A 72,089-nucleotide genomic window follows, 5' to 3' on the forward strand; every position below is an offset into this window, starting at 1 on the left:
TCAAACAACTCATGGAATCCTGTGTGTCTTTTGCAGTCACAGTACGTAAACAGTCAAACACTCCACAGGCATTACCTTTTACAAAACTTGTTGTAGTCAATTGAGTAGAAAAGGAGAGGTGTGGATCATTCCCCTTTCAATTTTTTAGAATTTGTAAATGTCAATTTTTTTAAGTAATGGTTCTCCTTTGATTTTTTTCTTTTCTCTCCAAATCCAAACTTTTCTCATTGCTTTGTGTATTTGGTTTGACATTTGATTTACCGACTCATTTCTTAGTCCTTAATCCCTCAGGTTAAGGAGATGTACGAATGAATTTTCCCAAAATTTGGTGAAGTATCCATTTCGAGAAGGTTCATGGAGAGTTTCTCTCTGTGAGCTGTAGTGAGTTATCTTGTACAATTTTACATTTCACATCTTAAGTATGTATCACACTTTCATGGCACTTCCCTTGTACTACCTTGCCTCAGTAATGGCATATGTGCTCACTACTGCCAGAACCTCCTGCTATTCCAACCACCAGGGCCATACAGTTTTAAAGCCCAGCTGTGCACTAGTTCAAATCGTGCAGGCTAGGATTTGAACTTCACAGTTCCAGTGTGTAAAGAATTCAACAGGAGATGGTTGCTAGAGAACATTGGCACTCCACTTTGCTGACAAGGACCTGGAGGGCCTGGTGGATGAGATGGTGCAGGCGAGGGCCATTCTGTTTCTTAAGGAGCACCCAGAGGAAACCGTAGCATCTGTCCCTGTCAGCCTGGTCTGAAGATGCCACTGGGGTTGGTGCAGAGTCCACGGTGTGGAGGAACAGCCAGCAGTGCAGGGATGAGGGTAAGTGCCACCATTTCATTCTGCTACCTCACCGATACTAAATCTTGCCCTGCACCCACCACCCACCAAGGCCTACCACATTTTCACTGTTGCATGCAGCATCTCCCCTCTGGCTCTCAGACCCCAGCCCCACTGACCCTGCAGGGCCTATCTGATTCCTATTCACTGTGGACACCTACCTTCATCCACCTGCAGAACCATTAACAGCTGTGCCAGTTAGTTGCATCATATCTAGTGCCTGCCCATTCTGGATGAAAGCTGTCCACAATAGACAGGGAAAAGAGGGATAGTCATGCATCTCCTCACCCCCATGAGGAGAGAACCATGTACGAGCAGGACAGGACCATGACTGCTCATATGGTGATCCATGTCTCAGCAACCATGAAAGGTTCATTGTCAAGGTTTGCACTACTCTCCCATTATTATAATTTGCATTATTTCTTGTACAATCTTTCAATCCTATTGTGCAAATTCTTGTCTCTCCAGTCTTCTGCAGGCATGGGCAGCACTAACACAGCCTTCACCTTGAGGACAGTTTCACCTCTGGGCATCAGCTCCTCCCCTACCTCTCAGAAAGAAGACAGGACCCCTCCGAGGAAATACTGGCAAGGCTTGCACCCTTCAACAGGTCAAATACTGAGCCTTCAGTGGGTGTTGTAGCTCTAGTCAGAAGCACGTTCTGGTGAGTACATCACTGCCAGTCTCTGCAGCTAGCTGAGAAAGAAACACCTCAGATCATTGGCACTTGGAAGACTGCTGGAGACTGGGCACCTGCTCAGCCCCAGGCAGGAGTGGGATCCTATGCTGCCAGCCATTAAGAACTTCATTCAAAATGCATTAGTTGCCACAGGAGCAGCAGTTAAGTTTGTCGGAAGTACTTGGAAAACAGGAGGACTAAATCGATGCTATCTGTCCCATGCTGGATCTAGCACACAGTGTCTGGCTGCCTCATGGATAGCTCAGAGACTGCCATGAAGAGCCAGATCCAGCAGAGTGCTCAAGAGATACTTGCAGACCTACACTCCATCACTAGCAATTGATCAACACTAATGATAAGGAGTCAAGGGACAAAGTATCTTGACCTCACATTAGTTACCCCACCCTCACAGGAGATAGGCCAGTGCCAGTAGTCACCCAGCCATAGGAGGAACCAAGTACAGGCCCCTCATCGTCTCCTCAGGACGCTTCAGAGATGCCTGGCTTCTCCACCTCCATTCTACCAACAACCCCAAATCTTGCGGAAGTTTCAGTAAAGGAGGGTAAACCTACATCTGAACAGGACACACTCAGCTTGTCTGGACTCTCTTGCTCCAAACACCCCAAGAATGATCCATCTAAAACTTCAAAGGCAACAGGTTTCGCTGTAGGCCAGGCTCCGTCCACCATAGCTGCAGGCCCTGGAGCTGCATCTAGACATAGTGGAAGGGAGAAGAAAAACAAACTACATGTGGGTACATAGGTGGAGGGCAACACTTCATTTTAAATCTAATCATGTATTTGTAATTTTCAATTCATCTCATCACCTGTCTAATTGACTGTCATTTTAGCTGAAGCTACAAGAATGAAGCTGGTAAGGATTCCTTGCCTGAGTGCCAAACAATGATTTCTATGTTTTCCATTGCATTCCAATAGCACCCATACTAGCATAAAACATTGTCATGTTTGAATGTGGGAGCATCAGATGTTGTGAAGCTACAAATGGTTTGTAATGTTAACTTTTATTAAACAACAGAAAAAGTGAAGAAATAACAAACTGATAAGTTGTATTTGTAATTGGGAATAAAAAGAGGTTGCTTGTTTTACCAACAACAATAAATTTACAGTCAGTGAATGATGATATCATCCACTTTGTTCCATGAGAAGCAGTTGTCAAATTATGTGTGGCTTGTTGTGTCTGATATTGTTGCTGTTGATCTTGGTGAAGGTGAGGTATCTCTTTGGAAGAGTGCTACCACTCTCGTAACTCTTTATCCATCATTTCCCTTTCTCACCTGTTCCAATTGACCAGAGCACAGCCTACAAAGATTATGTGGCGCACACTGTCTGTAGTGAGTTGCAACAAATCCCCACACCTGTGCAAGCATGGAAACCTCATTATGGGGAGAAATTACACAGTCTATGGTTGTACAGTGAAAGAAGGTGCTGCACAGTATATACACTGTGCTATAAGGCTCTGCCTTGGTCAGAGGGTTGTGTAACAGAGTTATCTTCCATGGTTGGAGAGGGAAGCCCTTGTCTCCCACTAATCATCCTTGTAAAGCAGTGACCCTTGGAAGAAGAAATCTGAGAGTTATCAAGGATATCAGTATCATGGAAGCTTCAACGGTATCTGATACAGACTGGTAATATATAGGCCTGGAGCCATATAAGCGATTTGTGTTTTTTTTAAAAAAAATACAGTTCAAGGTTGAAGAAAACAGTTCCAGGACTATGTGCAGTTGTGAGATCTTGGAATATGTTTATTAATTGTAAATGTAGATGACAGTTTATAGATCCCCTGAGAATACTTCTGCTTCACAGAAGTTGCTAGGATTAATTTGTAATGATCAATGCCATGGTCAGGATTGCTTGTGTCCAAGATTTGTAATTGACATGGTTGGTCACTACAAGAGGGTAGGCATGCAGAATTCTGTGATTACAGATGTCTTTAATCTGTAGTGGGTAAGTGCCTGATTAATATACTTGCCCCTTGAGGAACCTCACATCATTCAGGGGGCTGAGTCCCTCAAACAAAAAGTATTCTGTCCGCTGTTGGTGTGGTGGCAGCCATTTTTCTTTTCCATTGCACGTTTTGTGAATCAAATTTGGAAGGAAAGTCCTGCTGAGTTGTGCTTTGCAGAGAGAATTGTAGGCTCAGCCTGTTAATTTGGGTGATTCCCCAAAGTGCCCTTCTGCATTCCAACCTCATCAGTTTTGAAACACTGATCTCCAGCATTTGTTGTTTTCAGTACAGATTCCAGCATCTGCAGTAATTTGCTGCCATACTGTTTGTTCTGTTGTTCAACTATTGCCCTCACTGCAGCTTTAACAGCTGACTCTTTCAGCAGCTTAACTGGCAATATTATTAAACCGTTAAATGTTACAGAATTGTTCTGATTCTTTACTGCTCAATGTGGGAAAATGAAAGCATTCCTTGGATACATACAATAAAACCACTGCTTTACCACGGGTGATTTGGTGATGAGAAAAATAATGTTCAATTGTGTGTAAGAGCACTTCTAGATATAGAAAGAAAACAAATAAAGCCACTACTTTTTCCATGGGCTTGATTTTATGGGCCACCCATGGACAGGAATTGAGGAAGTGGTGGTACTATAAATAGGGCATTGTGCCATCAAGCAGCAGGGCAAGTATTGTGTGGGTGGTCCATGCCCCCAATTGAAGTTGTCAGTGGGCAATAAATGCCCCCTTCAGGGTCTCATTCTGCCACTGCTCAGAATTAGCAGGTGGTAGGAGAGGCTTATGTGCATATTTCATGCTTCAGGCTGCTAGCCAGTGAAGGCGGGTGCTTCCTTTCTGGACCCTAGTCTCTAAGTTAGCTGAATAGATAAAAGGCTAAAATCTATCCCTCCAAATGTAAGGACACTCTGAAAACATTAGGAAGTCTATTTAGCATAATGGTGATCCATGAAAGATAATAAATCTAATCAGCTTTAACAGGACTTGTGGAAAGATATAACTTTCTGAAGAAGGGTCCAGACCCGAAACGTCAGCTTTCCTGCTCCTCTGATGCTGTCTGGCCTGCTGTGTTCCTCCAGCTCTACACCTTGTTATCTACTGATCAGATAATCTGTTCTTGCAATTTGATCATGGGATAAACATTGACCATTATACTGGATAACTCACTTACCTATTTCAAAATAATGTCTTTGGAATCTTTTATGACCACCTTCAAAGGCAGACGAAACCACAATGGTGGAACCTCCACCAGTGCAGCGGTCCCTCCATATGTACTGGGCTATCAGCCTGGGTAGTTTTTATTAAGGCTCTTGAGTGAAACTTGAACCCAGAGTATTGTGATTCAAAGGCAAGATTGGTACATACTGAGGCACAGCTGACTACTTATTAATGTCTTGCAACAAAGCCATGCATTGCAAGAAAAGCAACTGATACTAATAGCATGTATATACACCAATGTTTCAAGATAATCTATTTTTTTTTTAAGACATAGGTGGATTGGCTATGCTAAATTACACAGTCTCCAGGGATGTTCAGGCTAGATGGATTAGCCATGGGAAATGTAGGATTACAGGGATAGGGTAGGCAGTAGATCTGGGTGGAGATGCTCTACCGAGAGTCAGTATGGACTTGATGGGCCGAATGGCCTGTTGCTGCACTGTAGGGATTCCATGATATGGTATTAGAGATTTGAATAGGTTTTTTTTTTCTCAGCAGCTTATTTCCTCAGGTACAGTCATGATAGTCTTTTTGTGAACTTCTGTTGCTGTATATGTTTAATGTTATAAATGTATTTCTAATCTTGTATCTTTCTGATTATTACTTTAACTTCTGATTGCTCTTAAGGAAATAATGAACTTGACTGTGCTGATAATATGAATCAGGGATGGTGAAAAGCTGCAGATGGGTAGCCAAGAAATGTTCTGCATGGACTTTGCACCTTATCCTGATCAATGATATAATTTGATGGCATGTTGGCTTTCTGAAGCTGTCTGCTTACCTGAAAAACACAAAAATACCTGGTTAAACTTACAGATACATGTGTGATGTAATTCATTTACTATAGGAAATCTTAAACATAATGACCCAGAACTTGTTGGGGATGTCAGAAGGGCAGAGAGATCAAAGGATCATGTAACTGGTGTGAGTAGAGTGAACAGACCTAAAATGGCTGGCTGACTGCCTCCTGTAGAATCTTTAATCATTCATACATACGGATTCTGGAATTTGCACCTTAACCAATTGAAACTAACAGTTCTCCATATCTTGCTTCTGCAATTTCTAGATCCTTTGATCTCTCTGCTTATAAACTCTGTGTTTGTGTGTTGTCCTCTTACTGCACCTGACATAGGGGTTGCACTCCGAAAGCTTGTGATTTCAAATAAACCTGTTGGACTATAACCCGGTGTCGTGTGATTTTTGATTTTATCCACCCCAGTGCAACACCGGCACTCCACATCACAGATTTAAGACTTCCTCTTGTATTGCTTTACATTAGTAGCCATGAAGTACTACCATCATTTGATGACCAAATTGTTTTGCATTCCTTTGCTGGAATAAAATTTTTTAATAAATATTTTCTTAATGCTGAGAAAGTGAGAATGGCATTATATTTCTGTGAATGCACACTTATAACACTTGCATGTTATTGGTGTAATTGACTGGCACAAATATCAGTAAAATCTGAATATAGTGGAGAAACTAAATTTTCTTGTTTTGTTTACAGCCCGTGGAAAACATTCTAATTTTAAATGTTATAATTTTAGTCTTAGTTGCACTGATTTTTTTTCTCCACGTGAAAACATTACAGACATATTTATATACATCTAAATAGAATAAAATAGAAATATTAAAAGCTAGCATGGACTATTTAAATATGTATTATCTAAAGCTCTAAGGTGTTATCAAATTAATTAAAATAGAAATTTTCATTTTGCTAGAACATAATCTTAATAGAGATATTAAACATGTTCTTTGATTCATTCTTTAGGCTTTAGAAGTATTAATTTTCTAAAGACCTCCAATAAACAATAAATTAGATTAATATTTGTTATGTCTTACGACTCTCTGTATGTTGAGTCCCTAATATTCATTGTGTTACTGCAGGGACTAATCAGAGGTTCAGATATAGTAGGAACTGCAGATGCTGGAGAATCTGAGATACCAAGGGATTCACCCTTCGTCTTCAGACACTTGGTTGTAATCAACTACTGAGCAACCCAAGCATAATTCTGGAGCAAGTCCTCCGTCAGAGACAGGACAAAAAAATTCGAATAAAATATTCCTTAAAGAAAAATGATTATCTAAATGTCACCAACAATACAAATACCGACAACTGTTGAAGCACTCCAGTTTAGAAAACTACATTGTGTTTGACAGAGATTTGGGCTTAATGAGGATTTAAATTATTTGCATTAAAATACCACAACAATGCCTATTTAAAATGCAAGTTCGTTTTCTGTGATGCGTATTTTTTTAAAAAAATTTTAATTTAGCAAGATATAGCTTACACATATTTTATGAATCACAGTGTAATGAACCTGTTTACAAAAAAAAATGCTCACTTCTTCAGCTTTTTTAAAAACTCGGAGAAAGTTTAAACCGAGCAGCTTTTTAATGTCGTTGTCAGTCCAGTTACGCTGGAGAAGCTCAGCAATTAATGCAGGAAATTTTGAAACGTCTTCTAGGCCAATAGGACCCCTTTAAAACCAAAAGAAGAGACATTATATTTTTTTTTCTCGTTGCAACAAATAAATAATCGTAGGCTTAAAATCGGAACCAACTCCTATCTAAGTACCTGTCAAAACCATCGAAGTCACTGCCAATGCCCACGTGATCGGCACCAGCAACATTTCGAATGTGGTCAAGATGGTCTAAAACAGGAAACAATTTATTAAAGATCGGGAAATTCATCAGCTCTTATCATTCAAAATGGTGATAGGTCATACTAACCTGCCACTTGGGATAAGGTAGCAGTTCCGTTACAAGAAATAAAGTTAGGATAAAAATTTACCATCACAATGCCTGAATTGTTTGCCTGAGAAATAAACAAAATAGACAATTTATACATTAAATTTTATTTGAATTTTGTATTTAACACTGCATTTACTTGGATATTTTTTGTTTGTATGATTCAGTGATTAGCATCGTGGAATCATGAATATACTTTTAAATTCTAGCAAAACTCAGTACTACAACGATTAGAATGAATAATGTATGAAATGGGCTGAATTACAATTCTAAATACAACTTATGAAGTATATTGTTGGTTATAGTTAACATGCATGGCAAAATAAAGCATGTTTGTAGGGTACAAAGATATTCTAAATATCAAAAATCTAAAATGAAATGCACATTGGATGAATCAGTACCTGAAAAAGGTAGGTTAATGTTTTAATATGTGTAATTTTAATCATGCATGTATTATACACATTTAGACTCCTAAAGAGGCAGTATGCAAGATGTCAAATTATTTGACTTAACGTATACTACAATTAAACAGAGGCAGGTTTAGGGGATTTTGAAGTACCAGTAAAAGCTATAACTACAACTCCATGGGAGCTTTGGTTGAATCACATTTGGAGTACTTGCTTAAAATTCTTCCACAAGACACTGGCAAGACCAATATTTGTTGCCAATTCCTAATTACCCTTGAACTCAAAGCCTTGTTAGACCTTTGGTGAGGGCAGTTAAGAGTTAATGAAATTGCTGTGGGTCAGGAGTCTTATGTAGGTCAGACAAGTTGAAATGGCAGAGTTCCTTCCCCAAAGAACATTAGCAAACCAGACATGTTTTCACAACAATTGAAGGTAGTTGACGTGGTCACAACGAACCTATCATCAATTATGCTCAGATTTTGCCTTAATATTGAAGGAAGGCTAACTTGTCTTGGAGGTGATACAGTGAAAGCTCACAAGGAGTTGTTGCATGATGAGAAGTTGAGTAAGTTTTGCCTATACACTCTGGAGTTTAGAAGAATGAGAGGTGATCTCATTGAAGCAGAAAGCACTCTGAAGGGCTTAGCATGCTAGACTCTGAAGGGGTTAAAAGAGAAGTGGATGCAGAGAAGTAGAGAACTGGTTGGCAGACAGGAATAAGTGGGTCTTTTTCTGAGTGTTTGGCAGTGACAGGTAGGGTACCACAGGATTCAGTGCTTTGACCCAAGCTGTTCACAATATAGATTAATGATTTATCTTGTTTGCAGATGACACAAAGCTGGGTGGGAGGGTGAACAGTGAGGAGGATGCAGAAATGGGACTAAAAGTTCTGTTTCCATGCAAGATATCTCATCACTTTTGGTAGCAAAAAAACAGGAAGACGGATTATTATCTGAATGGGAAAGTGGGAGATGTAATGAGACTCGAGTGTCTTTGTACACCAGTCGCTGTAAGTAAGCATGTAGGTGCAGCAAGTGGTGAAGGAGACAAATGGTATGTTGGCCTTCATAGCAAAAGGATTTGAATACAGTAACAGGAATATTTTGCTGAAATTACTCAAGGCTTTGGTGAAACCAAACCTGGAGTATCGTGTGCAGTTTTCACCCCCTTATCTGAGGAATGATGTTCTGGTTATTAAGGGAGTGCATTGCTGGCATTGCAGGGCCGATGAATGAAGAGATACTGGATCTGAATAAGCGAGGATCTCATAGAAACCTGTAAAATTTGAATAGGACTCAGATGGGATAAATGCAGGAAGGATATTTCCAATGACTGGGGAGTCTAGAACCAGTGATCACAGTTTAAGGAAGTGTGGTATGCCATTTACGACTGGGATGAGGAGAAATTTCTTCTCTCAGACAATGGTGAGCCTGTGGAATTCTCTGCTACAGAAAGCAGTTGAGATCAAAACATTGAATATTTTCAAGAAGGTTTTAGCTATAGTTCTTAGGACTAAAGGGATCAAATGGTATGCAGAGAAAGTGGGAACACAGTACTGTGTTGGATGATCAGCAGTGATCATAGTGATGGTGTGGAGGTGCCGGTGTTGGACTGGGGTGGACAAGATCAGAAATCACATGACACCAGGTTATAGCCCAAAAGGTTAATTTGAAAACACAAACTTTTGGAGTGTAGCCCCTTCGTCAGGTGAAGTGAGAAAGAAGCATACAGAACACAGAATTTATAAGTAGAATTTAAAGATCAAAGGGTCACAAAACCGATGAGAATGTATTAAACAAACCTAAGATGCTGTTAAATCTTTAATCAGTCAGAAGGTTTTAATTGATTAATGTGTATATGTAAATCCCTGAATTCCTTTCAAGTCACTGCTCTGAGAGAAGTAAAGGTTTTATCAGTGTAAGGAAGAGGTGACATTTTAGGTCCAACAATGCATGTTAGGTGTGACGCCTTGTTTGGAATCCATTTGCGTTTTGGTTTGGAGTCAGACTGGTTTTATTTCTAAAGTAGGAATTGATAAAACGCCATTGACTGTCTATAAATTGTGTTTTTTGAACAAAATAGAATGTATCTGCAAATACAAATTCACCCCATAGATTTACGTGTGTGTGTGTGTGTGTGTGTGTGTGTGTGTGTGAGAGAGAGAGACAGAGTATATAGTGTGGTGGTGTCACCTGTAGTGCAACGTGAACCCAAGATTCCAGTTGAGACTAGCCTTATGGATACCGAACTTGGCTATCAGCCTCTGCTCCATAACTCTGCATTGTTGTGTATCCCGAAGTCTGCCTTGGAGGATGTTTACTCAAAAATCCAAGGCTGAATGACCTCGACTGCTGAAGTGATCCCCCACTGGGAGGGAACATCCCCCGTTTGGCAACTGTTGTACAGTGTCCATTCATCTGTTGTCATGGTTTCACTAAAATGCCTTGCCTTGGGGAACCCTTGCCTGCAGCACACGAGATAGACAATGTTGGCTGAATCACGTGAGTATCGGTCGTGCACGTGGTGGGTGATGTTCCCATGTGTGATGGTAGTGTCCATGTCGAAGATCTGACATGTCTTGCAGAGGTTGCCATGATGGGGTTGTATAGCGTTGTGGTCAATGTTGCCCTGAAGGCTGGGTAGTTTGCTGCAAACAGTAGTCTGTTTAAGGTTTGGTGGTTGTTTGAAAGTGAGAAGTGGAGGTGTGGGGAAGATCTTGGCAAGGTGCTCATCAACATTGATAACGTGTTGAAGGCTGCGAAGAACATGGCGTAATTTCTCTGCTCCCGGGATGTACTGGACGACAAAGGGTATCCTATTGGACGTATCCTGTATCTGTCTTCTGAGGAGGTCATTATGGTTTTTTGCTGTGGCACATTGGAACTGGCGATCGATGAGTTGACCATCATATCCCGTTCAAACATTTGTCTATCTCATACGCTGCAGGCAAGGATGTCCCAAGGCATGGTATATTGGCAAAACCAAGCAGACACTATGACAGCGGATGAATGGACACTGCGCAACAATAGCCAAACAGGGATGTTCCCTCCCAGTAGGGGAGCACTTCAGCAGTCGAGGACATTTGGCCTCAGATCTTCGGGTAAACGTCGTCCAAGGCAGACTTCGGGATACACAACAACGCAGTCGCCAAACAGAGGCTGATAGCCAAGTTTGGTACTCGTGAGGATGGCCTCAACCGGGATCTTGGGTTCATGTCGTATTACAGGTGACCCCACCACATTATACACACTCTCACACACACACCCTTTTCTCATGCATGCACTGTCTCTCAAGCACACACACACATGGTGTCCCTCTCTCGCTCGCTTTCACTCTCTCTCGCTCACTTTCTTTCTCGCTCACTTTCTTTCTCTCTCGCTCACTTTCTCTCGCTCACTCGCTCACGTGCTCACTCCTCTCACTCTCGCTCACTCTCTCGCTCACTTCCGCCCCTTCACAGACACACACTCCCTCCACCCACCCCCAAAACACAAACGGCTTCTAAACAAGGCCTCATATCTAACATGCATTGTCTGACCTAAAATGTTACCTCTTCTTTACATTGATAACACTTTCAATTCTCTCAAGTCACTTCCCTGAGAGAAATTCAGGGATTTATATATACATATTAACCAATTAAAACCTTCTAAATGATTTAAGATTTAACAGCATCTTAGGTTTTTTTTAAATACATCCTTATCAATTGTGCAACCTTTTGATCTTTTACTGAAAAATTCTGTGTTCTGTGTGCTTCTTTCTCACTTCACCTGACGAAAGGGCTAGGCCCCAAAAGCTTGTGTTTTAAAATAAACTTGTTGGATTATAACTTGGTGTCGTGTGATTTCTGACCGTGATCATAACTAATAGCAGAACAGACTTGAGCCCTACTCCTAGTTTCTACGTTTCTAAATTAAGTAGATGCATGAGGTTATATAATTTGCTAAATCTTACTGAATTTCAGAAACATTTGGCAACTAGCAGGATAATTAGGGTTTGGGTTACCAGATGCAAAAGTGGTAACAGCTTCACTAGCAAATATAGTTTATTTGATTAACCTGTTTGGACACGTTATGGTGACATACAGTCAGGGCAAATGGGATTGTGAAATTGGACCTTCTGGTTCAGAGGCAGGGACACTACCTGTGCACCACAGGAGCTCTTCAACGTCACTAGTGTTTTTTGGATGTGTTATAATGTACCTCTATTGCCTTCATAATCTTGAACTAGATCTTCTGGCCCAGAGGTAGGGGCATTACATGATCCTACTCAATGATGGGTTTAAGAATAGATGGACTCTGGCATTGTTTTTTAGTTGATAAATTACTATTTCTGATAGGAAATGGGGACAATGCACCTTTCATGAGTTGGCCAAAGATGGCAACTGCCTTCCCTATCCATGTAACCACTGCCACCTCATAGGGCAAGCGCAGCAGATACATGCTTCTACCACTGGTAACTTCCTCTTCAAGCCAATTACCATCCTGACTTAGAAATACATTATCTTTCCTACATTGTCACTGGGTCAAAATCCAGAAACTGCCTAACAACACCGTGGATGTACTTACATCACATTGATTGCAGTGGTTCAAGAGCAATTAGGGATAGGCAATAAATGCTGGCCACATGCTGAGAAAGAACTTCAAAATAGATTTTGATTTCTGTACCAAGAGACAGATTGTCACTGTAGACCATTGTAGCAGAATTTACTAACAACTTGGGTGTAATTGTAGATCTCACTACATCGTTTAATACAACCAGTATGGCAAGATTCCATACGCTTTTAGAGAAAATTGGCCATCCACCAAATCTCCCAGTGTCATCTGATCCTTCCATGACAGCGCACACTGTACTGTACAGTTTGACAGCACCATTCTGACAGTTTCAGGATGAAGAGTGGAATGAAACAGGGCTGTGTCCTAGCCCATTTTGTTTGGTATTTTCTTCTGCATGTTCCTGACCTTTGCCTTCTCTGCAGATATGGAAGGAGCTTACCCACACACTTAGTCAAATGGTGAGCTCTAAAATCTGTCAAAATTAAAACTGAAGACAGAAGCCTAGCAAGTCTTCATCCAATAATTCCTCCACGTTCATGATTCTTGCTCGTTACTACTGACACAGAAACTCGGCTCCAAAGACACACAGATTGTCTCTCCCAGCCTGTAAACTGTTCTCACCTATAAGCTTAAACAAAACCATGCTTATGGGCCAGGGTGTCACAAATTATAACGTACATATGGGGAATCAATTCATATATATTTCTGCCATCAGTAATTGATATTTTCAAACTCGCGAAGATACAATTATCTCATAGTTATCTATCAAAGTAATCTAAAAGCAATAATCCCTATGATAATTGCAATGAATTGAAGCTACAACATGTCCCATAACAATTAATTAGTTCCAATTTTACTGTTCAGCACGCCATTGCATCTGAAATTACCTGTGATTGCCAACCTTTGTTATCAATCATATCTTAATGCTTCCTTCCCACTCAAAAGGCATGTAATAAGAGTATAGCAAAAAAATTCAACAACTTCACATATTGCATAGAATTTTCAGAAAGGCAATGATGCATCTCAGGAGTCAAGTAGTATAAAATTGCTCCAGCCTGCTATTACGGTTTTTAACACCGCAAACTCTAAATGTAATTCTGCCTGTAATTTATTGCTGTCAAATATGGAAACACTTTATGGTTTCATTTGTTTTTGGTAAAAGTGTAAGTAAAAGTTGTCTGCAAATAGACAGATAAAGAGTCAGATTTAGATCCTTTTCTGTGATAACATTCAGCTCAAAAATATGTTGCATCATAACTTTCTGGATGCCTGGCAAGGACAATCTGACACCTGTATATCTCCTAATAAATCAACTCAGGACTGAGAACAAGCATGATTTAGAGTCAAATCCAGTACAACCATGGAAATAAAGAAAGATAAATCTGGATTAAGGCAGAGTAAAGAGACAGAAAAGAAAATGAATAAAAATTCACAATTATCATTTTGTGTTCAAAGAGTAATTCAGCTATTAATAATGTACATAACTTTCTGTGGAATATTTAATGAGCCAATTCAGCACTTTTTGAGAAATAATGGTGAGATAAAGGGTAAAGTTTTGCTCTTGTGCAAAGAAAATGGTGAAGAGAACATTAATTGCTCAGATAACAAGGTGTGGAGCTGGATGAACACAGCAGGCCAAGCAGCATTAGAGGAGCAGGAAGGCTAACGTTTCGGGCCTAGACCCTTCTTCAGAAGTGATTAATTGCTCAGCCAGGTTTGGACCTCATGGTATATCTCATATCTGAAATCACTGACTTTTATATTAACCTCTTACTTTTATTCATTCAGTAAATGTTGGTGCAATTTATTTATTATAAATATTAAATATTAGTATAGAACATTTAAAGTTTGCACATGATTCCTTGTACCAGCTTACGTAGAGCATCATCTTGCACATTACGGTAGTTGTGGCATAAAGCAAATGCAGATGAATGACTGAAAATGACAGGAGCCTCTGATACTTCAAGTGCAGCTAACATTGTATCTTCAGAGACATGAGATAGATCAATCAGCATTCCCAGACGATTCATTTCTTCTACAACTTTCTGAAAGGCAGATACAGTAAGCATTTGATTCTAGTTTGGTATTTTCTTTCTTTCCATACGTATATTAATAACTTCTGTCTATGTAGCTCCCTTAATGTAGAAAGAATTTTAAAAGTTTTTTTTTATTCATTCACACAATGAGAGCATTGCTGGTCTAGGCAGCATTTATTGCCCATTCCTAATTGCCCAGAGGGCAGTTCAGAGTCAACTACATTGCTGTGGGTCTGAAGTCACATGTAGGCCAGACCAGGTAAGGATGGCAGTTTCCTTCCCTAAAGGACATTAGTGAACCAGATGGGTTTTTCCAACAATCAACAACGGATTCACAGTCATCATTAGATTCTTAATTCCAGATATTTTTTTGAATTCAAATTCCACCATGTGCCCGACGGGATTCAAACCCAGGTCCCCAGAATGTTGTCTGGGTCTCTGGATTAACAGTCCACCAGGCCATAGTTAGTTTGTATTGTGGTAATACCACCATAATCCAGACACCAGGGAAATGCCATGAGAATGAGTTCAAATCTCACCATAGCAGTTAGCGAAATTTAAATTCAATTTGTAAAAAATCTGGAATTGACAGCTAGTCTCAGTAATTGTGACTACAAAACTATCTTTGATTGCCATAAAAACCCACCAGATTCACCAATGACCTTTAGGGAAGGAAATCTGCATCATTACCTAGTCTAGTATACTGGCAACTCAAGATGCACAGCAATGTGGTCCATTCATAACTGGTGTAACAAGCCACTCAGTTCAAGGGCAGTTAGAGATGGACAACAATTGTTGGTCTTGTCAGTTAAATAAAAGCAAATTACTCTGGATGCTGGCAATCTGAGATAAAAGTACTGGACGAAATCAGCACTTGTGGAGAAAAACAGAGTTAATGTTTCAAGTCCAGTATGACTTCTTTGGAATTGATGCTGCATCATTGGCAGTGCCAATAAAAGCAAAAGTGCTGGGGAAATATTTTTTATTTTTAATAAAAGGTTTTGTTTTAAATCAAATATGTACAGGAATAAAAATCATTGATGGAGGTACGTTCATGACAATTAGATAGACAAGTAGAACCAACTGAGGAGAGTTTTCCATCATGCTGGACAGTGGAGGAGAACCATGAGAGGAGAACGGGAACATAAAATGAATATAAGCCATTTGGCTTTTCAAATCATTTCTGCCATACTGAACACAGAAACTGCTGAACATCACAGTCGGTCAGGCAGCATCTGTGGAGAGAGGGCAAGGTAATGTTTCAGAGCTGACGAGAAGTGTGGAGGGGACAGCATTTATGCAATGGTGGCAGGTGGAGCTCTGGGGGAGAAAGGGTATTGATAGAGTGATTTAATGTGAGAATGGCAGAACAGTGGTATATCTAACTGCCAAACTGGAAAGAACAGGCGGTCCCACTAACAGTTTGATTCAGCCTCAGAAAGTGACAGGGAGAGGGATAGAGTAGTGCTAGGGAGCGACATTTGTGGCTGGACTGAAAACTGATAATTGGCAAATGTTATCCTTATAATTCAACATAATAAAAGAGGAGTCTCAGTATGGAAAGCCGTCTGTACACCATCAATAACGGGGAAAAGATGAAATATTGTCTGAAATTCTACAAAACACAAAAATTAGGGGCAGATTTTATTGCTTTTTGGCTAATTGAAAGTTGTATCCAATTTGTTGGAGGGATGCTCACTGTGACACCAAACAAGTTTTCTCACTGAATCTGTACCAAACTTGCTGCATTAATTATGGATTCTGTCTAACCTTAGCATACACTGGTTGCTGAGCAACTCAACACTCACTGCATATCCCAGAATTCACTGGCATCCAGGACATAGGTGCTATCCTTATAAGCCTATTGTGCATCTGGACAAGCCATGTCATTCTGGAGCTGCCCTGCATGGCTCCTGACATTTGTCCTGAACATAGCAGATAGGGGGAAGTTGGTGCCCTGCTTTGTGGGCAGTCACCTGGAGCTCCTGCTGTACAGGACTTCCTCTTCCCCCCAGGACCAGCAGCAGAGGCTAGTGGAATAAAAGACTTTTCACACCTGTCCCCAAGAAATGCAGCGGCCAATGAAACATTGCAGACGATTGAGTTGTTTATGTGTATGAATGATTTGTGAATGGTGGGTAGGATGATGGTTTCAGTGCTTCTGACTGGCATGATGACATTGGCTTTCTCTCCACTGATACTGCCTGACCTGCTATTATTTCCAGTGTTTCCTGTTTTCATTCTGGGACCATGAGGATCAGAGGCAGGTCACCTTACAGCCTGGGATTTCCTTCTCAATAAGCCTGCCTTCTTTGTAGGCTTTTAGGGAGGGAAGAGAAAGAGAAGGTGGACAGGTTTCCAGCTCACTCCCAATATTCCCATACACACTCACTCACTCATTTACACTGCAGCTCTTCCTCTGTCACACATCCTTTCCTTTCCTCATTCCTTTGCACACCTTCCTTCACACTCACACACTCATTCATTCTTTCCCTCAATATTTGTTTCACTCTCACTCTTTCCCTCTCACTCCTTCTCTCTCTTCCTCTTCTCTATCCTCCCCTGCCTTTGTCTCTCTCTTAATCATTTACTCGCTTAACAACATTCTCCCTTGCTCATAACCACCATTGCCTATCCTGGGCTGAGGTGCCATGCTCCACCATATTGATTGCCTTCTTCAGCAGGCCAGCACTTGGATAGGAAGGACGAAGGCTCGTTTTCCTCTCACATTCTCACTTCTTGACTCAGCTTCTTTCTTCTGCACCATTGGCAACTTTCCCCTGAATCCAGCTGGTAACTGGCATGTCCAGCAAACATCCGGTCTCTCCCTCCCCTCCCCCACTCTGGCAGCTCCTAATCCACAGGCCTCAGACTCAATGGAGTTGCTCATGTTATCACCCACAAATGGGGGAGAGAAATTACATTTAATTGGATGCGCGACTCCTCAAAGAGCATTCCACTTCTAATTTCTGTACTGTATTTGGACCCCTTGCCAGCCACCTGTTGGACAAGCCTGATTGAGATTCCACTACCCCTCCAGAGATTCTCCCAAATTGCATCACTTCACCCTTACCAGCATTAAATTCCATCTACCAAGTGCTGCCATCTTCACTAGTCTGTCTACATCCTACTGTTCACTATTTACTACATTGCTAACATCTAAGTTATACAGTCTACACACAATTCCAAATTATTTATACATAACAAGAAATGCAAAACTCTTAGTGTCAACCTCCAGAAGAGTCCTCTCCAATCAATAAAATATATGTTTATCATTATTGTCTACCCCGTATCTTTCATTCATTTACAATCCAAGTAAACATGATTACTTTAATACCATTTGCTTCTATTTCCTAAATTATTTTGTTAGCAAATGTAACATCTATAAACATTTACTTCATCAACTCTTTCTGTTACTTCAATGAAGTCAATTTGGTTAGCCAAGATACAATTTGCCTTTTATAACTTCATGCTGGCTGTTAACAAGTGAAAATTTGTCCTTTGACAATGGTCCTAGTGGATTTCCCTTCACTCTCTTAGACTGATAGTTACAAAATTTATATCTCCCCTCATTTTTTTGAGCAAATATGTAACTTGTGCAATTCTATAGCCCATGGGCACTACTCACAATTGCAACAAGTAGTGAAAGATTGTAATAAGGGTTTTGTTACAAGGTTTTTGGCAAGGCTTGTATAAATGATTTGGTTTCATTCTCCTGCTCATTCACAGTAATCAGATAGGTTTTGTATTTTGCCCGTGTTCTAATACTACTGATTAATATCAACCAAGCTGTTTGAAGACTTAGAATGAGCAATGTTTCTAAATGAGAAGCTTTCCTTTTACAGCCGTAATCTCTCCATATACATCACAGCAATATACTGATGTAAGGACAAAGAACTCTGACAGAATATATCATTGTGAATGCTTTTTTTTGTACTTTTTGCATGTTTCTCAGAGACATCAACAGGGATATCTAGTAAACTCTTTAATGTAAATCAGAAGCAAATTTATACCACCTCAGGGAGAGTTTACTAACTTTACCAAAATCAGATAGTCCATTGACACCAGATTTTACACTACCAGTGTCCACTTTGCTTGTGTCTGCCCTGAAAAACGAGAGAAGGTAAAATAAATGATATATCTACAATAACTGTGTTTTGCATTGTTAGTACAATGTAAAACAGTAAGTCAAAGGTTGCACAGTGGCACAATGTGCTGATAAACCCTGATGCGGTATCATGGCCTAAAGTTATTGATTCTTAACATTGTGAGTTTACAACCCTAGCTACGAAGACATGCCGAGCTGATAGGAAATAATTTCCCACAGAGAGTGAGAATTATTCTTTTCTGTAATGATACGCCTCTACATGTCAGATTTCAAACTGAGTTGCAGAACTCTAGGAAACTGGCCTCCTGCTGTTTTCAGCCATGGGTGATACATGACATGGACTATTTTCCCATATACAAAAATTTCACACATATAAAAATCTTTCCTATTCATTCCAAATAGAGAAGAAAATGCCTCCAATTGATATTTTCATCACAACAATTTTCAGTTCTGTTTTTATTAGACAAAAAGTTTCTTATTTTTTGCTATCAGCTCAGCATGTCTTCATAGCTAAACTCACAATGTTGAGAATCATTGACTTTAGTCCATGATACCGCATGGGGGTTTATCAGCACATTGTTAAATTTCCAAACTAAAGGAAGGTAATTTGGAATTTATATTATAGTTATCTCCATGATATTAGGCAGCATGGACAAGTCTCCATTATACTGGAACTTGGAATTAGAATCATAGAAATCCCCTACAGTGTGGAAGGAGGCCATTCAGCCCATCAAGTCAGTACCAACCTGCAAAAGAGCATCCTACCTGGACACAGACCCCCACCCTATACCTGTGACACCACATTTACCATGGCCAATCCAACTAGCCTGGTCATCTTTGGACTGTGGGAGGAAATTGGAATACCCGGAGGAAACCCGCGCAGACACAAGGAGAACATGCAAACTCCACAAAGATAAATCACCCAAAGCTGGAATCAAACCCAGGTCCCTGGTGCTATGAGGCAGCAGTGCTAACCAGTGAGCTACCGTGCCATCCCCACTGAGCCACTGTGCCTCCCCTTGTTAAGATATTTTTCCATGATGACTATTTTCATTTACTTCCATCGCATTAGTTCAGGTAATGATCTTGCTGTGTTTAGCCCCTTATTTGCCAATTCAGAGGCAACTTACCATGGTGTATTACAAACGTGTGTTAATGTCAGGTAACGGACTCCAAGTTCATAGAACATGCGCAAAGCTCCGAGACTGTTGTCGATTCCGTGTCCACCTTCCACACCAATAAGGCTGGCTATTTTACCACTGTGAAATACTTCTGTGATTCCTTTAATAGAGTTAATCAATAGCATTATACTCTGCAGAAAGCATTAATCCCATAATCCTCTTGCAACCTTACTGCTGATGCAGTATCTCAAGTTGTTAGCAGTATTTTGTCCAAAACTCTACCATCTAGGACATGACGAAAATTTCTCCTCATGTAGCATGATCCAAATTCAAAGTTACAAACTATTCCTTAAATCTGCAACCATACATTCATTATTTACCCATTTCCATAGCACACTCAAATTTCAAATCTCACTTGCATGCATTCTTGAAATATGTCAATATTTGTGAGCTTTCACATCACCTCTTTGTTCTTCAGTTTGCTAACAAAATGTAGACATTGTATACGTTTACAATATCACCTGCTGTGCAAGGGCAGAAAGCCAAATATAGATTAGGCTATGACATACCATCAGCTGTTGTTGTTAGCTGAAAATCTTTTGGGAACATCTGTACCATTCTCTTTATCACATCGATTTGTTCCAGTGCATGACGGACTGCATCTTTGTTCTGTGCATTACAGGGCACATAAGCAACCCAAAACTAGTTGCAATAAATTAGAAACAAGTTTTATTGGACCAGTAAAGTCAAATAGGAAGTTATCTAATCAGAAATACAGAGTCATTGGTACTTGCTTTCTCTCATGTTCATTCCGTATTTCTTTTTTAAACATCATTTTTGTTCTTTTCAACGTTTGCTTAAAATGAAATATTTAGCAGAAATATCTAACCTGACATAATTCATGATGTTGCATCTCTAAAGATTGACATTTATTTCTTATTATATTTTTGGAATATTGGTAAAGTTCAAGTTTAGGATGAAGGCAAACTCTTAAACGCCTGTTGTTTGGCAGAAAATCCCATGTTATTCAATTTAATAAAAGGATGCTGTTTGCCATTGTATTATTTCAATGAAAAAACATTGATGCCCTCTAGTGGTCAGTATTTCCATAGGGGGTTGGCCTGATAGATTTTTAAACAAGCTGCTCATAACAGGTTACAATACATATGTAGCGTAGAGGCGGACTGAATCCAGAAATGGGAACACTACCACTGCACCACAATAGCCTTATTGATTCACATTCCCTTTGGAACAGTGAGTTAGCCTAAATTAGGTACAACACATGAAATCTGGAGTGCATAGAATCGGAGTGCAACCTTTAAACTTGAGCACTACAGCAGCAGGCAGACAGATAAATAAGAATTTGGTTGAGGCATTTGACCGTGAGGTAACTTCACGGTGTGATTCATCAATTATGTAATAATCACCGGAATCATGGCAAAACATCATGGTGACCAGGCACGGAAAACAGGCAATATTACAGACTATGACAACACGGTATGGAGCTGGAGGAGCACAGCAGGCCAGGCAGCAGCAGAGGAGCAGGAAAGCTGATGTTTTGGGTCAGGACCGTTCTTCAGAAAAGTCAACTTTCCTGCTCCTCTGATGCTGCCTGGCCTGCTGTGTTCCTCCAGCTCCACACTGTGTTATCTCTGACTCCAGCACCTGCAGTTCTTGCTATCCCATATTACAGACAATGACTTCCATGTCCCCTAGAAGGAAAGAGAAAAGGACTGTTGGTGTCTACACCGACAAATTTACCAGAACATGTGAAATACCCAGAGGGCAGGAAGAGAGAGAGATCTTATTTTTCTCTTTTAAAAATACTTTGTTTAGTTTTTAAAATGACTGCTATCAAACACAGTGAACAAGATGACTGCTTCTAGAAATTACCAGACCAAAAGTGAACTCATCACCCCTTCAAAACAGACACTCCTTGCATTTTAGGAACATTCCAAGCAAGCCAATACAAAGGGCTAGTGAACAAGATATCTACATCAGCCAGTTTTGGACAAAGGTTGCTCATTCTTGTTCAAATGTCTCCACAGTTATCTGGTAAAAGCCTGGTTTCAGAAGAGGGGCACCAAATCTACCTTCTTAGCAGAGTGTCCCAACCTGAAGCTCCAGTTGTATGACTGAAACTGTTAGTTTGTTTGAACCACCTTTAAAGACACAGCTTTTTATCAATACTCATTAATCTGGTTGTAACACCGAAGAAAAAGCAGACTCAGACTCAGCTAAATCACTACAACTGATCTCAATATTTCTGAGAAGTCTGATTTTGCAAGTTTCACTTGCAACATGAACCAATTCTCACCATGCATCCATACATCTTCACCTGAAATTTGGCTGTATCTGAGCTCCTGCAAAAGGGATTTCGGGGCACAATCAACTGAAAGAACAGCAACTGGACACTAACTTATTGGATTTTTATCATTCAAGTGAAATAATTTTAATTTTCTTTATTTTAAGTAATTTGTAACATATCCCCTTTTCTTACTTCTATTGCTCTGCATAGATGATTTCCAGCTAGTGAGAGAAACAAGGAATTAAAGGCCTGGTTAATTTTTAGGCTATATATCCTTAAGCGTGCTGAAACGATCGCCTTCACTACTATTTTGCAAACTTAATACTGGTTCTGGCGATTTCCTAAATAATTCTCCTTCCTTCAACCTCCACCTCATTAAGATTGCATCAATACATATGTTACATTTCAAGAATAAAGAATCTTCTACCTGAGCACCAACCAAACCAGCCCGGAGCTTCTCAATATTGGTGTGGGTAACATTCCATGTTTTAAGGTCTATGGCAGAAAGGTCATTGTGCACTCGCTTCCTCAACTGCCATGGCATGTCATTGTGTCTGAAATAATGAAAGTTAAGCACACTTTAAAAGCGAGAATAAATTATTTCATAGTACAGTATATTAGTTTTTTACGGAGATACTGAACAGCTGCTGTTTCCTCTTTTTGGTTAATTGGTTTATGACACTAATCAATTACCAAAGTTTCATTATTTTGTTTCATGCCAGGATATTTTACTCCACTTTAGCATTGACAATCATGTCTGTGAACAGACTCTGCACCCTCCATACGTACCACAATCTGCCAGATATTGGGGTAGAAGAGTGAAACAAGATCTCAGCGAAGCCTTCAAAATACTTAAATAAATCGAGCAGGTAAAATGTTTTTCCTGGTTGGGGAGTGTAGAACCAAGGGAGCACACTTTCCACTGGGAATGTCATTTATAACTGAAATGAGGAGAAATGTTTTTATTTAGAGGGTGATGAAACCTCTATTTTAAACATATTCAAAGACTCCACAACCCTCTGGGGTAGAAAATTCCAGATATTGATACGTTTTTGATTATCAATGGTTGACAGGGTTATGGGAATAGTGTGGGTAAAAGGCATTAAAGTGTTTGATCAGCCATAATTCGATTAAATGGTGGAGTAGGCTTGATGTGTTGAATGGCCTACACCTGTTCCTATGTTCCTATTTATTTAGCAAAAGTAAAGTCAAAGATTACAAGAATAACAACGTCCACATGTCCCTTGCATTTAGCAGCAGTTGTCCATCAGGCTACCAGTACAACGTTAAACAGTTAAACCAAGTCCAAACCCAGCACATTTATCCTGGATGTGGTTTTCAATGAAGCTATCCCTGGTTTCTCATGCTTTACAATGCATTTCTCTGTCATGGTCTCTTCGACAGCCTCCTGGTCAATGTCTTTATCATCATCTTCATTGTCAAGAGATTGCTGTCAAACCCCATTTTGTCCACATCAAGGACACTCCCCCTTTGTCAGCTCCAGTTGTAAAGAGTACATTATGCCACAATGATGCAAAGCACATTCTATTAACCTGCCAGGTTCCACTGCAGTGCTCCAGGCATCAAACCCTCTTCTTAGGGACGTCTATGTTCTGTTCTACTATGATCTGGTATAAATGTGATCAGAGTTGTACATTGTAACAATCATTCCTGCATTGCAAAGGACTTTTGAAATAAGGAACCTGAGAGTTCCCGAGCAAGTAAGAATCATGCTAGCTCCTAGGGTATTTGGTGCAGACTTCCAAAAATTGATGGCCACATATAATTTGAGCATTGATGGAGCGGACACCTTTTCTGTTGATGATCTCTGCAGGTTGGTGATAGGAGCAAGGGAAGTACAATTGTGGCCTTCACCTGCAGGAAACCAGCGATGGTGGAAATGCCACTGGCTGAGCTGCTGTCCTCTCCTAATCACAGGGAACAGATATTACTAACTGAGAAGTGGAGAAAATAGCATCAGTTACATCCCAGAGTATTTGTGGGTAGAGGATTGGGAGATGCCACATGGGTCCCCTGTTAGTCCTTTGAATGAATTAGTAGAATTAAAGTTCATGCCAGCTATGACCTTGATGTCTATCAGGATGATATGAGTGCAGCAGAGAGTTGGTTAAATGTCATTAGGCCTATAGATCTAGGTTCTCACCATTCTCCTCCACCTTTTACTTCATCCTTTGGAGGCTTTGCGGTGAATAGTGAGTTTCACCTTTCTTGCTGGATTTGTTGATGACATGTAATTCTAATGTCAGTTATGTGTGTATGAAATGGAGAGCATGGATGTCACTTTTAAATGCCTTTGTCTGATTATGTTTGTCTAGCTGACAAGGCAAGGAGGCAATTAGTGCCCAGAATAAAATGATCATTCTTGCTTGAGGCCATAATTGTTTATTCTTGAACAATGAATGACCTGCCGATGAAGGGCAAATTGAAGCCAGATAGGTGGTGGCATAACTGAATCAGTGGAGGCTCAATTACTACAAGTGCCCCTGGCAGGTCCTCAAAAACAGATACAGCTTTATAAAAACATGGGAAAACATTACAATAGAATTGGAATGAGTCAATCTCTCTTTCCAACTATAGAACCAACTGCAGAGATCCATACGGAAGCATTGGCCTGGCACCATTCAATCAAAGATGCTACAAAAATAATAGTGAACTCCCCCCTCTCGCAGGTGACCTATGCCTTCCCTATACACAACCAAGTAAAGCTGCTATATTAGATGTTAGTCATCCTGAGGGGTTTGGAATTGAATGGAATAGCTTGATTGAAAAACACTGAATTACCTCAAATGGCAGATTATTTACAGCTAATTTTTAAGATAACATTTAATGGAACAAAACTATTCAACAACCAATATTTAAAAAAGCAGCCTTTTGTTAGGAAGCTAAACTCACTTGCCTCAATCTGTCAGACAAGAATGTTTTATTCTTGTAACTTCTTGAAACAGCCATCTAAAACTAACATTAATTGTATTCATAATAAAACCAGCAAAACACAAGCCAAAATGACAATTGATCCAAGTCAAAATGAATTAAATTTTTCTCAGAACTTGCTTCTTATCAAAAGAGTATTGATAGGAGATATACTTTCTTCTCTTGAAGGAATTTGTCTTCACTTACCAAAACAAGGAGAGTATGTGTAAACTTCTGTCTTCAGCACCCAGACAGTAATCTGGTGGCATGGACTGTGAAATATAATTTTTGTTTATGACTGAAACTAGCAATCAATCTGTGTATGTACAAGACAAACTTGAACATTTTTGTCTAAGTCATTAATTCTCAGCTTGTCAATTTGATGGGCCTTCTTTCACATGCCAACAGTAAATATAAAAACATCACCTTGGTACCATACTGGTTTAGGTGTGCCTGTTGCTCTGATCTTGTAGCATGCATGCAAAGCAGAAAATGCAAGTATTGTATATGTTAGAGTTAAAGTCAAATTTTGATGCCAATTTTCTAGGCTAAATGTCAGGGGGTTATCTTTAACATGGGTAATATTTTTGAGGCATTGACATGAATGCTTGATGTGAGCACAAAAAACTTTCACAATGGAATAAAGTAAAAACCAACAATACTAAAGAAATCATTTAAATTCTATTTTAGTTATTTTGTAACATTGTAAACTACAGTATATACCCTATTATCCAACATGTTATAAATACATACCACATTAAGTTTACTACATCATATTACAGTGAATTGCTGCAAAGTCACTCAGATCACTGTTTGAATCATCAAACTTTTCACCCCATTACTTGGCTGTATGACCTTTTCAAAACACCTTCATCACCACTGGCAGTACAGATCACTTTAGCAACATCATGCCACAAGTAATTGAGTTCTGCACCACTAACATAACACACACTCGCAATTCTGCTTAATCGCAATATTGTCAAAAAGAATCATTAATTCCACGCACCTCTGACCTATGGGCAAAATGTTGCTTTTCTTTATTATTTGCTTATGGGATGTTGGCTTTGTTGGCTAGGTCATCACCTACTGCCCATCCCCAATTTCCCTGAGAAGGTAATGGTGAGTTGTCTTCTCAAACCATTGCAATCCTTGGGGTGTAGGGACACCACAGTGCTGTTGGAAAGGGAGTTCCAGTGACAGTGTAGGAATGGCAACATATTTCCAATTCAGGATGGTGAGTGGCTTGGAGGGAAACTTGCAGGTGTCAGTGTTCCCATGTAAGCTGCTTCATTTGTCTTTCTAGGTGGGAGAGGCCATAGGTTGGGAAGGTCATGTTGAAGGACCATGGTGAGTTATTCCACTTCAAGGTACACACTACTGCCACTGTGCGTCACTGGTGAAGGGAGTGAACATTGAAGGCGGCAGATGGGATGCTAAGCAAGCAGACTGCACTGTGAGGGACAGTGTTGAGCTTCTTGAACGTTGTTGAAGCTGAACTCAACCAGGCAAATATTTGATCACTCTCCTGGCTTGTAGATAGTGAGCAAGCACTGGGGAGACTGGAGGTGTTATTCACAATACAATTCCCAAATTCCGACCTGTTCTTATCACAGACTACATCATTGAAGGTGAGATTTGAACGTGTCACAGATGAACAAACCTTTCTCCGTTGTGCTCTTGCTCTCAAATTCCACACTTATTTCATCCATTTCTTGTACCTGCCTTTATTCGTTTAGCTTCTCTTGTGAACATGGACAACAGCATCTTCCTAAAATTTCTCTTTGGGGAGAATTTTGCCAGTGAATACAAGTATTTAATTTTGTGCCATTTGCTATAGAGTCTCTAAATCACAGAAGTGTTATGGCATAGGGGGCCATTTAGTCTATCGTGTCTGTACCAGCTTTTCAAATGATCAGTTCCTAATGTTAATGTTAATCTCCTGCCTTTTCCCTGTACCATTGCATGTTATTTTTATCCAAATAATTATCAAGTGCTCCCTTGAATGTCTCAGATGAACCTGTCTCCACTCCAAAGCAGTGCATTCCATACCCTAACTACTCAACGAGTGGAAGAAGTTTTTTTTTCCTCATATCACATTTGGTTCTTTTGTAAACCATTTTAAATTTATGCCCTCTCATTCGTGTTTCTCTTATGAGTGAAAGCAATTACTTGCTATCCACTCTATCTAACCTGCTTGGGATTTTACTAACCTCTATCAGATCTCCTTTTAGCCTTTGTCTCTCTAAAGAGAATAGACCCATATCTTCAATCTATCCTTACAACTGAAGTTTCTCCTTCCTGGAACCTTCACGTAAACTGCTTCTACATTCTACAATATGCACGTATCCTACCTATAATGTGGCATCCAGATCTTTACACATTATGCTAGCTGAGGTCTAAGAAGTGTCTTATACAAGTTCAATATCACCTCCTTGCTGCTGTATTCTATGCCCCTATAAATAAAGCTTTGAATACTGTATGCTCTACTAACTGTTCTCTCTATATACCTTGCCACCTTTAATGATCTGTGCAGATATACACCCATGTCCCTTGCTCCTTCATCCCCTTTAGGATTGTACCCCTGTTTTGTTCGGTCTTTGTTTTTCCTATAAAATGCATCACCTTACACTTCTCTGCATTGAATCTCATCTGCCACCTATCTGCTCACTCTATCTACTTGTCTTTGTCCATTGGCTTCTACAGATTCTACAATTCTTCTAACTCTTATATCATCTGCAGACTTAGAAATTGTTCCCTTCACACCAACACATTGACAATTAACATCCAACAGGAAAAGCAAGAATCCCAATTCCCCTGGGGAACTCCACGACAAACACTTATCCCAAATCAAAACAAAAATTCATTGACAATGACTATCTCCTGTCACTGTCAATTCTGTATCCATATTTCTAGTGCCCCTTTTATAATATTCCACACTCTATAACTTTTCTTACAAGTTTGTTGTGTGGCACTGTATCAAATTCCTTCTGGAAGTCCACGTAAACATTACTAGCATTATCCTCATTGACTCTCTGGTACCTCCTCAAAAACTCCAGCAAGTTAGTGAAGTATGATTACTGCTTCATAAACACGTGCCAACTTTTCCTAATCAACTAAACATTTCCCATGGGACCACTAATTCAATCTCAAATAATTATTTCCAGAAGATTTCCCACCACTGAAGTTAAACAGCAAATGCTGCACTTGTCCTTACTATGTTTCTTGAACCACAATGTTTGCAAGTCTACTGTCTTCCGTCACCTCCCCAAATCTAGGAAAGGCTGAAAGATTATGGTCAGTGGCTCTACGATTTCCACCTTCACTTCCTTCAATATCCTTTGATACATCTCATCCTGGTCCCACTCACTTGTCAACTTTAACCACCAACAGTCTATCCAACACTGCTGCCCTTTTGACTCCTTCTAGTGGCAGAATTCCCTCCTTTGTCACCATCTCTCTTGGGTAAGGACAGATGCAAAATATTCATTTAACAGCTAAGCCATCCCCTTATATATACATGTGAATCTTCTTTTCAGTCTCTAATTTGTTCTCTTACTCTTTTCATGACTCTTTCACCATTTATAGAAGACTTTGGAACATCCCATTTTGTTGGCTGTCAGCCTTTCCCCAATTTCTCTTTGCTTCTCTTTTTGCTTTTTTACCTTCTCTCTGAACTTTTGTATTCCTCTTCGTTCTCAATTGTATTACAAACTTAACAGGTGTCATAAGTACATTTTTTTCTTCTTTAATTTCTCTTCCCTTTGGCATTCAGGGAGGTCTGGATTTGTTCGTCCTATCTTTCCCATTTGAGGCAATATATATACCTTGATTGTATCCACACCACCTGCTCTTTGATGGTAGCCTATTGGTCAGTTAGTTTGTTCTACCAGCCTGGCCTTCCAGTCTATCCTCCCTAGTTCCATTCTTGCCCCATTGAAGTTTTTTTCTATTCACTCATGGGATGTAGGCATTGCTGACTAGGCCAGCATTTATTGCCAGTCCCTAATTGCTCAGAGGGCAGTTAAGAGTCAACCACATTGCAGTGGGTCTGGAATCACTTGTAGGTCAGTTCAGGTTAGTGAACCAGATGGATTTTTCATGACTATCGACAATGGCTTCATAGCCATCATTAGCTCTTTAATTCCAGCTTTTTTAAAATATTGAATTCAAATTCCACCATCTGCCATGGCAGGATTTGAGCCGAGGCCTCCCAGAACATTGCCTGGATCTCTGGATTAACAGTTTAGTGATAATACCACTAGGCCATTGCCTCCTCAATTGGCTCTCTTTTAATTGAGTTTTCTTACTCTGGATTGATTGCCATTCTCCACCATCATCCTGAACCTGATGGTACAATAATCACCGTCTCATAGATACACACCAATTGACACTTAATGCACTTGAACAACCTCATTTCCAAGAACCAGCTCCAACAGTGCATTCTTTATTGTTGGACTGGACATACGATGCTGTCTTAACACAATCTAGGAACACTTGTTCCTTGCTGTCCCCAAAACTATCAGTACTCCAGTCTATATTTGGGTAATTGAAGTCCCCCGTTATAACTGTTCTACAACTTTGGCATCCCTGTAATCGCTCTGCAGATATTGCTCTTCATCCTTCCCACAATTTATAAACTACACCTAACATTGCAACTGTACTCATTTTGTTTCTTAGCTCTGGTCAAATTGATTCTGTACTTGAGTCCTCTAAGACATCTTTTTCTTCCCCAGCACTGCAATGCCCTCCTTAAACAATACTGTTACCCCTCCTCCTTTTCTTTCTTTTCTGAACACCTTGTACCCAGGAATATTTAACTCTCAGTTTTGTCCAACATTCCCTCTAATTATTTTTTCTGCTGTGTGAATTTCAGAGCTCTGTGCACAATAGCAGCTCTGAAAGCAGAAGTTAATGACAGGAATGGCAGTGTCTTGCTAATCAATGTATGTGGAACCTCTGAGTGGCTGTACAGCCTGACAGAACATTGATCTTGCTCTTCCTTAAGCCAGATCTCTATTATTGCTATACCATTATATTTCCACATGGCCATCTGCACCTGTAACTTCTCAATCTTATTTAACATACATTGTGCATTCACACATAAGCAAAGTAATCCTGATTTAGACTTTCTTTCTTACTTTGACTACTGTATTTCCATGTATTTTATGAACCCTGATATTCTGATCTACTGTCCACTTTTGGTTCCCAAACCCCTGCATAGGACCACATCTGCTTCCTACCCAGCTCATTGGTACTAATGTGGACCACAACCTTTGGCAGTCCACAATCTCCTCCAGAAGAATGTCCTGCAGCCGCTCTATGACATACTTGACCCTAGTACCGGTAAGACAACATGCCATCCTGGAATCACATATATGGCTACAGAAATGCTTGTCTATACCCCTAGCTAATGAATCCCCTGTTCTTATTGCACCTCCTTCCTCCTCCTCCACATAAGGCTGAGCTGCTTGCAGTGCCACAAATGTGGCTCTGAATGCATTCCCTTGAGGAACTAATGCCTTCATTAGTTTCCAAAGTAGAAAACTAATTTGTGAGCAGGAGCCCAGGGTACTCTGCATTACCTGCATGTTTCTGTCGGAGTGCATGATGGTCACCCGTTTCCTTCCTCACTCCAGACCCTGAAGTTGCAGTGACCCTAGTAAAGTTTCTTACCAACCAATGAACTTAATGAAAGCAAAATACTGTAGATGCTGGAAATATGAAACAGAGAATGCTGGCAACATCAGTGAAGAGAGAAACAGTTAAGGTTACAAGTCTGGTTTAACTGTTGTCCAGAACTGTCTCTGAAGCAGTCATAGCAGACTTAAAACATTAACTCTTGAACTTAATGATTCTGCAATATCACTGGATTTAGAACATAGAACAGTACAACACAGGATCAGGCCCTTCAGCCCATGATGTTGTGCCTAACATGACATCAAATTAAACTAATCCCTTCTTCCTGCCCTTGGTCCATATCCCTCCTTACCTTGCATATTCATGTGTTTATCTAAAAGTCCCTTAAATGCCCCTATCGTACCTACCTCCAACACCACCCTGGCAGCATGTTTCAGACTCCTACCACAATCTGTGCAAAAAATATGCCTCTCACATCTCCTTTGAATTTTCCCTCTCTCACCTTAAATGCATGCCCCTGGTATTATCCATTTCAACTCTGGGAAAAAAATTCTGTACGCCAACCCTATCTGTGCGTCCTATAACTTTATAGACTTTATCAAGTCTCCCATCAGCCTCCACCGCTCCAGACAAAACAATTCATGTTTTTCTAGCTTCTCCTTATAGCTCATAACTTTTAATCCACGCAGCATCCTGGTAAACCTCTTCTGCACCCTCTCCAAATCCTTCCTACAATGTGGCGACCAGAATTGAACGCAATACTCTAAATGTAGCCTACCAAAGGCTTATAAAGCTGCCACATGACATCCTGACTCTTGTACTCAGTTCCTGGACCAATAAAGGCAAGCATGCCACACACCTTCTTTACCACCCTATCTACTTGCGAGGCCACTTTTAGGGAGCTATGGGCTTGAAACTCAAAATCCCTCTGTACATCAGAGCAGTTCAGGGTCCTGCCATTTAACTGTATACTTTTAACATTTGATCTCTCAGAGTGCAGCACTCACACTTAACCGGATTAAATTCTATCTGCTATTTCTCCACCCATATCTGCAAATGATTTATATCCTGCTGTATCCTTTGACAACCATCTACGTTATCCACAACTCCCCCAATCTTTGTATCATTTGCAAACCTACTAACCCCCAATCATCTACATTTTCATCCAAGTCATTTATATATCACAAACAGCAGAGGTCCCAGTACAGATCCCTGTGGAACACCCCTAGTCATGGATCTCCAGCCAGAAAAAAAACACTCTTCCACCATTACCCTCTGCCTTCTACGAGCATGCTAATTCTGAATCTACATGGCCAAGTCACCATGGATCTCATGTATCTTAATTTTCTCGATGAACCTACCATGAGGGACGTTGACGAAAACCTTACTAAAATCCATGTAGACAACATTCACTGCTGTATCCTCATTGATCACCTTTGTCACCTTGAAAAATTCAATCAAGTTAATAAGACATGACCTGTCCTGCACAAAGTCATGCTTACTGTCCCCAATTAGGCTATGCTTTTTCAAATTGGCATAAATTCTATCCCTAGGAATTCTCTCTAACAGCTTCCCAACCACCAATGTGAGACTCATCGGTCCATTGTTTTCTGAATTATCTCTATTTCCCTTCTTGAACAGAGGAACAACATTGATTAATCACCAGTCTTCTGGGACCTCTCAATGGATAGTGAAGACAAAGATCTTGGTCAAGGCTCCAATAATCTCCTCTCTTGCCTCTCTCAATAAACTGGGGTAGATACCATTGGACCCTGGGGACATACCTACCTTAATGCCCTTCAAAAGACCCAACACCACTTCTTTCTTGATCTCAAAATGCCCTTGCATATTGGCAAGCTCCACACAAATCTTACTATCCTCCAGGGAATGCTCCTGTTCCAAGTGGCTCTGACTCCCAAGAGAACTGAAGCCATTGTGAATGATGTCTTCTCATAGCCAGTCATCGTTAAAAGGTTTCTTCATCAATCTTAGTAATTGTCATGTTTGCTAGTTCATTGAAATTCACTCATATTGCATTCATATTTTTTAATTCAGCCAACTGATATGCGTTCTCATAGAACATAGAACAGTACAGCACAGGAAGAGGCCCTTTGGCCCACAATGTTGTGCCAAACATGACACCAAACTAAAATTGTCCCTTCTGACTGCCCATGGTCCATATCTCTCCATTCCTTGCTTATTCACGTGTTCCTCTGAAATCCACTTAAATGCCCCAGCATATCTGCTTCCACCACCACCCTTGGCAGTGCTTTCCAGACACCTACCACTTTATGTAAAAGACTTACTCTCACATCTCCTTTGAACTTTCCCTCTCTTACCTTAAATGCATGCCCACTAGTTTTAGACATTTCAGCTCTGGGGAAAAAATAGATTCTGACCGTTAAACCCTATCTATGCCTCTCATAATTTTATAAACTTCTATCAGGTCTCTCCTCAGCCTCTGCTGCTCCAGAGAAAATAACCCTAGTTTGTCCAGCCTCTCATTACAGCTCCTACCATCTAATTTAGGCAGCATCCTGAAAAACCTCTTCTTCATCCTCTCCAAACCTTCCACATCCTTCCTGTAATGTGGCAACCATACGTGAATACAATACTCTAAGCGTGACCTAACCAAGTCTTATAAAGCTGCAACATGACATCTTAACTCTTGTACTGAATGCCCTGACCAGTAAAGGCAAGCATGTCATATGCCTTCTTTACCACACAATCTACTTGCATGGCTGCTTTCAGGGAGCAATGGACTTGAACCCCAAGATCCCTCTGTACATCAATGCTGTTAAGGATCCTGCCATTAACTATTTACTTTCCCTTAACATTTGATCTCCCAAAGTGCAACACCTCACACTCGCCCAGATTAAACTCTATCTGCCATTTCTCCATCCATATTTGCAGCTGATCTATACCCCACTGTATCCTTTGACAACCTTCAACACTATCTACAACTCCCCCAATCTTTGTGTTGCCTTCAAACTTATTAACCTACCCACGTGCGTGTTCATCCAAGTCATTAATATGTGTGACATACAGCAGTGGTGCATGTATGGATCCCTGCTGAACTCCACTAGTCACAGACCCCTAGCCAGATAAAACATCCTTCCACCACTACCCTCTGTCTTCTATGGTCAAGCCAATTCTGAATCCAAATGGCCAAGTCACCATGGATACCATGCACCTTAACTTTCTCAATGAGCCTATAATAAGGGACCTTGTCGATAATCTTACTAAAAACCAGGTAAACAACATCCACTGCTCCACCCTCATTGATAATGTTCATCATCTCCTCAAAAAAAAATTAAGTTAGTTTAAGACATGACCTGCCCTGCACAAAACCATGCGGATTGTCCCTAATTAGGCCATGCTTATCAAAATGCATGTAAAATTCTATCCCTAAGAATCTTCTCCAATAGGTTCCCAACTGCCGATGTGAGACTTAACGGTCTATAACTTCTTGGATAATGCCTATTTTCCTTCTTGAACAGAGGAACAACATTGTATTCATACTAGCCACTGGGGATGTCCTTGAGGACTGGTGAGTAGCCAAAGATCTTGGTCAAGGCCCCATCAATTTCCTTTCTCAATAACCTGAGGTAGATTTCATCACGCCCTGGGGACCTATTCACCTTAATGCACTTCAAGAGACTGAACACCACTTTTTTCTTGATCTCAAAATGCTCTAGCATATTAGCACACCTCACACTTATCTCATTATCTTTCTTGGTGAATACCAATGCCAAGTACTCATTTAGGATCTCACCCATATCCACTGCCTCCAAGCACAAGTTTTCTCCTTTAACCTCCAGTGCTCCTACCTCTCCCTAGTTATGTTCTTGCCTTTAATGTATGTATGAAATGCCTGGGATTTTGTTTGACGCTCCTGGTCAAGAACATTTCATGGTCCCTCCTTGGTCTCCTAATTCCCTGTTTGAGTTCTTTCCTACTTGCATTATATTCTGACAGGCTCTGTCCAATTTCAGCTTTCTAAACCTTACATATGCTTTTTTTCTGTTTTTGGCTAAATTCTTAACCTGCCTCATCATCCAAGGGTCCCATACCTTGCCATGACTGTCTTTCCTCGTTTCTGGAACATGCCAGTCATGAACTCTGATCAGTAGTTTAAACAACACTCACATGTCAAATATGGACTTACCCAATATTGCGGAGTTGGGTAGAGTACTTGTGGATTGGAAGGCAGGACATTAGAATTTGGTGTTTGTAAAATATTAACGTTTATATAATGTTGGGGGGAAAGCAGTGTGTGGTCGCTTTAAAAGATGACATGCTTTTTCTAGGCTTGAAAAAAAAATGAGTAGCTTGTGGGTTTGCAGGTGCATAGAGCACCGGAATTGTAACATTCGTATCAAAAGGCTGGATGGTTAGCAGGCCAAGCTGCAGTTTTGTTTTGTCATCAAGACAATCAGGTCTGATTTTAGCCAATTAACTTAAACCAGGCACTTAGATACGAAAAACCAATTGAATTTAAATCTGATGGTTTTGACGACATAGGACCAATCTTATTGTAAGAAATTGATATGTTATCAAGGGTATAAAAGATAGGCAGAGTTACAACATCAGCAGAAAATCAACTGCCATCTGATAAGAGGTCAGCTGTCTCAGCTCTTAGAGAAAGCATTATCTAATTAATAAAGGTACCATGGTGCTCTTTGCTAATATTCCAGACAGAAGAATTCATAGAGAACATTCCTGACAGAAGATGAATGGAGATGGCACGGAACATTCTGGAAGACGTAACCTGGCTGCAATTTTGAGAGACTAAATTCTAATTTTTAAATTTTATTTTATATAGGCAGGATTCATACTTATTGGAACAGCATACCATTAGAATCTTGTTTTATTTAGAAATGGTTAGTAGTTAGAAGGGGTATTCAGTTTGTTAATAGTTTAGTTTGTTCACTGTTAGAGTTAGATAAATAAATTGTTACTTGGTGGTTATAAAGAGAGTGTGTCAGGGGTTTATTTTTATTTAACTACTCCTTTACACCAGATTGGGGCTCTTTTAACAGATTATAGGATGAGGTGCCATCTCTCTGGATGTTTCGGTTATGGTTATCAGAGGGGGGTTGACTTCTGATTTATAACACCCAATAACAATTGCTCCCAATTAACTCCCCCTAGCTCCTGTCTAATACTGTCATAATTTTCCCTCCCCCAACTTAGTACCTTCCCGCAAACTTATCCTTATTCATAGCTATCTTAAAACTTATGGAATTGTGATCACTGTTTCCTAAATGCTCTCCCAGTGTAAAGTCAGTCACCTGGTCAGGCTCATTAGACAATACAAGTCTAGTATGGCCCCTCCTCTAGTCTGAATATCCACATACTTTTTCAAGAAACCATCTTGGATGCACCTAACAAATTCTGTCCCAGCTAAGCCTCTTGCTCTAAGGAAGTCCCAAGCTAAAGTCACCCACCATGACAACCTGTTGTTAATTGCATCTTTCCATAATCTGCCTGCACATTTGTTTTTCAATGTCTCGGTGGTTGTTGGGGGCCCTATTGTATAATCCCATCAGAACTGCACCCATCTTACTTTTAAGCTCTACTCATATTGCCTCAGTGGATCAGCCCTCCCGTTTGTCTTCTCTAAGTGCAGGTCTGACATGCTCCTTGATTAATAATGCAGCTCCTCCACCTTTACCTCCCTATCTTGTCGAAAACATCAAAACGCTGAAAAGTTGCACAGCAAGTCCTGCTCCCCCTTCAACCAGGTCTCTAAAATGGCCATAACATATTTCCATGTACTGACTGAGGCTCTAAGCTCATCTGCCTTACCAATAACGCATTTTCCATTGAAATAAACAGATTTCAGCCTATCAGCCTCATTGTGTTCATTAACCTGTCCCTGACTGTCCTTCCTCTTCTGTTGAGATGACAAGTGAAATCTATTGACTTTGATGTCCAGTTCAGGTGGCAGATGTGAAATTTCACCTTTTCATGATTCTTGTGTATCATCTGGCACTGAGCTGCAATTCTGAAATACCATCTTTTCTCTCATGTCTCTGAGGGAGCAGCCAGGTAGTTCTTGGATATTAATACGGTCATTCTGCAATTCTAGATAACCCATTCTATCACTTCTTCCTCATGTCTAAATTGAGCTTTGTACTTGTTATTTTAACTTGAAAACATCATGCTAGATTATCACACAAGTTTTGGCAATTGGCTAAGTGATTCTGCCAGAAGTGGTGGACAGAAAACCTGAAAAGGTCCCTGCACATGCCTTTAAATTAATGATAAATAATTAATCACTGAAAACTACCGTCAACTTCTACATAATGCTCATGTACTTCGCATATCAACATATACATGAATACTTACAATATTTGCTTTTTTTCTATAACATTGAAATCTAGTGGAGTCCTAGGCTAATCAAAATATCAGTTACATCTATTTATGTAAATCAATTATAAAGACTTAAGCGGTACTTTTACTTATTCAGTGAAGCCTTAAAGCTGAAAGCATGATCTGCAATTTCAACAAATTATAAATATAATAATTTACCTACCCATCAATCAGGGCTGTATTTTTCATTAACTGCTCAGCTCTCTCTTGATAAGAAGGTATAGCTGTATGTTTTTCAAAACATTGCATTAAACTCAGCAACAGTAGGACATTCAGAAATTTTAGCAACATTTCTACAGGACTTTTAATAATTCTCACAACTACAAGTCGCTCCTCGATGTTTGAACTTCCCGTTAAGGTGTCGGAAGTTTATAACAATGGCTTTCTGTTACAGGAAACAGTTCCTTTGTATTTCTTGGCAACACAAAAATAATGGCCGAAATGGCATATCCTGTTAATATACATTACGCTTTGATATACAAAATCAGGTGGGGTGCAACACAAGCTTAACTGTTTTTGTTCGAAGAGATTTCTTTTTGATCCAGCAGCTGAACTATGATATTCAATTGGTTTCTGCTCCTGCAAATAGATTCCAGCTTTCAAGACCCTCTTTGTCAGATTTCAGAATACACTTGGGAACATAGGAACAGGAGGCAGCCATTCAGCCCCTCAAACCTGTTGAATCATTCAATAAGATTATGGCTAATCTGTGGCCTAACTCCACATACCTGCCTTTGGCCCTTATGCCTTAACACCTTCACTTAACAAAAATTTACCAATCTCAAATTTAAAATTAACAACTGATTCAGCAACACTGCCATTTGTGGAAGAGGTCCAAACATCTACCATCTCTTGTGTGTAAACTGCTTCTGAACATCTCTCCTGAATGGTGTGACCCTAATTCTCAGCCTATGCCCCCTAGTTCTAGAATCTCCAACCAGTGGAAATAGTTTATTTAGCTATGCTGTTTTTTCTTGTTAATATCTTGAACACTTTGATCAGATCACGCCTTAATCTTCTAAATTCTGGAAATAACAGGCCTAATTTGTAAAATCTCTGCTCATAATTTTAATACTCAGATTTCAGAAGTTTTCTTGTAAACCTATGTTGTACACCCTCCAAGACCAATATATCCTTCCTAAGGTGCAGTGCCCAGATCTGCTCACAGTACTCCAAGTGAGGTCATTTGTATGACAAACAGAAATTAGTGAACAGGAACAGGCCCTTTGGCCACCACGTTTGTACACAACTTCTGCATTCTAGCTCTCCAGTCCTCTGGATATAAATGCCAGCATTCTATTAGCTTTCTTGATTATTTTCTGCACCTGTTCAAGACATTTTAAAGATCTATGCACCTGAACCCCCACGTCTCTTTGGAATCCACTGTATTTAACTTCATACCATCCAGAAGGTATCCCAATCTCTCCTTTCATCAGTCCAAATGGATAACCTCACACTTACTTACATTGAATGTCCTTCTTGTCCTTTGTGATTTTATGTGACTTTGATATACTTCATGATTTAAAAATTCACAAAGATTTCGTATAAATTTTGCTAAAGGGTTTTCATGTCTGTCCATGTGGATCAATTGGGGATGAAATGAACATTGATGAGATAGATGAAGAAAGCAGCACTTATACTCTCTAAAACCAGTTCAAGGTTTTCTCTAAAATATGTTTTAAAATTTTAATGTATTATTTTGCAGAGCACTACTATATGTTTAAAATACATAGTCTTACATTTATTTTTAACATTATTTGAATATTGTTTAAGTTTTTGACAAGTTTCAAAACTCAGGTTCAAGCACTTCTGTCACGTTAGCTGATGTCACCAGAATTTTGTATTTGCCAACTGCTTCCCATTTCAGTTTATAAAATAAGTACGTCCTGTAATGAAGCTGTGAAATAAGGGGGACACACAGGGTCAGATAACATATGTAAAGCTTTCAAAAAAATTAATGGCTTAGGACATGAATGAAACAAATCAGACATGTCATTCTCACTGGATACATGAAAACATTTTATAGTTAGGAATAGCACTGAGAAATATTTTGCTTCTTAAAAACAGCTTTTAGTGTAGGGCAAAAGTTGCTAAATCTAGTTCAAATGTTGCAATAGAAATGACATTTACATTCAAATTTTGGATTCTATGCAGGAATTTTCAATGCATGTACATGTAGTTTGACCAAAGTAGAACATATTTCTTCCCCCCACATACGGATGCATTCAGCCAACAGGTTTAATCAATTTCCCACTGTTCAAGCTGTGGGCAATGCCCACCTGTAAAAATTATAAAAAGTATAATTTTAACTATAATAGGTAATGAAGCTTTTGAACAGTTACAGCCGAAATTCAACAACCAAGTCAAAGCTGAGGGACATAATAAAAAATGTAGTTAAAGGAAAGAGAAACAAAGAGATATGAGAACAGAGCTAGTATGTTGAATTGGGACTACTGGTAATGGAGAATAAACAATGACATGTCCGGTTGGGCTAACTGGCTTCTTTCCATGCTGCTAAGTAATCCTACGGTCACAACACAGACCTGAATAAGCAGCACTTAACTCTTTGTTAAGAACTGCATTTGGAGACAACATTATGGATAAAAAAACAGATAAACTAAACAGAATGTATACTGTTCATTTTTTAAGACAAAGATTTATTACTAAATTACAAATGGAATATTGAATAAAACATAATGGATGACAAACATTACAAGTAAAATAAATTAATCTGATGTTACACAACGTTAAGTAGTACAATAATTACAGAGGTACTACAGGTCTGGTTTTATTAACACAGAAAAGCTTGATCAGTTCTACAGTAAGAGATCCATAGAGGTTTTGGCATTAAGGCATGCAGCTTAACGTGCAGATCAAACTTGGATACACACTCCTACACGCACACACTCATACAATCCTATTATTTAAAGATACTTGTCAGTCTTCTAAAATGCTTTGGCTAACAAAATGTTTTAGTGTTGTTGGTGACATTGGCGGGGGGTGGAGAAAGTACATGTATTCAAAATAATTCTTTAATATCAAATGGCACGTACGTTACATTTACTTATAAGCTTCTGTATCCACTTCATGTATCAAATTTTAAACTTTCCTTGTACAATCTTGGATCTTTAACAATTATATATTATTTTAATTAAGTGCTTTCAAAATGTCCAAATATGGTACCAGTAGCCATCTTATGAAACTTTCATTTAATACCTTTCATACATTTTGGAGATACAGTATGAGCATAGAATAACACAAACCAAAAAGCATAATGTCTGATAAGAGAAACAATAACAGGAATAAAAAATACATTTGTAATAGGATCTAAAAAACTGCAGACTAAACCTTTAAAATTAAATTCATTAATGTCTCACAAAAACGAGCTTTTTCTTACCCTTGCCTATGGCATGGTCACCCAAAATAAACTGATGTAAAGCATGGTAGCAATGAAACTACAAGCTACCTACAATGCACAGTATTTAAACTTTCAGGCAACCTTGCATTAATTCAGGTTCACAGTGGATATACTTGTAAAGATGAATCCAGCTTAAAGAGGAACAAAAAACTTGAAATACAGATCCTGTTATCCCTTCAGCTCTTTAACCATGGAACCATAATTTATTTTTAAATACATGGAACTTTATACAACAGCTGTTAAAGCAATTATTTTATTTACCTCTAATATTTTACTCCCAATCTCTTAGAATGTCCAAGACCTGTGAAAATCGTTTCACTCATCACAGAATGTAAAGTAGGTAAATAATGTTGGCTTACAACAGGCTTTGATTTCTCTATTCAGTAACAGAATTTATGTAAGATTTTGAGATTTTACCAATGTAAGGACAGACATTCTACAGTGTGTCACCTGCTCTACATTTATTAAGTCGGAATTTCAATCATTCACATCAATAGAATGTTGCCTTGTGTATCAACAGTGTGAAACAAGCACAATGGATTCAGTTTCTAAAAATCTTAGTTTCATTCATATTGTGAACTTAAACCAAATCAGTTCTTACTTGGTTTGCAAATAGCCACATTAACACTGGACACTTATCAAATGACACTTGACTTTTAATCATTGTTGGTCTAAATAATGTGTTTATGCAGTGCATGTGTAATCAGTACAATCGGGCAAAACTAGAAACTTTCCAGAAACAAAATCAGAGTTTGCTGGAAAAGCTCAGCAGGTCTGGCAGCACCTGTGAAGAGAAATCAGAGTTAAAGTTTTGGGTCCAGTGACCCTTCCCAGTTCTGAGGAAGGGTCACCAGACATGGAATATTAACACTGATTTCACAGATGTTGCCAGACCCCCTGAACTGTTCCAGCAACTTCTGTTTTTGTTTCTGATTTACAGCATCTGCAGTTCTTTCAGTTTTTATTTAGAAACTTTTCAGATTGCTTCCCATTGTCTTTCAAATAACTGCCAGCCCATTAAGGCTTCACAATATTCTTCCAACCACTGCTAGGTTTTGGACTATCAAAAAAAGGATGAATCCAATAACAGGACAGTCAGTTAGTTTACCATGATGGTTTGTGAAGAATTGTAAAAATACAGGCAAATTTCAATGCAATAACCTTTGTATTTCTTTTCGAGTAAAAAGGTGATGAATGTTAACAGAGTATGTTTTTGTGGGTAATATCAAATGCACAGAATAATCAGTACAAAGTTATCATATAAAAGGCAAACATATCCTCACTCAAACCACAAACTAAACATTTTAAAAAAGATAACAAATTCATGTGGAAGTGTTTGGAAAAACTCTTTATCAGTTGACAAATACAAAGCACTCTAACAGTTACAGCTGAAACACATATCTCCCCTACTTGTTTGTAGTAAGTCTCAGAAGGAAGACAACAAACTGGTTCTTCTGGCATTTTTCACAATCCCAACACTATTTTGGCCAAAGACATGCATGGAAATAGGGATGCCTTCGTATTTCTCAAAGATACAGCTGGGCATAAATAGCAAAATATTTCCTCACAGATATTTGAATTTTAAATAGATTTTGAATGTTTCAGTCAAGGCTGGCAAGGTCAATTTATTGTTCAAACTAAACAGTTAGGAATTCACAGAGTTCTAAAAATTAAACCATCAAGTTCAAAAATGAACAGTAAATTCAAAGGTAAAATCACAAGTTCTTAACTATCATTTCGTGACAATATCTGTATTGAACCAAAATAGTTAACTAATTGTAAAATTGTTACCTTTTTCAAATTGTATTCACATCAATGCTCATGTTTGTTAGAAGTAAATTCAGCTTTATATCTTCAATTACATTGCCAAATTCTAAGTGAATTTCCTTCAAACTCGGATAGACGATTTTAGATGCAAGTTGAATTGCAGCAAGGTACTTTCATTGCTTGTTCAGCTTATATCATTCAGTGTAATATTTCTTGTAAAATTAGAGAAATCATAATTTTAAGCAGTAAAATCAAAAATTATAACCGTTTCAAGGACTTAATGCAAGTCAAACTACTAATGTTTATTTTTATTTAAGTGGCCATTTTATCACCAAAAGCTCAGGACAAACCTGAGTAAATGGTTCCATAACAATGATCTTATTAAAGATGATTTGAATAACTTCCACTTGTGATAAAACATTCTAAAATATCAATTTTGTATACACTCTTTAAATATAGATCTCAAAGCCTGGACATTTCAGTCTACAGGATCACAGCCCTTGTGAACATTTGTGAACTTTAAATGGGCATCTGAACTAACGGGGAAAATAAATTAGCAGTTCTCCGTTCCTCCAACAAAATAAGTTTTAAAATGTCAGTGCATGCTATGTTTAGAACAAAACCAATTTTCTGATCCCTTTGAAATAACTCAACAGCATTGTTGTATGGAACTTCAAAGATAATCTGTCTACAGTAAAATTAGGTATTCATGGAACACAAAAAATGCAAGATTAAAGCATGATGTCTTTTAAAGGTGTACAACATGTTAACTTGCTTGTCTGAAGAAGCTCTATTCCTTTCCATTTGCATTGGGTTGTAAAGCACATACCCGAGGCTCTCGTGTTTCAAGTCAGCCTGCTGTCATTCTCAATTAGACAGAAACCTGTGCAGACTTTGGCAAGACCACGTCCCCAGAAAATTACTGCATGACATAAAATTTTGAACAAAACCTTTGTTCAAAGAATAAATTTATATTACAACTGAACAAGGAAAAAGCTTTCACTCAATGACCCCTTCACGTACTGCTGTCTTTACAAGAGATTTGTTCAGTGATATGATTATAAAATAGCACCAGAAGCAAAGTGCATTGTGAATGCAATAACTTCACTGCATGTAACAGCTTATAACTACAGGCATAAATATTAAAAAAATTCAATAAATACAGAAATACCATCTGTACCTAAACACCAGTATTTAGGACATGGTGCAGGGCAGTATAGGAGAAATGAAATATCAAAATGATCCTTGAACATCTTCCTTGCACCTAGGTTACTTATATGCAAGATATTACTTGTAATATGTTCTTAAAAGGGCAACAACAGTAATGTTTACACCGTTTGAAATGGACTAAAATCAATCTTTGAATTGTTGACATTCACGGTTTGTTCACACTAGTACAAGTTAATCTCATGACTCCATCCATAAAGAGGCAATATGTATTGTAAATATAATTTCTCCAGGTTGATTTAGTCAGAGCCGCTCTGTTCAGGTTGGGAGCAGTGGTCCTTGTTAAGGATGATGTTAATGATCTCACCCTCATGTTCCTTCATATGATCCATCAACAGCTCTTTACTGGTTGATTCAAATCCGCAGATACAGCAACAGAATAATAGGACACAATACTCCATGCCAGCACGAATCTGACTTCCAGCCTTTCCTGGTGTTTCAGAGACAGTTAAGTCCGCGTTTGATTTCTGGCACTTTTCAGGGCCTTTGGTTTCATCAGTAATAAGGCTCATCGCCTCTGGAGCTAAGGGGGGCTTATCAGAATTTGTAGAAAGAGGATGAAGTGATGGTGATGAAGATGATATTTCTTCAACATCCTCAGCTGTAGGTTTTCTCTGGGGGTCTTGACACCTTATGCAAGTTAGATACATTGCATTATTTTACACAAAATAAGTTCCCCATAATATATTACAGAACAAAAATGTTTTAACTACCTGGTTGGACATGCTATGACTCTACTATGACGAGAGGGACTTGTACCCTGACATCTAGCCCAGAAGTAGGAAGGCTAGGATAATGTGTACCAATGTTTGTTCTTTATTTATTGCATCCACATCTGGTAACATCTGTGGCTTCATATTTTAAATATGATTTTCTTGTTAATGGGAGTCTGCCATATATAATGGAAAAATTTAGCCAGTGGGTATCTTGTTGGAGCAGTTAGCTTTCCTCCCCTCTGTTATGAATTGGTGGAAAACTGGATATGTCTTCATGTTTCTTCCTCTAGGCAGGAAACAATCCTTACAACATGTACTTTCGCCCCTGTTTCCACAACCCAGTTCTTTTCAGGACTAAGGGAGCAAGATTAAGAGACCTAGGGTCAAACTTCCCAGTATGTGTTTATCCTTCAAGAAATTTAATTTCATGACAGCCATTTCGATTAAACAAATCAGGTATTGCCATTCTGTAGATGCTACATCAGATGTCTGTATCGACCAAAATAGTTAGTGATAAGCTGGGTGTAGTGAAGTGGCCTGGTATGATGGCTTTTGGGTCTTTGAACCTAGAACCCATCTCCATTGCTTGCCTGCTGCAATGAACAGGTCACTACAACTTATGTACTTGGACCCAGGCTCAGTCAACAGAAAATAATTATTTAATTTGAAATTCAGGAGAATTTCCAGCCACAATCATCTTCCCTTTTAGATTGAAAATTGTAATTGACATCTTAGTGGGAAAACAAGGAGTTTAAACAGGATACAGGACTAGCTGACTTGAGGTAAATGTGCATAAGTTACTGAAGGTGGTTAAACAAGGTAGGAAAGTGCTACAAAGGCATCCAGAATCTTGAGTTTTTTTAAAATTAGAGGCATAGTCTACAAAGGATGATTCAGCCTCAACTTCAGCATTGTGTCCAATTCTGGGCACTGCACTTGACAATTTTTTAGATTTAGATTTAGGTTTTAGGAAGGATGTAAAGGCTTCAGAGTGTGTTTATGGATATAGTCACAGGAACAAGAGCCTTCAGTAGGTGAACAGAGTTGGGGAATTGTGGCTGAGACGAAGAGGATACAGAATGAAAGTGAGGGCAAAAGAATCAAAGGGACACGAAGAAAAAAAAACTTTTCACACACTGAGTGGTCACTACCTGAAGGGCTATGGTGACAGATTTAATCGGGACTTGAAAAGAAACTGAATAAGCACATGAAGATGAGAATAAAAATGGATATGGGGCAAGGGCAGGGGAGTAGGAAGAGCTAAGCTGCTTTTCCACAGACTAGCACAGGCCAAGTGGTCTCCAGCTGCACTGCATCTGTTAATGAGAGCCATTCAAAATCTCTCTACTCCTCAAATCTACAATAAAATCATGTACACAATGATTAAAACTTCCTCTCTCACTAGTGGAAGGAGGACATCTCCTCACTTCCTCCTCTTCTTCCCAAGACAGCAAATAGAAATTGAATGCATGGGATGAGAGAGTCCACATTCTCATCTCCTTGATGTTCACCAAAAGTTAAATCTTTAGGAAGGCAGATGATGGTCTCTTCTCACAAAAGGCAACCCCCTCTCTTCTTCTACAAGACTATAAATATAAATTCCTACTTTTCCAACACAATGTAACCTCGCTTTGACATTATTCACATTATACATTAAACGGTGCTTTGTCTAATCACAATTTGAAGGTGCTCAACAAGTCACTGTTGAATCAAATTTTCACAAAGGAAATATTAACAAATTAAAAGCTTCCATTATCAATGGAATTATCCTCACCTGCTGCTTTGAGAAATGGCTTCATTTATGGCCTTATTCACCTGTTCATAATTATAATTTTGATCACTTGCATGTTTCCACATGTGGGATTTCAAAGATGGAGGATGGCTACACACATAACCACATAGGGAACATCTATCAAGAAACAAAAACAGAACTTAATTATGTAAACTAACCTATGTTTAGTTTTCATAGAGGTAAATACATAAAATAAACTAGATATAGCCACATGGTTTCACAGCTACAAAAACAGGTCCTTGTAAAGAGGGTCACAAATCAAAACTGCAATCTTGTTTAAAATTCAAATAAGTCTATTGGTTCTGGCCAAGTTTCATTTTTCTTGACATAAAGCTCAACCAATCTAGTCAAATATTGCCTCTCACAATGTGACTTTTAAATTGCAGATCCATTCTTTAAGAATTTTTCTGAACCCCAAAAAGTACAATATTCATACAACATAATTAATTGGATACATGAAGTGATAAAGCCATTTAAATTTGATCTTTGATTACCATTTTTACATATATTCTCCAGTTTGAACTACTCACCAACACATAAGGGAAAGTAATTAAACATCCGTTAAAGCTAGGAAACGTATTTCAGCAATTTTCATTAGCATTTAGGTGCCAGAGGAATTGATTTTTCAGCAATTAACATAATTACACGTAAATATATGCATTCTTCTCTCATCACTGGCTGCATATCATGTCTATTAGCACGTCATCCAAAACTGGACTCAGTAACTATTTTGGCAGCATCAATATTAAAGAACTGCATAAAAATACATACATTGTACAAGTCATCCCTGCATATACACAGTCAAATTTCAAAACATAATTTAAATTAGTGTAAGAAGCAGGTAAGTAATGGGACTGTACAGAACATTTGTTACTATGCAAAATGGTCTTCAGCTTGACATGTTTAGCACATACTGTTCAACAAAAATCCAACAAACAGATCTGGAATTGAGAGTGTTATACCAAACAGAAACTACTACTCAGAAACTGAGCCAGAAACAAAAAACTTTGTTACTTGAACGACTAAGCACTAATGAGGAAGTGGAGACCACCTCATAACTCAGAGAGTACCTCAAAATATTTTACACATCACCACTTAACCAGCAGTAATGCTTACTGAACCACTGATTCAATGTCAGATACTTCAAAAGCTATTGCAAGTATTATTAGATTAGCATCATGAATGGGCATCATCCTTAAATCTGGGGAAAAAAAAAACATCAACTGCTGATTTAGCTGGGATCTTATGAAATCCAAACAGATCAAAATAAAAGTTAGCAAAGTAACAATTGCTTGGATTAGATTATTTCAACCACTTCTTCACTCCCTCAAATTCTTCAACAGGGCAGCTCCTTGAAACTCAATAATGGAATAACTCATGGTATGGTAGCTGGGCTACCTACTGAGTCACAGTGACAGCAAGCACCGACTTATCTTGAAATTAATCTGTTGTTCAGTGAACTTCATATTTAAATACAAATTTTTAGAATAAAGCAAGTATTTATTCACCAAAAATTACTGAACTGCTTTAGAATTTACTCGTATTATGATCATGCCAGGGTTACCATTAATACTTAAAGAAGAAATCTGAGCACCCGACAATTAACTGACAGAATTACTCAACAAGATTTCATAATCTTCAATAAAAACAAACTTCATTGTATATCAAGAAGAACAAAATAAAGTAAACAGTGTTTAAGGTTATAGCTTACAAAGATTTATAAAGGTATACACAGCCCTCCAAAATCTACTTGCACTCCTCTAATGTTCCAGCTATTCATCAAGATTCAAATCACAGAGGGTTTGTCCATTAATTTTCTATAAATGGCTTATGATTACAGACTCTTCAGTTCTTCATTGTGACTTTGGATAGATATACATACTTTGAGCCCCAGTCTGTTCCAACAGTTTCTGTACAGCTCTTTTCAAACCAACTAACTATTCAAAATGACTGCTTTCATAGAATCATAGAATCCCTACAGTGTAGAAACAGGCCCTTCGGCCCAACAAGTCCACACCAAACCTCAGAGATTCCCACCCAGACCCATCCCCCTATAACCCACCTAATCGTCACCTCCCTGAACACTACGGGCAATTTAGCATGGGCAATCCACCTAACCTGCATATCTTTGGACTGGAGGAGGAAACCGGAGCACCCGGAGGAAACCCACGCAGACGCAGGGAGAATGTGCAAACTCCACACAGACAGTCGCCCGAGGCTAGAATCGAACCCGGGTCCCTGGCACTGTGAGGCAGCAGTGCTAACCACTGAGCCACCGTGCAGCCCTATTTCTAGCAAATAGTTCTGAAAGGATTACTGTAGACATTTTCCAATAGCTGCAAGCTAGAACAAATCTTCTGGCTGATTTTCCCTGCATGATACCCAAACTGAACTGCTTGGTTCTGTTAGTTAACACCCAGGTAAATTCAACAAAAGTAATTCCAGCTAAACTTCCATTTTAAATAATTATCTCAATAGCAACATTGTATTCTTTTGGATAATTCACAGAAAATTATAAATTATTTTACCTTTGACACAAATCTTTGATTCTGCAATCCATATGGACAATTTAGATCACTAATTGATTTAATTTCCTTCTCTGCAGATTCCCTAGTTCCACTACAAGCTTTGAAATCAATAATTCATTGTTCAAGCTTTTTCACCATTAACTCTGATCTTGCAAGACAAACACAGGCTAATTTTTAAGTGTAATAAATCTCATTTGATTTTCATTTACATCAGAGTTGCTTTTACCAGTTTCTCAACCAGATGCTCCTATTTGCTACGTTTGCTATAAGCTGAAAGTTATGCTCTTAAAAAAAATATAAATCATGAATTAGATTTTCACAACACTTACTTGTACTGTTCCAGCAACTGAACAACCTGATGTTCCTGCGGATGGCGTTTCATATGACACTTTAAACTGTTCAAGTTTGTGGTAGCAAAGTCACAGCTACTGCATCTGTAAATTGATCATGGTTGAATATGAGTATGTGTCTTTAATATGGTAAATATTGTAATATGGTACTGACCTCTATTTTCACGGTATAAAGTAAAGAAGCTTTACTAAAGCTCCTTGTCACTTCTGTTATAGCTGCTAACAGATTGTTTCAATAACAAAAAAACATTGGAAGGGCATTTAATTTTGAATTTATCAATACGTAAGGTGCCAGGATTAAGGGAATGTAATATTATTTTCTTTTACTAAAAAAGGGACAACATTTAACAAAGTTACTGGAATAATTGTTCTTTAGAAATTCAGGAGGACAAAGAGGAGTAGACTTTCAGATAGCTATTCTGAGAAGGAGTGGAAATGAATTAAGCAATATAACAAAAAGCAAAACATTTGCTGATGTCGGAAATTTGAAACAAAAAGGGCTGAGCTGACCAGATAGCATCTGTGGTGAGAGCCGTTAAATTAACATATCCACTGTGGAAAACTTCTGTCACAACTGGTTTTATGGCATTGTTTATGGCTTTAGCATTTTAAGTGGTTAATTTGAGAAGATACAAACAGAGCAGGAGGTTTTCTTGCTTTTCCTGTGAAATTGTAACCAAGTATATGAAAATACTTTGCAACTTCATACAAATAAAGGCAATCTCCTCTCCCACCTTTGAACTGTTACCTGATATAAAATTCTTTTTATAACAGGCTTTTTATTAATGCAATACTGGTGGAACTGCTGAGCGTTATTTTGTGCAACAATAACTTCTTTGTTGCAGTATTTTGTTTGAATAATCAAATATCAGGCATAGAATTAACTTTCATCAATGACAGGGCTTCTTATTACAGATTTTGAACAGAGAAACTATTTTGCTGGGCCCCCTCTCATGTCACACACCTTCATTTATTTTGTAGCAGCAGACTGCTATATTTAACTTAGCTTGAAAACATGAAACTTGCAGAGACCATCACTGTACCAATTGCATTGGAAAAAGAACAATCACAAATTACAATGGAAGACTGAGCCATGAAGTGCTTCATACGGTATATTGTAAACCTTTACAACCTCACTAAAAAATACTCCATGCAGTTCCGACAAATTGCATTTTATACCATTTGTTGACAATTCATTGCAATAAGTTCTCCTTGCACCACAGATGATTAAAATCATAAGACTGTGCTGCAGATGGCAATGCAAGAACTACAGTAATAAAGACAAAGTGCAAAATTCGAAGAACTCCTCCTGATTTTTCCTAATTTATTACAAACTACTAAATGCTTGACAGTATGTAATACTACATTATGATGGAATCACAGAATAGTTGCAGCACAAAGGAGGCCATTCAGTCTCTCATATCCATGATAGGTGTCTGTGACAACTCACCTAATCCTACATGCTTTTGCTCAGCTTAATGCCACCTCTTCTGCAAATTGCCTTAAAATCGGTCTTCTCTGATTTTTAAACCTTTTTACTGGTGACAGCTTTTAAAAAATGTTGAATCACCTTTTCCTCAGGTAGAAGTTAAGGTCTACAATTCACTGCATGCCCTGGGAGTTCTGGCAAATACACACAATAAGACCTACAACCAAGGCTGGTCCAGTTTTTTTGTTTTAAGTTTAGCTGTAGACAGGAGGGCATATGCTGGGTGGGGCTAGCACAAAAAGGGAAACACACAGAATGCAGTCAGGAGGTGGACAGCTAAAAAAAAGGTTCCATATTGACAAAGTGCTGGTACAGAAGGCTTCAGGCAGTCAGTCTTTAGGAAAAGCCCTGGCAACTAGAAGATATAGCTAAGAGTTGGGGTAAGGGCTCAAACAAAAAGGAGGCAGGTGGGAGCCATTTGGAGCAACTGGGGTATAGGAAGGGGCTTGGAAGCCATTGATGGCTCAATGTACCTGAGAGTGATGGTGTAGAAGACTACAAGCAACATTTGCTTGGTGCATTTGCGAAATGTTGCAGCTCAGAGAAATCTAGGGGTAGAGTTAGGTTTGTGAAGCTTGCTAGCTGCGTAAGAGCTGGAATTGCACTCATGGGTAGATGGTGGAGTGCAGGCTCAGAAATTTAGTGAAACGCAGTCTCAGTGAAAAAGACTGAACTATCAGGATGACAGTACTGATTGCAACAATTCATAATGGAACATATTGTGAGGAAATTTCAGAGTTAGATCTTTGAAACTCACTTGCAACATGTTCCATTATGGATTGTTAGGTCTTTGAAAGTGAAGAAGAGAATCCCTTCTAAAAAAGATAATGCTTTCACGAAAATTTGGTGACTCACAGTGTCACCTAGTCTGGAGGGCTGGTGAGAAAGACATTGAATCCATTGCAACTGCACTTGCTATTTAATATGCTCTGCGGGTGTATTCAACCACTGGTTTGACTGATACCCACATTTACCAGAATTCCAGATTTCAAAATACTCAAGATCACCCCTTTTCTTATTTTTATATGTATTTTTAGTCCAAACTCACACTTTTATGAACCTTGCAAAAAGTTTTTACTGCCACAAGCTGGGCAGAGGCAAAAGCAATTACAATTGCCTGGAAACAACCCCAAGTGAGAGGCGAATGGATAAATATATTTGCTCCAATTGTCTGACATCCCTAAGGTGGTGTGAGCACCGGTATGAATAACTACTTCACTCTATAAGTATCAAAACCTCGAGATGGTCAGGGCAATCATCTAGGAACAGTAGCTTGTCTATTCAACAACTGAAGTTGCAAAGAGGTTTTCGTTGGATTATAAAGCACCTGAGTCCGACACTTGCATGTAGCATGGGCAAGTGTTGGTATAATGACCATACCTGTAGTGAATGTGTACACTTGGTAATGAGGCATGATTAAATCACACACTTGTTCTGTGCCATTTGAGTTCACCTGGAACCTGGAAAACGCAGCCCAGGAAAGAGGGGGTGCTACTGATCTGATGAGTCAGGCAGGAGTCTAAGGTAGAGATATAGTGGTACAAGTGTAGTTTTGGATGATAGTGTCACAAAATGCTTGGCAGGTAAGCTACCCTTAGAAGAATTATGGGTGACAATGATTTTGGAAGCTGATGATCTTATAATTGAAGTGGCTAAGTGCATGACTGATTCGTGAATCAATCAGATTTGCAAAAGGGTCTGTGGTTAATGGCACATCAACAAACTAAAGACCAAGCAGAAAAGCAGAAGTTACAGTAATAATTACAAGGTTTAGAAAATGAATCAAGTGATACAAAAATGATAAATAGTTAATGAAAAACTTAGAGATGGGTTTAAGAACAAGGAAGGTAATGATGGTAACAGTTAGCAAGTAACATTAGTCAACGCTGATGCCTCCATTACCATCCTCCTCAATTTTTACCCCCATCAAGCTGCCTGCATTGTTGAACTGCTTGTTGGAGTTGCACCCATCCAGGTAAATTTAGAGTTTCCCATGTCACTCCTGATTTGCGCTTTGTAGACAGTAGACAAACATTGCAAAGTCAGCATGCAAATTACCTGTTGCAGAATTCTGAGGTTCTGCCATGCCCTTGTATACACAGTATTTATAAAGCTGGTCCAGTTCAGTTTCCGATCAATGGTAACATGTGAGATATTAACAGTGGGGGATACAGCAATGGTGACACCATTCGGTATTAAAGGGCAATGGTTAGATTCTCTCTTGTTGGAGATGGTCATTGCTTGGTACTTGTGCACCAGAATGTTACCTGTTCCTGATCAGCCCAAACCTGGATGTTATACAGTACTTGCTGGATTTGGACATGACAGTATCTGAGGAGTTGCAACTGGGGCTGAACATTGTGCATTCATTAGTAAGCATCCCCATTCTGACCTAATGATGAACGGAAGGTCATTGATGGAAAGCTGGACATGAATAGGTCTAGCATAATGCCCTTACGAACTCCTGTGGAGATATTCTGGGACTAAGATGACTAACCTTCCACAACCATAATCATCTTTTGCGCTTGGTATAATTCCAACGAGGAGGGACTTTTCCCTTTGATTCCAGTTTTGCTAGGGCTCCCTGAAGCCATACTCAGTCAAGCGCTGCCTTGATGTCATGAGCTTAACTCTCACTTTTTCTCTCCTCTGATGTTCAGTTCTTTAGTCCATGTTTGGGTCAAGACTATAATTAGGTCAGGAGCTGAGTGGCCTTAGGAGAATCTAAACTGAACATCAATAAGCTGCTTGTTGCTGAGCAAGTAGTGCTTGGCAGTAATGTTGCTGACTCCTTCCATCACTTCGTTGATGATTGAGAACAGGCTGAGAGCAGTAATTGGCCAATTTCGATTTTTCCCTTTTGTGATCAGGGAAATTTTATACATTGCAGGCTAGATGCCAGTGCTGTAGCAGTACTAAACAGTTTGGCTGTGAGCACACCAGTTCGGGACCACAAATCTTCACTAAAGTTGTTGGAACCCAAAGCCTTTGCAGTATCCAGTGCTTCAGCCATTACTCGATCTCTCAGAATGAACTCAATCAGCTGTAGATTAGTATTTGTGATGCTGAGGACTTCCAGAGGAGGTTAACATGGAGCATCCACTCAGCACTTCTGGCTGAAAATTGCTTTATCTTTTGTACTGATGTGCTGGGCTCATCCTTGAAGATGGGAATATTTGTGCAGCCTTCTCCTCCAGTGAGTTCTTTAATTGCCTACTATCGTCTGCGGCAGGACTGCACAGCTTATATCTGATCCATTGTTTGTGGGATTGCTTAGCCTTGGCTTTGGCATGTTGTTTCTGCTGTTTGACATGCAACCTGTCCTATATTGTTGTGTTCTCCTTAAGTCAGTAATAGAACTGCTGTTATTGTTAATGTATTTTAATGAACAGGAGCTGGATAGATAGGGTATCATTTCAAAGTTTATGGATGACAAAACTCAAATGTAGCTAGAAATGAAGATATAGGCATGTAGTGAAATGAGTGACAGATTTTAAAACAGATGCAGGAACAGAGGGATCTGGGGTGGATGTACATAAGTCCTTCAAGGTGGCAGAACAAGTTGAGAAAGCTATTAAAAAAGCACTGGAATCCCTCAACTTTAATATTAATGGCACAAGTTACAAAAGCAAGGAATTTATGTTAAACAAAAACAGAAGTTCTGGAAAAGCTCAACAGGTCTAACAACATCTGTGAAGAAAAATCAGAGTTAATGCTCGGTCCATTAGACCCGAAATCACTTTAAATCTATGCCTTCTTAATCTCATTCCTTTTACAAGCGGGAATAGCTTCTCTTTATCTGCTTTATGCAGCCTGTTCACGATTTTGAAAACCTCTATGACATTGCCTTTCAGCCTTCTTCTCTCCAAGGAGAAGTGGCCCAATCTCTTCAATCCATCCTCAAAACTGAAGTTTCTCATTCTTGGAGCCATTTTTGTGAAGTGCTTCTGCACTCTCTCAAATGTACCCAAAGCTACAAACAATAATCCAGCTGAGGAATAACATGTGTTTTATACAAGTTCAGCATCACCTCCTTGCCCGTATTAATGAAGCCAAGACCACTGTGTGCTTTATGAATTTCTCTTTCCAACTACCCCGGCACCTTCATTGTTTGTCTACCTATTCACCGAGGTCCTTCTGTCCCTGCATCTCCTTTAGTATTGTATTCCCTATGTACATTATCTTTCAATGTTCTTTCTCTCAAAGTGCATCACCTCACACTTCTCTGCATTGAATTTCATCTAATACCTATGAACCCACTCCACCAACTTGTTAACATCCTTTGAGGGTCTACACTGCCCTCCTCAGAGTTTACAATGCTTTATAGCTTCAAGGTTATCTGAAAACTGTGAAATTGTCCCCTGCGTACCAAGATCCAGATCATTAATATATATCAGGATAAATGAGAGTCAATCACATAGTTGCTGGCAGATAGAAGTACTTGGTCATCAACAACTGGCCTTCATTCCACAGACCAATTAGCTGTTTGTGGTCGGCTGAATCTCATATTGTACACAAACCCTTACTGCCAGCTTGTCTACAACTTGCTGCACTGGGTGAACAAATAATAGTATAAACAACACTTAAAAACAAACTAGCAATGCAGCAATCCACTCCACAAAATAGACCTTTCCCCCTTCAAAAATACAGAAGCATATAAAGTTATGGCCTTTGCAGATTTATTTGATTGATACCAGTTTTGCACATCATTGGTTCAGAGGAGATTATAAGAGAATTGATTGATTGATTTTGAACTTGGAATAATTTTCATTGGGTAAATAAGAAATTGCTTTCAGGGGTGGAAGAGTTGTAACTAGAGGATAGATTAAGGTGATTGGGAAAAACAAAGTGACAACAAGGTACTTTCTTATAGGGCAAGTTAATGAGACTTGGAACTGTGTGAAAGTGTGGTGGAAACAAGTTCAATATTAACTCTTCATGGGGAATCAGATAAATACTCAAAGAGAAAAGAAATTTAAGGATATGGGCAAAGAGCAGGACAATATAACTGGTTGGATAGCTCTACCAAACAGTCAACAGCAGGCACAATGAGATGAATACCTCCTGTGTTGCATCATTCAATGGAAATCTGGCCCGATGTATTTTGTAAGTTGCACAAACCTGTAAGGTCTATCAGAATTGTGGATTCTTCTGTGGTTTCTTACACCAACATACGTTGAACTTGTGTAGTCACACACATCGCACTTGTACAGTTTCTGAGTTGACAGTATTTCTAGATAACAAGGAGTTAAAGAATTAATAGTAGAATTGTCGAATGTTTTAAATCCAAATTGCCCATATAAGGCTCTATAACCAAGATTTGGAAATGCATTTTCCATGATATAGATATTTTTTAGTTATTTAATGCATAAACAATAGTGCTAATGCAGGACATTATGTCAGGGATGGTGGTGATGGTTCATGAGAAGTGTAAGCATACAGAACACAAAGTTGATCAATCACAAAAGGCACAAGATTTTTGCTACCATCCTCTCAGATTCATGTTGGCAGGGACATTGTGTGAATATGAATCGTCAGCAAGTTTGCTCATCATTGCACAACAGTCAGCATTAGAATGCTGGAGATCGACTGAGATGCTCAACGTTTTATGAGGTTAACATCTGAGAAGATTTCAAAAGAAAATTTTCACTCAGAGAAATGGAAGGTACAATTTTAGCTTTGCTGGATAGTGCTGTCTTTCTGACTTTTATTGAACAAATAGACATGTGTAATCAGAATTACTTCAATTAGTGAGCAATTAAAGATAAAGGAATGAAAGTTTATGTGCATGTGAAACTGAACTGACAGTATCAATTTCTTAGTCCTCCTTCACAGACCCAAATATGAATAAACTGAGAAATCTGTCAACAAAATAAAAGCCTTGAATGGCACTCAGATTGAAAGAAACCTCAGTGGAACTATTAAAAAAGGTAGCTGGACATAAAACTATCAATCACCTTCACTTCCAGTTAGTAAAGTCTGCAAGCCAATGTTCTTCCTAAAGACATGAAAAACGTTATGATCCTGCTTTTGTAAATGGAGGTGAGTTTCTAATTAGACTGTCAAAATATTGAAGCCTTTACTCCACCAGTGGCTACAAAATGAGACTCATACTGCTCAGCATCCTGTAACTGCACTGCTATAGTATACTGAAATCTATAGCTGATACATGTACATGAAATGCTAATGTTGAAACAAGTAAACACTGTTCATTGCTTATGACATCTTGAGAAAGACAGCTCATTCTCTCAGCATTTGTATTTTAGAAACAAATTATGCACTGGGATACTCAATTACAATTAATAAAGGGATCTGATAATTTTAAAATATATTGCAGACTGTTTTATATGAACTGGAAGGGGAGAGATCTCATGGCCACTGATCACCATTATTTAGAGGATAGTGATCATTGCTGGTTGTAAAAACAGCTGTAGCAGCATCGTTGCCTTTGATTCAACAAAATAATTGGGCTGCAATATAAATTGCCGGGGTCTCAAATTCCATCAGCAGCTCATTTTATAGATGATAAATTAGGCGATGCTATGAGCAGTATTTCCAAGTGCTTTCTGTAACTGCATTCAACAGCAACATTTAAATCAATGGTACAGCCACTGAGTGAAGATATTCACCAATAATCTATCAAACCATCCATTAACATATATAAAGTCTTAAAGTTATCCCTTGAGCTTATGCAATTATGTTATTTAATCCACAGCTTTTATATATTGAAGTCAGCTGTTAGGGCATTCTTTCTGAGCTTGCAAACAAGGAGATTTATTGCATGACCTAGATATAGTTGAGAGATAAAAGCAAGAACAAGCTCCCTCACAAATTCTTACTGGGGCATTTTTGATTGAGCTTAATCTTCCCAGAACACACTGATTCTGATACTTACAGGAGATGATAAAATGTGTCAGCTGCTGGCAAATTCAGAAATGCAGTTTGCAGAGGTCTTGCTGAATTAAAGGGCACGATGTTATTAGAACTGTTTTTTAACTTCCATTCCCACCAGGATGAAAGACACGCTACTGGGGATTATGATATGAAGGAAAAAGGTATGTGGAATGAGTTGTGCAGGAAAGGTGGAGGGCACCTGGAATCCATAGGGGAGGAGGCATCTGTAAAGTACGAGCAAGTTGGTGTGGTTCAGAAATCTCAGGAAAGAGGGGAGACTGTGTGGGGTTTGGATGATCATGTAAGGCTGCAAGCTACATCACCTGTGTGAGAGAGACCAAACACAGGAAGCAAAGCCGTTCCTATTGGTCCACAAGTAGTGCTGGAAGAGTACTTACATGCTCGCTCTGACAGCTCCTGGCTTACTTCACCTGCCCTAGGAAATTAGGCCAAAATCCGAAAAATTTAAAAGGTAGTTGAATCTGAGATATTGAGGCTTTCAAGGTTTTTTTGAAATCAGGTACTCAACTACAATGGCAATCATCCCAATACCCACAAAACCCGAGCTACATATTGAGGCTTATTAACATATGGAAATAATCGGCCTGTCCAAGTAAGTTGTTTGGACAAACCCAAACTCACCCAAGTTAATTCATAAATAGACACATTTGCAGTGGACTGGGTTTGAAGTTCACATAACATAACAACTGAACAATCACTCCACCCCAACACTACCCTGCCCATGTCACTGATTCTCCTGGACAGGAGACTATGAAATACCTAGATAGAAGGTTTGGAATACTAACTGACAAAAAAGACAGATATTACATTGCCAAAAGCTAAGAAATTTTATCACTGTTAAGAGAAGGCCAGATAAAGACTTTGCAGAGGTAACTTGCTTCAGGTTTAGACAACTGCATTCTTTTCCAACCATTGGTTAAGTACATGAATAGGAAAGATTTGGAGGGATATGGGCCAGGAACAGGCAGATGGGACGAGTTTAGTTTGGGATTATGTTTGGCAATGGACTGGTTGGAACAAAGAGTCATACAGCACAGAGGCAGACCCTATGACCAAAAGGACAGATGGCTGAATGAAAAGCAGGTCATAAGTTCAGAAACGTAGTTTCTTAAAGGTTCAAGAGAAATCTCATTATCTAGTACCTCTAATTTTGTTGTATATTTTATGCGCATAAAGATAAATACAAATATTTGCATTACCTTCCTGTGTGCTTCCAGTTTCTCCTCCTCTACTACAGTCAGTATTTTCATCATTTGTTGAGGAAATGAGAGATAGGCCATGTTGCTCACACTCATGGTTCCGGAGCTGGCTCTGTCAGAAAGATGCTCAGGATGTCAAAATAGCAATAAACCATATACTGATTGAGATGAAACCAACAAACTGCAAGGAGCCAAAATTAAAAGAGGTGATCCTTCACAGAACACTTTAGCAATTCTTATAGAATAATGTTGAGTTAGAAAGTTATAGACAAATTCATCATTTCAAAGTATGCATTCGATCGAATTTAAAATTTCAAAAACACACTAACATTTTAACCCAGACAGATTTTTCAGAAGCAAAACTGAAGTAATCACTCTGAAAGGCATAAGACGACTTTTCAATGTTAAAATCACCATTTTCTAAATAATGATCAAGATTTTCTTTACACAGCCTGATTAAGCCTCAATCACAACTAAATTGCTGTTAAACATACAGAACTTTGCTAGTTTTTAAAAAATGAGATTTTTCCAGTAAGAAAGTGGATTCCCAAACTTAAATTATTACAATCAAAACTGGGCTTGAAACAATTTGCTGTAGCTTTACTGTATTATTTGAATGATACACAGTAATTTTAGGAAGAAAACTCTAGTTTTACTTTAGTTTCAATGTACACGTTAATTTCAACATATCTAAGTAAACAAACTTCCATTAAGTCAGTGTACCTTATAATAAAATGCTTCATTGCACCTCTTGCAGTGATACATTCTAGTCTTGCAATGGTTTATCATATGACTTTCCAGACTATTGCTATCAGAAGCAATGTGATCACAGATTGGGCACTGGTAAGGCTGTCGTTGCCGGTGAACCCTTAAGTGCTGCTTGATGTACCCCTTGTTACTGCTGCTATAGTGACAGAGGCAACAACGGTAAGGCCGCTCTGTATTGGGTATATACTCCACTAGGTTGCCTGATGAACCCAGGTCATTTGAAGGTTGACTTTGTGCATTATCCTGTAATTCCTTCAGGATATCTTCATCAGAAGCATTTTGGTCAGTTCTTTCCCTCAATTTTTCAATTACAGTGAGTAATGACATGCTGATGCCCATTTTGATAGGTACTTCAGAAAAACCAGATTTAGCTTTATCAAGCTGTAAGTCACTGCTAGGACCAGCTCGAGAATAACTGAGAGCTGGAGAAATGGAAGTGCTGACTTCTACACTTTTCTGCCCTGTATCAGGCTCAGGATTTTTAGCATTTGCTCTGGTCAATTCTGGTGCTCTTGTTGGCATTGCAACAAGAGCTTCGGCAGCCAATGAATGAAGCCTCAAGGATTCTGAATTAGTTCTCCTTCGTGCTGGTGGAACATTTTCGTCAACTGCCGCAGGCTCAGAAGGTTTTAAAACATTATTACTTTCTTCAGGATTCCACTCCAAGGCAGCAGTTTCCACTTCAGTTGCGCTGTTACTTTGTTGATACAAAGGATACGAAGGATCTTCGCAATAGATCACATGAGACTTTTCAGAGATAAGTCTCTTTTCCACTTCAATATCTGGTGTCATTAGAAAGTGCTTTTCTGGAACAGTATCTCCAGCTCCTGGGACCCGCTCCACGATAACATTGACATGACCAACCTTGTTTGAACTACAGTTAATTATCTTCTGTGCAGAAGAAAGAAGGCTATCAGAAATTGTGCCTTCATGTTCACAATCCAGTATCAGAGACTCCTCCTCGACAATTTCCATTACAGTAGGACTCTGTGCTTTTGAGCAGGTAGTATCAGAATTTTTCACAGTTGTCTCAGATAGAGAGGGCCTGCAGTCCAATGAGTTCACTACAGTAACTGGAGCCACACCACAAAACTGCAATTGATTTGAACCAGTGCAGTGCACACTTTCCGATTTAACTGCTGTTGAAAAAACAATGACTGGTTCATCATCATGAGTTGTGAGAGCTGTAGACGAAACTGTTGAGGTAGTTGGCTCAGATACCTCTTCAAAAATTGGATATGAACAATCAACTTCACCAGCATGTTTCCATGCATGTGTTTTTAACATTCGCTGGCGATCACAAGCATAACTGCAAATCAAACACCTATACATGCCATACTGGTCATATGTGTACCACTTTCTTGGGCCTGGTTCAGTGTCCAAAGCAACGTTTCCTGATTTTGCATTGCCTACGGTACTTAACTCAGATTGCTGCTGAATCTGTGGTAACTGTTTTCTCTGCATCTGTGCATCTTCGAGATGGATCCAAATATGAGCTTCAAGCTCCTCCTGTTTTTTTGAAATAAAACAACACTGAGAACACATCAATACCACCTCACTTGACTTTCCATGTTGCTCAAAGTGCTCCTTTAACTGTGGAAATGTCAGTGAACTGAATTTACATAAATTACATTGATATCTTGTAAGGTTCCTGTGCAAATATCTGTGTTCAGCAAGATCTTTGGAAACTGTAGTGGCAAAGTTGCACTGTTCACATGTGTAGATCTCAGTATTGTTATGGCTGCGTATATGTGCATAAAAAGCTGGTTGTTCTGCAGTAACATAGTCACAGAGAGTACAACAGAATCTCTTTGAAGGGTCAGTTTTATCTGCAGAGTTATGCGTCCTTAGATCTAGTCTATTGCAACTCTCGGGCAAACCTTGTGTCTTAAAATAAGTCTCTCTAATTGTGGTATCATCCTGTAACTTATCATAGTTTGTGTCCACAGGTTTTTTGGCTGTGGTCCCACAGCTGTCAGTATGCTTAAATATTGCACTTTGTGTGTCAGTGGTACTAGTATAAGGCCTCTTTTGACCAGCTTGAGAATATTGCTTTGATCTTCCTTTCTCCACAATCTTACTTAATTTTTCAATAACCCGAATTAGTGAGCCCGATCTTTCCATTTTTGATACAATTTTGCTATCCACAAATGAACGAGTTGCTATATGCTTCAAGACATGTTCATCACATTTATGCTTTGTTTTACAGCCATGGCTTTGTGGTTGGGAATCTGCAACAGCATCTGAAATCATACTGTCCAGCCTATTGGTGTGTTGTATTAACAGTGCAACACTGTTAAGATTTTTCCAAAGTACCTACAAAAGAAACAAAACATTTAGCTTTTAAACATCTGCATTTAAGTTCTGCATCTACTTCTAAGATCTGCATCTACTTCTAAGAACACATTATTAACTTCTCTGGTGTTATGTCTCAGGTGATGGTAATGGTAGACAAGTCAGAATCCAGAATGAAATCTGGCTGGATAGATCATAACTTTTATTCTTACAATTTGGTTACCAGGGTGGTCAGTCACTGAACACATTCACATGAGGATGAAAAAGTTCTTTTACTGTAAGTACATAATATTATACAAAAAAAAAGGAAAACGGGCACTCTTGCTACCCAGGTTCCTTGGACAGTACCTTCCAAATTTGTGATGACTACTATCTTGAAGAACAAGAGCAACAAACACATTGGAATACCACCACTTGCAAATTCTCTTCAAAGCTACTTACCTTCCTGACCTGGAATAGTATAATTTTCCCTTCACTGTTGCTGGGTAAAAATCCTGGAACTCCCTCCTAATGGCAGCACGTATCTACAAATGTATTGCAGCGATTCACACAGGCAGCTCATACTAGCCTCTCAAGGGCAACTAATGGTGGACAATAAATGCTGGCTCAGCCAGTGTAACCCACATCCGATCAGTAAATAGAATAAAAAAACAATTTGGCAAGATCTCAACATAAAAAACAAAGAAAATTCAGCCCCATTTCACAGCAATAATCTTTACAGATACTCAACCCCAATGAAGTATCGGTCCTATCTTCACTTTAAAATTTCCTTTTGAACTGACAAAGTCAAAAGCATCCATTTGGTCAATTTTAGCAAATTCACCAGATGCAGTGTTTTCCATGATTGTCTCTCCCAGAGACTCCATAAGACTATAAAAAAAAGGAACAAGTAAAGGCCATTCAGACCCTTGAGTTTTCTCCGCTATTCAATACAATCACGGTTGAGCCAACACTCCTTACGTCCACTTTCCTAACCTTTCCCCATAACCCTTGATTCTCCAAATGATCAAGAATATAAGACTTAATTATACAAAAAGATTCTGCCCCAACAGCTCTCAGTGACAAGGAGTTCCAAAGACACTCAACCCTCTAAGAGAAGAAATTTCTCATCTCAATCTTAAGTTGACATCCCTCAATTCCGTGAATACACACTCTGGTCCTAGACTCTCCAATGAGGGGAAACATCCTTTCAGCAGCTAACCTGTCAAGCCCCTTAAGAATCCTATGTTTCACTGAGATCACCTCCCATTCTTGTAAACTCCAATGAGCAGAGTCTCAATCAGTTTAATCTTTGCCCATAAGACAATCCCTCCATACCAGTGATCATCCTTATGAACCTTCACTGAACTGCCTCCATTGAAATAATATCTGTTGTAAATAACATCACCAAGACTGTTCACAGCACTCTAGATGTGGTCACCTTGTATAGTTGCAGTAAGCCCTCTCTACTCTTTTACTCCAACACCCTTGAAATAAAGGGCCTGCATACTATTAGTATTCTTGATTACCTGCTGCATTTGTGTACTAACTTGCTGCATGTTGTGCACAAGTATCCCTAAGTCCCTTTGTGTTGCAGCTTTCTGAAGTTTTCCCCATTTAAATAATAATGTTCTTTTGTTCTCCCTTTCAAAATGAACTTTACATTTTCCCACATCATAGTCCATTTGCCAACTTTTTGCCCATTTAACTTATTCAAAATCTCCCTGTAAACTGTCTGTATCCATCTTGCAACCTGCCTTTCCAGCTTCAAAATCCCAGAAATATATACTGACTCGGGCTGTGCCTCACTCTGGATGCGACTTCTCTATACTGACCACGTAAAGCTTACTGATCGTGCACTTTCAACAGACCATCTCTTAAATGGGACTGAGTTTAAGGCTAAGATGATGCTCATTAGTTAAGTTTCAATAGTAATCAATGCCTATTCAGGCCTGATTCAAGTTTTAAGTGATTGATTGATAACTGTCCCTCAGTCAGCTACATTTTAACTGGACTACTGAACTTTAAACTTTTAAAAAAGAGAAAAAAGATAAAGATTTACCAATTCTATTCCCACGCTGCTCCAAAGTCAATGAAATCTATATTCACTTGAATCTCTGCCTCACTCTAGCTGTGATCTCTCCTTACTGACTGTGCATGCAGCTACGTAAACTAATTTGCTGACTTTTCTCATTGAGCTTGAAGAAATAATCTCAAGGCTTTGATTACTTCCAAGCTGCTAGACAGTACATCTGATGGTATGGATCTTTGCTTCTGAACTGCAACCTGCTTATAGCCTTTGGCTTCCTCTTCTGTAAATCATGAGAACTTAAGTCAACAACAGCTCAAGTCACATGGCTTCTTCAAAAGGCTGTCTTTAGCTTACTATTCCAAATGACTTTCTGGTCATTTCTTTACAAAAAAAAGCATATCTTCACAGCACTGAAAGCCAAAAATCTTCAGCTTTAGAATTAACACATCCAGTTCTGTATTACCCAAAAGAAAATGTTCTAGGAATCTCTTACTTGAAAAGTTATGCAATACTCCCAATGCTTACATTGTAAAACTTCACTGTCATTCCAAAATCTAGGAAAAGACAACTTGCATTTATACTGCACCTTCCTTTATTCATTCACGGGATTAGGGCATTGCTGGCTAGGCAGCATTTATTCCCCATTCCTAATTGCCCAGAGGACAGTTCAGAGTCAACCATATTTCTGTGGGTCTGGAGTCATATGTAGGCCAGACCAGGTAAGGATTGCAGTTTACTTCCTAAAGGACGTTGTGAACAAGATGGATTTTTCCAACAATCGGCAGTGGATTCATAGTCATCATTAGGCTCTTAATTCCAGATATTTTATTGAATTCAAATTCCATCATCTGCCGTGGCAGGATTTGAACCCAGGTCCCCAGAACGTTATCGGGATTTCCAGATTAACAGTCCAGCGATAATACCACTAGGCCATCACCTCCCCCTGTAACAAAGGAAAAACACCTTGCAGATTTTTTGGAGGCATTAGAAAAAAATGACTAGCCAAAGGAGGAAATGTTAGGAGAGTTGTAAAGGAAAACATGCTAGTGAAGAACCAGAAGTCCAAGGAATGTTGTTCTAAAATGTGGGTCTGAAGTGGCTGAAGGCTCAACTGTTAGTAATGGGGTGAACTGATCATTAAACCAGCAAAGAACTGAAGTCAGAGGAACAGAATGTGATGGAAGTGGAAGAATTTTGTAGGAGTTGTGCAAACCTTTATAGAGATAAGGAGGGAAGAGTTTATGTTGGGACTAATTAACAAGAACAATAATTTTAAATTTAAAGCTGGCTGGATAAAGGATTTTGAGAAGGAAGGACGGTGGTTTGGGTGAAAAAAATCCCAGAGTTGAAGAGCTGCAGAGTGAATTAACTCACGTTTGTGAAGGGAAGCATGTGCAACATCAGCTAAGAAAACACAGATATTGCGAAGCCAGACAATGACAGATGGTTTCAGCGGCAGATGTGCTAGGTTAGAATATAAGTTGACAATATTCTGCTACAACATTGAAGATACGCAGATGGAAGTTCAGTCCAGAACAAAGTATAGCACATTGTTAACATTATGTTTCGGACTGAGATGCTAACTGGTAATGAAGCCAGAGAGGGTGACAAGAGCAGAAAAGAATGGGTTCCATCTTTTCAACACTTAGCTGAAGGAAACTGTTTATCAGAATTTGGATTCTGGACAGAACCAGTGAGGTGGAATAGTGGTAGAGATGTGGATTATCAGCATACATGTGCATGTTGACAGTTGCACATACAAATTTGTACTTTGCTTTAAGATCATAGCTGACAGTCAGATCTGGCTTGTTTAACATGGAGGTTAGTCACTGAACATACTCATAGAGGCTGCCAATGAACTTTTAATGAAAGAACTTAAAAGGCTCATTACATAAAAGAAAAACACAAACTACATTACCCTTTGCAACAACTAACTGAAATGAACTCATTAGAAACATCAGGAAAACAGATTCAACCCTTTTATCCAAACAATAACTTTACAGACATCGAACTTCAGTGAAGGGTCACCCTATTTCCATGCTTAAGCTCCTTGATCAATCGTGCCTGAAAGACCACAACACATAAGACAAAGGAGCAGAAATTAGGCTATTCAGGCCATACAGTCTGCTCCGCCATTCAATCGTGGATGGTAACTTTCTCAACCCCATTCTCCCACTCTCTCCCTATAACCCTTGATCCCCTTGACAATCAAGAATCTATCTATCTCTGTCTTAAATATACTCAATGACCTAGCCTCCACAGCCTTCTGAGGCAGTGAGTTCCATAGATTCACCTCTCTCTGGCTGAAGTTTCTCCTCATCTCTGTTCTAATGAGTCTTCCCTTTACTCTAAGGCTGTGCCCTCGAGTCCTAGTCTCTCCTACCAATGGAAACATCTTCCCAACATCCACTCTGTGCAGGCCATTCAGTATTCGGTAAGTTTCAATTAGATGCGCCCCTTCATGCTTCTAAACTCCATCGAGTATAGACCCAGAGTCCTGAAACATTCCTCAAATGAACTTTTAACGAAAGAACTTAAAGGTTCATTACATAAAGGAAAAACTTTCATTCCTGGGATCATTGTTGTGAACCTTCTCTGAACCCGCTCCAGGGCCAGTACATTCTTCCTGAGATATGGGGCCCAAAACTGCGTGCAATACTCCAAATGTGGCCTGACCAGAGACTTATAGAGCCTCAGAAGTACATCCCTGCTTTTACATTCAAGTTCTCTCGAAATAAATGCCAACATTGTTTTTGCGTTCCTAACTACTGGCTCAACATGCAATTTACCTTGAGAGAATCCCGGACTAGAACTCTCAAGTCTCCTGGCACTTCAGACTTCTGAATTTTCTCCCCATTTAGAAAATAGTCCACGCTTCTATTCTTCTTACCAAAGTGCATGACCTCACACTTTCCCATGTTGTAGTCCATCTGCCACTTCTTTGCCCACTCTCTTAACCTGTCCAAATCCTTCTACAGTTCCCCTGCCTCCTCAATAATACCGGTCCCTCTATCTATCTTTGAATTGTCTGCAAACTTAGCCAGAATGCCCTCAGTTCCTTCACCTAGATCATTATTGCATAAAGTGAAAAGTTGTGGCCCCAACACTGACCCTTGTGGAACACCACTTGTCACTGGCTGCCATCCTGAGAAAGCCCTTTTATCCCCACTTTCTGCTTTCTGCCAGACAGCCAATCTTCTATCCATGCTAGCACCTTGCCTGTAACACCATGGGCCCTTATCTTACTCAGCAGCCTCCTGTGCGGCACCTTTCAAAGGTCTTCTTGAAGTCCAGATAGATAATATCCATTGGCTCTCCTTGGTCTAACCTGCTCATTACTTCCTCAAAGAATTCTAGCAGATGCGTCAGGCATGACCTCCCTTTGAAGAAGCTGTGCTGACTTTGCCTTATTTTACCATATTCAGAAATCTCACACTTCACAATGGATTCCAAAATCTTAGTCATGACTGAGGTTAGGCTAATCGGTCTGTAATTTTCTGTCTTTTGCCTTACTCCCTTTTTAAACAGCGGTGTCACGTTAGTGATTGTCCAGTCCTCTGGGACCGTCCCTAACTCTAGCGATTCCTGAAAGATCACCACTAACGTCTCCACTATCTCTTCAGCTATCTCCTTTAGAACTCTGGGGTGTAGTCCATCTGGTCCAGGTGATTTATCCACCTTCAGGCCATCCAGTTTTTGTAGCACCTTCTCCTTAGTGATAGCCACCATACTCGGGTCAGCCCCCTGTCTCTTTTGAATTTTTGGGATATTGTTCGTGTCTTATACCGTGAAGACTGATGTGAAGTAATTATTCAGTTCCTCAGCCATTTTCTTGTTCCCCACTACTCACTCTCTAGCGTCATTTTCCAGTGGTCCAATGTCCACTTTTGCCCTTTAGATATCTAAAGAAACTCTTAGTCTTCCTTTATATTACTGGCCAGCTTACTGTCATATTTAGTCTTCTCCCTCCTTATTTCTTTTTTTGTTGCCCTCTGTTGGTTTTTGTAAGCTTCTCAATCCTCTGGCTTCCCACTGCCCTTTGCCATGCTATATGCTTTCTCTTTTGCTTTTATGCAGTCCCTGACTTCCCTTGTCAGCCATGGTTGTCTTGTCCTTCCTTTAGAATGCTTCTTTTCCCTAGGGATGCATTTTTGCAGTGTCTCCTGAATTACTCACAGAAACTCCTGCCATTGTTGTTCCACTGTCTTTCCTGCTAGACTCCTCTCCCAGTCAATTTTGCCCAGCTCCTCCCTCATGCCTCTGCAGTTGCCTTTATTCAGCTGTAATACCGTTACCTCTGATTCTACCTTCTCCCTCTCAAGCTTCTGAGTAAATTCAATCAGTTTATGATCACTGGCTCCTAACGGTTCCTTCACCTTAAGCTCCCTTATCAAGTCTGCCTCATTGCACAACACTAAATCCAGTATTGCCTGTTCCCTAATGGGCTGCACCACAAGCTGCTCCAAAAGCCATCTCGTAGATGTACCACAAATTCCTTTTCTTGCAATCCACTACCAAACTGATTTCCCCAGTCCACTTTCATATTGAAATTCCCCATGATCACTGTAACGTTGCCTCTCTTACACACCTTTTCTGTCTCCTGGTGTATCGTGTGCCCCAGCCCTTGACTACTGTTTGGAGACCTGTACATAACTCCACCTGTGGTTTTTTTTAAACTTTTGCGTTTTCTCAATTCTACCCACACAGATTCTACACTGTCTGACCCTGCTTCGTTTCTTACTACTGATTTAATTTCATTTCTTACTAATAAGGCAACTCCACCCCCTCTGCCCACCTGCCTATCTTTTTGATAGGATGTATATCCTTAGATAGTCAGCTGCCAGTCTTGATCCCCATCTCCATGATGCCCACCACTTCATATCTGCCAACTTCGACATGCACCACAAGCTCATTTACCTTATTCCTTACACTGCATGCATTCAGATAGAACACCTTCAGTCCTGTATTAACCGTCCTTTTTCTCACTGTCATTGATTTGTAGAGTGTACTTGAAGTTTGATTCCTAACCCTTTCCAAACACACTGTTTTATTTGTGTCCACACTGGAGACTTTAATAACCTCTCCTGAGTTCTCCTTTCCTGTCAGTTCTTCCATATTTTACCACGCAGTTGAATCCACCCCTACAGATGTTAACCTGCTGCTTTGTATCCTACTGGGGTAAGTTTTACCCTTCCCTTCCCCCCCAGTTTCTAGTTTAAAGTCCTGCTGACCACCCTATTTATCCTTTTTTGCTAGAACATTAGTCTCAGCTCGGTTCAGGTGGAGACCGTCCCAGTGGTACAGATCCCTCCTGTTCCAATACTGATGCCAGTGCCCCATGAAAAGGAACCCCTCTTCCCCGCACCACTCTTTTAGTCACATGTTTACTTCCCTTATTCTTGTGTCCCTATGCCAATTTGCACGTGGTTCGGGCAGTAATCTGAGATAACCCTTGAGGACCTGTTCTTTAATTTGGTTCTTAGCTCCTGATAATCCCTGAACAGGTCCTCTTTCCTAGTCTTGCCTATGTTATTTATTCTGACGTGGACCACAACAACTGAATCCTCCCTCTCTCTCTTCAATATCCCTTCAAGCCAGTCAGAGATTATATCCCTTACCCTGGCACCGGGCAGGCAACACACCATGTGGGACTCTCAATTCTGCTTACGAAGGATACTATCTATTTCCCTAATTATAGAATCCCCTACTATTACCACTTGTCTTTTTGCTCTCCCCTCTTGAATGGCCTCCCATGCCACAGTGCAGCGGTCAGTTGGCTCATCCTCCCTGCAGCCCTATTCCTCATCCACACAGGGAGCAAGTACCTCTTACCTGTTGGACAAGGTCAAGAGCTGAGGCTCCTTTGTTCCTGACTGAAGGATACCTCTACCTGCCTCACTTGCAGTCACACCCTGCTGTCCCTGGCCACTGACCAGATTTGAAGTACTTAATCTATTAGGTGTGACTCCTTCTGAAATATAGCATCCAGGTACTTCTCCCCACCCGGATGTGCCGCAGTGTTTGAAGCTCAGATTCCAGCTCATCAACTTCGGTCTGAAGTTCCTCGAACAACCAACACTTGCTGCAGATGTGGTCACCGCCGTTTGCAATAGGATCAACCAGTTCCTAAATCATACTGCTACAGCACATGACCTGTCCAGACATCTCTATTTAGTTAATTACTTTACTAATTTATATTTTTTTTATAATGAGTTAATTAAAATTTATTGATCTTCTTTGCTATGTTCTTTTTCAAATTTAGTGCAGATTTACTACCAGCCAATCAGTCGCCCAGTGACGTCACTCCAGTTTTTTTGCAGCTATTGTGCCCGGAGCTCCGGGAAATTTATATTTGCCTCTGCTCTGCTGCTCCGCCCTCCGACAGCTTCCCGCTAACTACCTGTCCCTGAGACCTTTAAACAGGCTGCCAAATCATTATACAATTACTGCTGAATAAGAGTTCTTCAAACTCATATCTTCAACAGCCTTGTACAATCTTGCTTCTTGCTTTCTAACACTACATAGCCTTCTGCTTCTCAGATTCTCTGAATGTGTAACAACTGAATGTTACATCCTTAACCATTTTTACACTAACAAGATTAATTTACCAACCTAATCTCATGTTTTAAGAACTGCATATCACATCAGTATCCTGTAAATCATATAAATCCCAGTATATTGCTGAAGTAGTCTATGGTCATCTTTAGTAATAGTTTTTCATAAGTTTTGAAACAATAGAGATATTTATATAGTTTACATTAACCTTGACAATGACCAACTGTTTCAATTACTTTTAAGAATATATTTATGAAATAAATTCCTGCTATAAGGTGATGAATACTGAGGAAAAATAACAAAGGCAAAGGACACAAAACTTGGCTGGGTATTATAATTAATAGCATGAGTAACTGAATCACAATCTATTGGTTATATGAATTTTATTCCTATTTCTAATTTTTGTTTTGGGAATACATAGACTAATTGGTAATTCTTTCTTCTAATCAAAAATCAGATGTAATTTAGTCCATATTCCTTTCCATTTTCATTGCATTCCTTCCATCATGGTCTTAACATGCTTTTTGACTGCAAGTTGAGATCAAACAATTGAATTGCGCAAAAGTAAAAAAAATTCTATTTTTTTTGTAACTGGGTACAGTAATAAATCCATCACAGAACTTTTTCAGACAAGATTTATGGTTTGCTTTGATGCACTTCATTATATACTGAACACACAATAGTTTGCTTTACAACTAGTGATTGAGAACTGTTCCAGAACTCTATACTCATTAAATCATACGTGTCAGACAGTCTGGAGTGCCAAATTATAAATTTGCTCAGTTTTACTCTACTAAAATATATACCAGCAGCTGCAACAGCTCTGACAGGACAAATTCTTCTTTCTGACAGCTACTGACATAGTAGTTCTTTTATTGCCCGTGTCTGAGCTACAGTTCAACTATATCCAAAGGATAAAGCTAGTGCTTTTGCAATAAATTGGAAAGATTGTCTGTCCAGTTGCAGAACTGCTACATTATCTTTCTTCCAAAAAAGCAAATTGCTATATAAATGCTCTTCAATTCAATTGGCCTTTCAAATGCACGTTAATTGCACATTAATTATGAAGTGCTGTATATTAGTCTCAGTAAGACAGCTCAACCTAGTCTGTCTGTCAACAGTCTTCCGTATTTTAACACAGACAGTTTCAAATTCAAAACTAAAATGATAGGATGAAGCCAAAACACTACAAGTGTATCTGGCAGCATGTGTGGACAGAGAAACAGAATTAACATTTTGAGTCCAATACAACTCAAGTCATACCGAACTCAAACATTAATTCTATTTCTCTTTCTATAGATGCTGGCAGATCTGCTGAGTTTCTATGGCATTCTCAGTGTTTGTTGCTGGTTTCCAGCATCTGAGGTATTTTACGTTAACTTCAGCTGTGGATTAAACTTTTATCACATTCTGTTTGAAAAATATTCACTCTTCTATGGCTGGTTCAATCTATTTGTAGTTACAATGCTTCTTGTGAATGAATGGCATCTAATTTATATTTTTGAAGTTAGGATTTTAAAAATAAATGTGGCAAGAGCTGGGTTACTTCTGTGAAATGGCTTCTTTTTATAAGAAAAGTCAGAGTGCTCTGACAGAACAATGACTAAATCCAGCATTTTGTCATAATAGAGGTGATTCCAGACATATTTCCTGTTAATGGATTATATTGTCAGGTTTAGGACAGGTAGGGTAAACATGTGTGGTTATTAGCTTTGTTTTTAGATCAGAAGAGTCTAGGAATGAACCAGTTTTAATTTGATTCAATTCAAAAGACACCAGGATTGTGTTTAAAAGCAAGTTTAGCTTCTCTCCTAGGAGCTTAGGACAGTATAGGAAATAAAACACCTCAGCAGAAGTTTGTGAAACCTCCAAACCTGGAAAGTTTGGTTAGAAATCTGTAGGTTATTAGAAGTGAGGAAGTTTATGCTCGCATATATGTGAAAAAGTGCATGCTGATAATTTGATAAGGCCATTCTAAATTTATGTCACAGCAAAGTACTTGTAAGAAACCAATTAAGCAGAAATTTAAGGAGTGTAATTTCTCTGGGATAGGAGTCTTTGTAATGCATAGTACTTGAAAATAGGTTAAGACTTGGTGTTATAA

General features: G+C 39.2%; 3 protein-coding genes across 4 annotated transcripts in view; 1 reads left to right on the forward strand and 2 right to left on the reverse strand.

The window, feature by feature from the left end:
• LOC125485029 overlaps nucleotides 1-8 on the forward strand; it is a 31,279-nt gene extending 31,271 nt beyond the window's left edge. Inside the window, exon 7 of the mRNA XM_048605908.1 lies at nucleotides 1-8. This exon is cut by the window's left edge and continues 228 nt beyond it. The gene's annotated coding sequence lies outside the window, so the exon portion shown is untranslated.
• A 2,486-nt stretch (nucleotides 9-2,494) lies between these two features.
• Nucleotides 2,495-37,276, reverse strand: LOC109930554 (dipeptidase 1-like). Of its 2 annotated transcripts, XM_048606111.1 has the most exons (11): nucleotides 37,119-37,177; nucleotides 25,148-25,212; nucleotides 22,437-22,563; nucleotides 20,271-20,403; nucleotides 19,711-19,861; nucleotides 18,509-18,578; nucleotides 14,305-14,481; nucleotides 7,459-7,543; nucleotides 7,304-7,379; nucleotides 7,071-7,206; nucleotides 2,495-5,506 (listed from the first exon to the last, which is right to left on the reverse strand). In XM_048606111.1, exons 3-11 carry the CDS (start codon nucleotides 22,551-22,553, stop codon nucleotides 5,387-5,389), a joined length of 1,065 nt encoding a protein of 354 aa, XP_048462068.1. In that variant the 5' UTR covers nucleotides 22,554-22,563; nucleotides 25,148-25,212; nucleotides 37,119-37,177; the 3' UTR covers nucleotides 2,495-5,386. The 2 variants fall into 2 exon arrangements, with proteins under 2 accessions (XP_048462068.1, XP_020385615.1); XM_020530026.2 differs by lacking the exon at nucleotides 25,148-25,212 and having other exon boundaries at nucleotides 37,119-37,276.
• A 2,310-nt stretch (nucleotides 37,277-39,586) lies between these two features.
• On the reverse strand, nucleotides 39,587-61,434 carry znf507 (zinc finger protein 507). The gene is made up of 6 exons (XM_020530031.2): nucleotides 59,080-61,434; nucleotides 58,357-58,468; nucleotides 55,364-55,475; nucleotides 48,733-48,837; nucleotides 45,858-45,992; nucleotides 39,587-43,997 (listed from the first exon to the last, which is right to left on the reverse strand). The coding sequence occupies exons 1-6, from the start codon at nucleotides 61,375-61,377 to the stop codon at nucleotides 43,607-43,609; spliced, it is 3,153 nt and encodes a 1,050-aa protein (XP_020385620.1). The 5' UTR covers nucleotides 61,378-61,434; the 3' UTR covers nucleotides 39,587-43,606.
• Nucleotides 61,435-72,089: the final 10,655 nt, after the last annotated feature.

This window comes from Rhincodon typus, chromosome 15 (assembly GCF_021869965.1).
Source record: "Rhincodon typus isolate 14 chromosome 15, sRhiTyp1.1, whole genome shotgun sequence".
Classification (NCBI taxonomy): domain Eukaryota; kingdom Metazoa; phylum Chordata; class Chondrichthyes; order Orectolobiformes; family Rhincodontidae; genus Rhincodon; species Rhincodon typus.

Coding starts and splice junctions, on each gene's coding strand:
- LOC109930554 (XM_020530026.2), bottom strand. CDS start 37,246: ATGTTGCTAAAATTTCTGAATGTCCTACTGTTGCTGAGTTTAATGCAA. Junction 22,564..37,118: donor AATACAGCCCTGATTGATGG/GTAGGTAAATTA, acceptor TCATTATTTCAG/ACACAATGACATGCCATGGC. Junction 5,507..7,070: donor TTTTTAAAAAAGCTGAAGAA/GTGAGCATTTTT, acceptor TGTGTTTTTCAG/GTAAGCAGACAGCTTCAGAA.
- znf507 (XM_020530031.2), bottom strand. CDS start 61,377: ATGATTTCAGATGCTGTTGCAGATTCCCAACCACAAAGCCATGGCTGT. Junction 58,469..59,079: donor ATGAAGCATTTTATTATAAG/GTACACTGACTT, acceptor TCTTTCTGACAG/AGCCAGCTCCGGAACCATGA. Junction 55,476..58,356: donor AACTGGAAGCACACAGGAAG/GTAATGCAAATA, acceptor CTTGTTATCTAG/AAATACTGTCAACTCAGAAA.